Source organism: Hemiscyllium ocellatum, chromosome 7 (genome assembly GCF_020745735.1).
Source record: "Hemiscyllium ocellatum isolate sHemOce1 chromosome 7, sHemOce1.pat.X.cur, whole genome shotgun sequence".
Lineage (NCBI taxonomy): Eukaryota > Metazoa > Chordata > Chondrichthyes > Orectolobiformes > Hemiscylliidae > Hemiscyllium > Hemiscyllium ocellatum.
The window spans coordinates 87813353-87885441 of record NC_083407.1 but is presented as its reverse complement, the minus strand read 5'-3'; the positions used below and the strand labels follow the sequence as shown (position 1 = coordinate 87885441).

The following is a 72089-nucleotide window of genomic DNA, read 5'->3' as shown; positions in this document are numbered from 1 at the left end:
CAATATTCCAACAGTGGCCTAACCAATGTCCTGTATAGCTGCAACATGACCTCCCAACTCCTGTACTCAATACTCTGACCAATAAAGGAAAGCACACCAAACACCGCCTTCGCTATCCTATCTACCTACGACTCCACTTTCAAGGAGCTATGAATCTGCACTCAAAGGTCTCTTTGTTCAGCAACACTCTCTAGAACCTTACCATTAAGTGTATAAGTCCTGCTGAGATTTGCTTTCCCAAAATGCAGCACCTCGCATTTATCTGAATTAAACTCCATCTGCCACTTCTCAGCCCTTTGGCCCATCTGGTCTAGATCCTGTTGTAATCTGAGTAACCCTCTTCGCTGTCCACTACACCTCCAATTTTGGTGTCATCTGCAAACTTACTAAATGTACCTCTTATGCTCGAATCCAAATCATTTATGTAAATGACAAAAAGTAGAGGGCCCAGCACCGATCCTTGTGGCACTCCACTGGTCGCAGGCCTCCAGTCTGAAAAATAACCCTCCACCACCACCCTCTGTCTTCTACCTTTGAGTCAGTTCTGTATCCAAAGGCTAGTTCTCCCTGTATTCCATGAGATTAGATTAGATTAGATTTACAGTGTGGAAACAGGCCCTTCGGCCCAACAAGTCCACACCGACCCACCGAAGCGCAACCCACCCATACCCCTACATTTACCCCTTACCTAACACTACGGGTAATTTATCATGGCCAATTCACCTGACCCGCACATCTTTGGACTGTGGGAGAAAACCGGAGCACCTGGAGGAAACCCACGCAGACACGGGGAGAATGTGCAAACTCCACACAGTCAGTCGCCTGAGTCGGGAATTGAACACGGGTCTCAGGCGCTGTGAGACAGCAGTGCTAACCACTGTGCCACCGTGCCGCCCACAAGATCTAACCTTGCTAATCAGTCTCCCATGGGGAACCTTGTCGAATGCCTTACTGAAGTCCATATAGATCACATATAATGCTCTGCCCTCATCAATCCTCTTTAGATTAGATTACTTACAGTGTGGAAACAGGCCCTTCGGCCCAACAAGTCCACACCGACCCGCCGAAGCGCAACCCACCCATACCCCTACATTTACCCCTTACCTAACACTATGGGCAATTCAGCATAGCCAATTCACCTGACCCGCACATCTTTGGACTGTGGGAGGAAACCGGAGCACCCGGAGGAAACCCACGCAGACACGGGGAGAACGTGCAAACTCCACACAGTCAGTCGCCTGAGTCGGGAATTGAACCCGGGTCTCCAGGCGCTGTGAGGCAGCAGTGCTAACCACTGTGCCACCGTGCCGCCCTCTTGTTGAATAGTTTTGCATATTACTTTGCTTGTCCTGAAAAATCCATGATCACTAATTGCAAAGTGGGTCACCAAGATTTTCAGATAGCTATGTTAGATTCATATCTGCTCCTTTGGGCACAGTTTACCTTAACAGTGGCTCAGATGTTTGGGAGATGGCTCTACACAGTTCTCCCCTCCCACACACTCATTGTCCAACTGCACATGCACAACACACCGTCGGTAAGAATGGAGAAAATCAGGCAATTGCATGATCAATGAGTACATAGACAGTTTTCCCAAAGTGAACCATGACAAACCATATAAGTTTGAGACTTTCGTATGAATACACGGATTCATGGAAAGATAATACATAGTTGTGTCCAGCCAAGATCATTTGATGTTATAATGGTCAAATCCTGAAAAGAAATTGACAACCTATCACATAGGAAGATGCTTCAGGTACAGACAGTATCTTGCCAGCAACAGTCACATACTTACATATACATCTAGATACACATTCATCTAAGATAACAGATAGCACATCATAAAGTGAAGCTACACCAAGTAATAATAACTGGATAAGGGCTAGATCTGGACTAGCATTATCTGAATGTACAAAGACAATAAGTAGAATTTTCCCAAAATGTAGCTGTGTAAATTTTGAGGAGTTTAAAGGAGGGTTTGTCTCTTCTGATCTCCAGTGAGTTTTCTCACACAATGTTACAATGCTGATCCTATTGAAAATGCATCATACCCCACTCTCATGCTCAGCAGCAGGGGAAGTACTCATCACTGCCAGGACCTTTTGGCAGTCCTGGTGCCAATGCCAACTTTAAAGCCCAGTTGTATACCTGTATAAAGCTGCAAGTCAGGAATTGGACTTCACAGTTCCAGTGTGAATATTTGATAAGAAGATGGCAGATAGAGACATATTGGCACACCACCTAGCTGACAGGAACCTGGTGGTCCTGCTAGACAGGATGGCCATCTTCCTTCCTCAGAACCACCAGACGAAATTAAAGAATCAGTCCCTGCCAGCTTGGGCATCCCAGGCAGTGCTGTGTCCATATTCCAGAGGAGCATCCAGCAGTGCTGCCAGAAGGTTAATGACATTCTGTGCTTCACCACAGTAAGTGTCATCACCTTCTCTCTGCTACTTCACACTCTAACTAACGCTGTCACTGTACCTACCTCCCACCATGACTCATGGTCTACTACCCTTATTGCATGCAGAATCTTCCATCAGTTGCTCTCAACCATTCAAGCCTCAAAAATTACTGACCCTTCCTGCCCTCTTACTTGGGTTAACTCACCACCTATCATCTATCTGCGCCAGCACCAACAGCTTTGCCAACCACTTCCATCTTACTCAATCCCTTGTCTCAATCCAGGAGAAAACAGCCCACAATAGGACAGAGCCAAGATGGATGGTGGGGTGCCTAATATTCATCTGCCTTTCCCCTATGAGAAGACAACCTTTCCCATATAGGGAGAGAACTGTCACTTCCCATAGTGATGCCTAGTTTATGTCCCAGCAACCGAGAAAGATTCATTGTCAGGTGCAGCTACACTCTTCCAATAACATCACTGTATATATGTTTGTAACATGCCCAAGCTTCTATTTTGCAATTAATTCCTCCACTTGTCTCCTGTAGACACAAACAATACCCACAAAGCCTCCATCATGAAGAGACCGTTCCACCAGATATTACCTCCTCCTCCACCTCTGAGGAAGAAGCCATAGATCCTTTACTGGCTATACTGCCTGCTGCACCCTCCACAAACCCATAGACTGACACATCAATGGGTATGTTTAGCTAGATGACAGTCGAGAGCATATTCTGGTCATGGCCACATTTATAGTCAAGGAAGAAATGTCTCAGAGACACTGGAACTGAAGGGTTGTTGGAGACCAGGCATCTGCTCAGCGTCAGGCAGAAGAGAATGCAGTGGTGTCAACCATAAAAATTCTGTCAAAAGTGCACGAACGGGCACAGGAGCAACAGGTAGCTTTCACTGAGATAGTCGGAAGCTGGATCAAAGGTTAGAGGGGTCCGCCATGCTATCTATACCATGCTGGCTCCAGAATGCATGCACTTGTCTATCTTTGTAGACAGGATGGTGGTTGCTGTTGAGAGATAGGTACACCAGAACAGTCAAGAGCTAGCAGAAATGCACACCATTGCTGTAGGCATTGATTACAACAGGGGGATGAGAGACTTTGAACCCATTCCGTATGATACCCCTTCCCCACAAGGAGACAGGATGGTATGCATGACTCACTCAGAGGACACTCCAACAAAGATAAAAGACAATGGGAACTCATGCACTCTGTATTATGAAGGGACCATATTCTGCAAGCTCAGTACTTGAAGGCTTTTCCACATCCACTGTGAATTTTTTGTTAGTCCTAGCCTTCCAAACACATGTCCCTCAAACTTTTCTGTAACCAATCACAATGCATGTTAACAGAGATGACAACAAATTCTGTGCTTTGATTCATTGATGGCAGTTCCAACGACTCAATGTAAGGGTTATTGAAACAAAGCAGCTCCTTAGTAACATGGTCAGTCAGTGGTCTCAGCAAAAGCAAATCACACTTAACTACTGTCTTGCATAATACAATGAGTGGTAGAAGCCAATTAGCTAACAAGCCAGTTAAAAGGAAACTGGACAACAGAAGGATTCTCTCATTCTGAGTGCTGTTAACCAACTACCCTCAGAAGAAAACTGGACAGAAAGGATTTCAACTAATTTGCATGAGTCAAGCGTCCCAAAATCGACAGTTCAGTTAACAGCATTCATTCTTCACAGATGACTGAGAGAGACTGATCCAAATTTTATCATTTGTTAAATCATTTCTTATTCCTACTCTATCTGTATGTATGTTGCAATATTAATTCCTTTCGTGTTTAGTAATTAATAAACTCACAGTTTTGTTAAGTCAGGAAACCTAAGCAAAATTAACTTTTTTTAAAGACCAATTTATTTGGTCTGGGAGAAAAGCAATCACAAGGAAAGGTTTCCTGTTTTAACTGACCTTGTTGCAATCAAGCCAGGAGGTGAGTGAATAAAGAAGGGAGCCAGTTCACCCTCCCTCACCTGGGAGCTAAAGCTTTGATATATTGCATGTAGAACTGTAATAACTTGGGGAATCTCACCCGGGGTCTGGTCATAGCATCACTATGCAGCAATGCAAGCGTTTTTGATATTTCAATATTTCAGGAGCACTTATTTCACAGTTATTTATATATTCTAATACTAAAATTTATTTGCTTTCAATACTTTCAAATCCAAGACACTTTCACAAATTTGGTAAATGCCAATTTATTTTTGTATCACTTGTTAGCTTATATATGTACATGTTAATCTTACAGGAGAAAGACTGTCCCTCTCTGCTATAATAAAATTGTAAGCACTTTACATATATTTGTGGCTATGAATTCACTACAAATAGCAAATGGCAGAAATCCCATTCCATGGTATTATTGTTCACACGGTCAATGGCATGCAATAAACTCTAAGAAACAGCTGACAAAAATAGAACATAGGAAACGACACTGCTCTCTGTCAGAAACACTCTCCCATTTATCTCTGTAGGTCAATAGGCACTTTTCATTCTGCTTGTATGTTGCTGAACCCTTCATACGTTCTGACAAGGTTCTGTGCCTGTACTCCACATTTTTTAAAATGTATGTTTTGCCCAACTTCCGAACTCTCATCTGTCTATCCATCTTCCACAATAACAGAGAACCAAGTGCAAAGTTTGGTACAATGCTTCCTTCTATGTGGTGTCCTGGCAGAATGAGAAAGCCACAATTTGGTTTCTACTGTGCATTTCAGACATAGGTGTAATGTCCGTCTATCCTGCTAAGTGCACATAAAGCCCAGACATCATTGTACGAGTTCCTCAGGGCCAAGGTCCAACCATTTTCAGCTGTTTCCCTCCATCATATGGTCAGACATGGCGGTGTTCACTGATGATTACCATGTTCAGCAACATTTTCTGTGGAAATAGCATTTAAAGCGGTGGATGGGGCGCCAATCAAATGCTTTACTTTGTCCTTGATGTTACTGAATATCCTGAATGGTATTGGAGCTGCACTCATCCAGTCAAATGGAGAATATTCCATCAAACTCCTGAAATATCCCTTGTAGATGTGGAGACATTGTGAAGTCAGAGGTCGCTATACATTACAAGATATTCAGCCTCTGAACTATCTTGTGGCTACAGTATTTAAACAGCAGATCCAGCAATATTTTGGGGTTAATGGTAACACCCCTGCTGGTGATGTTGATGATTTTTTTGTTTTGCGATTCAAATAGTATTGCATGTCACATGGAATTGGTGAGATTAAACTGATATTTGTCACTTCTCAGGCCAGGCCTCAATGTTACCCAGGTCTTGCAGCATGTGGGTACAACTGCTTCAGTACATCTTCAGCATCCATTCCCCCCCCACTTCTGATTTTATGATGAAGAGAAGGTTGTCAGTAAGCAGTCGAAGGTGCTTGCACCTAAAGCACAACCCAGCTGAATCCCTGCAGCACAATATTTTATATAGAAAGAGAAACTGTGCAACTTTTCTGATGAATAAAAATAGAAAGTAGTTTAGGATAGCAACATATTCAGGAGAGTGGAAAAGGAAACAAAAGTGGAAGTGTGGAGGAATGTTCAGTGAGGTATATGGAAAAGTAATTTAGAGCGATGAATGAGTTCAGCGAGGGCTAGAAAACGTCTCTCTTGTTTATACTGAGTTTGAGAATGGCTGCTGAATAATAAATGCTGTTTTGCCCCATTTCAGTTGAAGTAGTTTGGACAATTCACAGCAATTTTACTCACCACAACCTGCAAACTTGATCTTCCTGTCTGGAAAAGTGCATATGTCTGTCTGGCTTGCATTATCGTTACTGCATAAATGCTATGGCTGGAGCACTGCCTTATAATTATCTTGAGTCTAATTATCTGGCTCGGATTTCTACATTAAAAAGTGGATGTTTCCCCAAGGTAGCTTTTTCTTTCATTGTCTTGTGTCTGTTTATATTATTTGGCAATCAAAACACCTTTCCTCTTCTGCCAATCTAGTTAGGAAATTATAAAGTAAACACATTGGACACTTCCTAAAGTGAGTTGGATTCTTACAGACTTGTAATGATTGATGGTCTGGAAAGTTCACCAGCAGTGGACTCAGAAGTACAGTAAACAGAAATCCAGCCATACCACAAAGGTGAACAAGTGCAAAGAAAGTCCCATTTCCCAACCTTCCATGCTCAAGTGATCCAAGGGCTTCACCATGTGGCCAGACTGAGAAGAGCAAGATGTAGTTGTTAATCCCAAAAGCAATCAATACTCACTGCAGCACATACTGCACTTCAAATCAATACATTTTCCAATCTGAAAATTTGGTCGAGTTTTTTTAAAATGATTTTTTTAGTTGTGTGTGAGAAAAGGGAATACTATGTTTTATTGGTAGGGGTAAATGAAATTGGCTGGATGGAGGCTTGTGTGGAGCACTAATATAGATCAGTTGTGTCAAGAGGCCTTTTGTATGATTTATACTCCTTGCAATTCTATGCAACGCATTGAAGGCAAAATTATCACAAGTTATCACAAAGGCTGATAACACAGTATGGTATAAGATTTGGGTTTGGGAGTCACAAGTAAAATGGCATTTGATCTCATTAATGATTTTCATGTAGCTTATTAAGAAACAACACTTTAAATAAGATGCAGAATCTAAATATAGTGAAATTACAATGAGTCAAATTTGGATAACCCAAAATTTCGGTTGTGGTGGAGTTGTTAGCCATTCCTACCGATATAATAGGGAATCCAATAGAAGGATGCCCATGATAAACCAGAGTTGTGGACTGGTAATTCTAGATTAGTCAAACACGTGCTTATGCTCATACAACAGTGCCAATCAATTGTGCCTGCAAATAGAAATACTCAGGGACTTCGTACTGCAGTACACAAACACATTTTACTGCGTTGTTGGCATGGCGGACTCAATTGAAGACAGCATGTTTAGTGAAGGAAGAGAACTGAGATTTTCCAGAGCTAACTCCAAAAATATTTCAATAACTTTTAACGTATAGGGTCACGACATTGTAAGCTACACATAAATTGAAAACGAAGACATTTTTCACATATTGCATCAATGCGTTTTCATTTTGTAAATGCAGAATGCAATCGTAGGTAAATCGGATTACGTAAGGGGCTTCCTCGGCTATCTCAAAGCTCCACTTAATCATTTGCAGGTGGGTCGTCGACTATTCGACCAACTTTGGTTTTACTGTAGTCAGAAAAAAAATGACTCATGACAGGTAGGAGTCAGTTCCACAGCACCAAGAAACGACTGACAGATTGAGTGCTTGTCTCATGAGAAGGTGACAACCCTTTGTAATTCTAAACTGATTTTTCAGAAAGGTTTTCTCCAGCTTTGTATTGTGTGTAAAAGGATGCCAACTAGCCTTACATCTCCCTTTTTAAATACTTTGTTTTGAGCAAATGGTGACTTACTCCATGTTAGGCATGGTTAATACCGTTTGACCAATGACAGGAGATCAGGTACCCAAGGTAAACATTTCTCATTCATGACTTTGCCTCAAGGTTATTCTTCAATTTATCTCACTCTGGGAGCCGTCTGCTAATTCGTATGAGACACTTGACTTGATAAGAGGGTACAAAGCACTATTCTATCACCTAAGGAATGTCTGGAAGCATTAAGGAGACTTCAGCATGAGACCCCTGAGAGCACGATTCTCCTTGGCTATTATCTTTGTTTGCCGCACTCTCTGGCTGCTAAGAAGTGTTGCTTACAAAGAGAGAAAGACAAAATGAGAAACAAGCTTCTGGCAGGGACTGCCTGTTCTATGACTGGTTCCATAAGATTCTTAAATTGGCAACCACTACATGTACTGTTTCTGTTCATCAGTGGTGAAGGGAATTGATGTAGTGACATTCAAGGGAGCTGCATTGTCCTGGATGACATTAAACTTCTTGAATGTTATCAGAGCTGTGTTCATCCGGATAGGTGTGGAGTATTCCATCTCACTTCTGATTTGTGACTTGTAGGTGGTGGAAAGCTTCAGAGAGTCAGGAGATGAGTTAATCGCCCCAGGATTTCTAGCCTCTGATGTGCTGTTGTGGCTAATTCATTTTCTAGTCAAAGGTAATCCCCCAGAATGTTGATAGTGTTTGTACCACTGTCTTATTCCTGTTTACCACTTACAAGAATCCATCCATTCTAGTACTCACTTCAGTGAGTGGGTCACCAATGGATGCTCTGGAGAGCTTGTAGTCGAATACTAAAACTCTCCCGGATGATGCTCCTACACTCATTCTTGTGTTCTTTCACTTCCTGTGATATGGTTCCAGAATTCTTTTTCATCATCCATTACTGGCTCCCCTCAGCCCTTCATTACCAAAACACTCCCTTTGAGAGTTTTGAGAAGATTTGAAACTCAGGTTGAGGTTTTGGATGTACGTTTGCTCGCTGAGCTGAAAGATTCCTTTCCAGACGTTTCGTTGCCCTACTAGGTAACATTTTCAGTGGGCCTCATGCGAAGCAATGCTGATAATTCCTGCTTCCTATTTATATGTTTGGGTTTCTTTGGGTTGGTGATGTTATTTCCTGTGGTGGAGTCACTTCCTGTTCCTTTTCTCAGGAGGCAGTAGATAGAGTCTAACTTGATGTGTTTGTTGATAGAGTTCTGGTTGGAATGCCATGCTTCTAGGAATTCCCGTGTGTGTCTTTGTTTGGCTTGTCCTGGGATGGATGTGTTGTCCCAGTTAAAGTGGTGTCCTTCCTCATCCGTATGTGTGATACTAGTGAGAGAGGGTTATGTTTTTTTTGTGGCTAGTTGGTGTTCATGTATCCTGGTGGCTAGTTTTCTGCCTGTTTTTCCAATGTAGTGTTTATTAGTGTCCTTGCACAGTATTTTGTAAATGATGTTAGTTTTGCTCATTGTCTGTATAGGGTCTTTCAAGTTCATTAGCTGCTGTTTTAGTGTGTTGGTGGTTTTGTGGGCTACCATGATGCCAAGGGGTCTGAGTAGTCTGGCAGTCATTTCCGAGATGTCTTTGATGTAGGGAAGAAAGGCTAGGGTTTCTGGACATGTTTTGTCTGCTTGTTTGGGTTTGTTGCTGAGAAATCAGTGGACTGTATTCATTGGTTATCCATTCTTTTTGAATACAAGGTATAGGTGATTTTCCTCGCTCTGTGTAGGTCCTTTCTGCCACAGTGTGTGTTGGCTCATTGAAATAATGTTCCGATGCAGCTTCGTTTGTGGGTGTTGGGATGATTGCTTCTGTAGTTCAATATTTGGTCTGTATGTGTTACCTTTCTATAGACACTGGTTTGAAGTTCCCCATTGGCTGTTTGCCCTACTGTGACATCTAGGAATGGTAGTTTGTTGTTGTTTTCCTCCTCTTTAGTGATTTTTATGCTAGTAAGGGTATTATTGATGGCCTTCAAGATTTCCTCTAACTTGTTTCATTTAGTGATGACAAAGGTGTCATCCACATAGCGGAGCTAGAGTTTGGGTTGGATAGTTGGCAGAGCTGTTTGCTCAAGTCTCTGCATTACTGCCTCTGTTAACAACCCTGATATCGGAGATCCCATGGGAGTTCCATTGGTTTGTCTGTAGGTTTTTTTTGCTTCACATGAGGCCCATTGAAGATGTTACCTAGTAAGGTAACGAAACATCTGGAAATGAACCTCTCAGCTCAACGAGCAAACCTACATCCAAAACCTCAACCTACAAATCTTCTCAAAACTCACTAAGACCTGTGGGCGCAATATGCTAAAACTGGCCCAAAAATGGGAAACGAATGCCATCCGACAGAGTGCCACCTGTGAACAGCTGTACTTCCTGCACAAATGCCATAGGAAACTGGTACTACCTAAACCCTTAACACCCCACCAGCCATAAGAATAGCAGAGCAAAACGGCTGCAGAACGCTTCGAGAAATTATTAATTATGCCCACAACAGACTTCGTAAATACAACCGGGAAATTTTGCATCAAAAATCTTTACTCAGTCATGCAACAGACCATGAATGGACAGACACAGTACAACAAGCCATAGATGTTAGACAGCGACAAACACAGAAAATGAAAAAACTAGACCTGCAGAAAAAAACTAGACAAACTTACACAAAGTAACAACAATGTCAACACAAAAGCATGGATAAAAAAACTTATCTGACCGACACTTAACAGACACTGAAAAAGCCATCTTAGTAAAAGGATTAAATTACAACTGCTAGGTTGCGGACAAGAAAGATTTCAAAGCAGCATTAGAAACAACACTAAAAGACAACCAACTCACAGAAGAAACCCAACAAACCATCAGGCAGATAGTCATACCAACATTAAGCAGATAATAGGAAGGAAACACACTCAATAAGCAAGAAAGGAAAGTACTGGAAAGATTTTTTAAAAAGATAAAAACATTGTTATCCTACCTGCAGACAAAGGATGCTTGATAGTCATTCTAAATCGAAGAGACTACATTGAAAAAGCAAACACACTATTTACAGATACCAACACTTACGAACATGTGGCAATAGACCTGATCCCACAACTAGAGAACCGAATCACAGTCCTACTCAAAAAACTTTGGAAATCTGGACAAATAAATAAGACTGACCAGACAGATCCAACACATCACACTTCTACAGATTACCCAAAATTCACAAACCAGGAGCCTCCCTCAGACCCATAGTCTCACTACCTTGAACACCAACTTACAGATTGGCCAAGGAGCCACACCAAAGACTAAAAGACTTAGTCGAAGACTCACACCACTCCATCCACTCCACCCAAGAATCCCTGAAGACCATCAAAGACACTAAGATAAAAGAGGACGAAATAATGGTCGCCTTTGATGTAACAGCTCTGTTTACTTCAATCAACATTAACCTGGCCAAGGAAACACTGACTACGCTATTAGAAGACCCAAAGACACATACACCAAACACCACTAACTTCATCGACAAGGAGAATATCATCAAGATAGTGGACTTATGCCTTACCACCCTCTTCACCTTCAACAACAACACCTACAGACAAACCAATGAAACACCCATGGGATCTCCGGTATCAGGCAGTAATGCAGAGACTTAAACAAGGGAAAATCACCTTTACTGTGTATTCAAAAAGAAAGGATACCCAATGAATACAGTCCACTGATTTCTCAGCAACAAACCCAAACAAGCAGACAAACACGCCCAGAAACCCTAGCCACTCTCCCCTATATCAAAGACATCTCGGAAATGACTTCCAGACTACTCAGACCCCTTGGCATCATGGTAGCCCACAAAACCACAACACACTAAAACAGCAGCTAATGCACTTGAAAGACCCATATAGGCAATGAGCAAAACTAACGCAATTTACAAAATACTGTGCAAGGACACTAGCAAACACTACATTGGAAAAACAGGCAGAAAACTAGCCACCAGGATAAATGAACACCAACTAGCCACAAAAAGACATAACTCTCTCTCACTAGTATAACACATACAGATGAGGAAGGACACCACTTCGACTGGGACAACACATCCATCCTAGGACAAGCCAAACAAAGACACACACGGGAATTTCTAGAAGCATGGCATTCCAACCAGAACTCTATCAACAAACACATCGAGTTAGACCCTATCTTCTGCCTCCTGAGAAAAGGAACAGGAAGTGACTTCACCACAGGAAATAACATCACCAACCCAAAGAAACCCAAACATATAAATAGGAAGCAGGAATTATCAGCATTGCTTCGCGTGAGGCCCACTGAAGATGTTACCAAGTAGGGTAACGAAACGTCTGGAAAAGAACATTTCAGCTCAGCGAGCAAGCCTACATCCAAAACCACTCCCTTTATTTTCATTTCACCATTTACTTATTGACATTAATTAATCTTTTTGTCTCTCCCTTCATTGTCTTTTTGCTCAAGTGCTTTTGTGAATGAAAATAATTCCAGCAGCTGAATACGCTACAAAGGAAAAATAGTTCTGTTGAGAAGTCCCACCCCCAACATTAACATTGTTTTTCTTCCATTTGCAACATATCTGATAAGAGTGGCACAAATATGTGAGAGGCCGAGTTTATGCTGACTTTTGTCAGCACCTCTTTCCACCACTTAATGTGATGTGAAGATATTCATTTAACAGCAATGACAGGAGGATCAGAGTGGGTTCCTTCAAACACCTATGTGAGAATTAACAACATGTAGGGCTACTTTCACAGGAAGATAAAGAATAATGAGGATAAGTGATGGAATGTTCAGAGAAAATGAGAGGACAATGTCTTGCAAATGACAAGAGATGGGTGTGAGATGGCACAACTGTTCAGATGGAAATAGGATGGTGTCTTGAGAGAAAGGAATGAGTGGAACTATCAGGCGTTCATCTGCGGAGGCATATGTGGGAGAGGGGGAAAGAATTCAATGTGGGGATTGGCACATGGAAAAGGATGCCAGTCACCACTGCTCTGATGAGGTATAGTATTTGAACCTCCACAGCAGCACAAAGTACCACATGGCTGCTACTGACCACCTGTCAATTCTTGCCATGCCTGTTCAATTTAAGGTCTATGTCTTCCCCACAACAGAGAGCAGCACATCTGTTCTGGCCACAAATTGTAATACAACCTCCAGAGAAGTGGAGATGTGGGAGGTTGAGGGGAGTGGAGTGGTGTTTGAGGTACCTGTAGAAGCCTTCACATATTGCACATTTGTCTCTTTGCTTGTTCTAACTTCACTGACCTGTAATTGAATCACTCCAAGGCCTTAGACAATAAACACATCACCTCATTCACAAGTGACACCCGCAAGTTCATATTCTCCCTTTAATTGAGATGAGTAGGTCATCATTACATCCACATGACACAATAGCTCAGCAAATCTGGAAACAGAGTGCTGCAACAATGCATGCCAACATGGTATCAGTGTGCCAACCTGTTGCTGGACTTTCTCACTGCAGACCACAGGTCAGTCCTATAAAATTGCTGTCTTTCTCTCAAGGAGAATACTTCACTTACTTTAGTTGAAGTGTCTTTTGTCTCTTGCCTTATTTACAAATGCCACAGGTAGCTTGGAGATGGCATGTGCTAGACCAGATGCCAAATTAGAGCAAGGTCAATGATGAGCCCTTTACTAATGACCACAAAATACAGACCAATATGATTCCAGTCCCTATGATCTCCCACTGATCTGATCACAGGAAAAAAGACCATAAAATTCGGCAAGTGTCCTTCTCACAGCTTAGATGCCCAGCTCCAACTTAGCAACCTTATTACTGAGGGCAGATGGGGCAGGTGAGGATTAAAGAGACCTGCCTACCCCTATTTTCTCCATTCATATGATGTAGGCCAGCATTTATTGCCATCCCTAATTTCCTAGAGGGCAGTTACAAGTCAACCATATTGCTGTAGGTCTAGAGTCACATGTAGGCCAGACCAGGTAAGGATGGCAATTTCCTTTCCTAAAGGATGTTAGTGAACCAGAAGGGTTTGTCCTGGCAATGGTTTTATGGTCATCATTAGACTATTAATTCCAGGCTTTTGTTGGATTCAAATTCCACCCTCTGCCATGACAGATTTGAATCCTGGTCTCCCAGATATTCCCTGGGTCTCTGGATTAACAGTTCAGTGGTAATACCACTAGGCCATCACCATCTCCCAGCCCAATAAGGAACCTAAGTTACAAAAAATGTTACCTTCTACCCGAATACAACCTCTAAACCAGTGGGAGCGGGACAGCAACAGCATGGGATATAAACACATTAGCCACGAGGCCAGGTTGCAAAGCAAGTGGGTTGCACCTCATTGATGGTCCCTTTTTCCAGAAAGGGAGATCCACAAAGGACTACCTTACCCTCCCACCATGTGTCCATTCCTGTCTTTGCTTTTTAAAGGTATCCCAACACCCTGTCACCCATGATCTCCTCTAGTGCCCCTGCGAAGAGATTCCCACACTTGTCTATTTCCTGGGCTCCTGGTACCTACTCTACTGGAGTAAGTATTTCCCCAGCAGAAGCCAATTGTTAGAGTGAAAGGGCTCTCTGAGGCAGGACTTCCTCACCAATGGAGTTCAGAGATCTACCTCCAGCCAATTAAAGTTAGCCACCAGGAGCAGGGGTACATTTCCCATTGACTTGTTCAGTGGTGGGATCTGAAAACGTCTGCCTGCAGCGTGCAAAAATTAAATGTGATTTTGGCTTTGCTCCTGTTACTTTGAGGTGCCTTAAAACTGCCTTTTGATCTTTCGAACACATTTTTATCTTTTAAGGTAATATTATGCTAGGCAATTCATTCAACAAACTTGAAGTTGGTTTGAGATAAACTGCTCATGCAGTGAGGGACTTTAAAGGTGTTAAGCTTTTTTAAATTCAATTTTTACTTTTTAAATTGGACAGGATGCTTTTAGAATATATTTTTGTGGATTTCACGTTAAGTGAACAAAATAGACATGCTGAACTATTTCAGAGATTTTATAAAGTGTTTTCATTTGAATAAAAGTGACTGTAGAATTGCATGTTTATGTAATACCTAAAATTCACAGTGAATTGTAATTGAACAATTTACTGCACTTTGGCAGAAAATGGAACAGAGAAATGAAAAGACAGAAAACATGATTTTGAACAAAACAACATTAGTATGCATTACACCTGATTCTTTAGGCATTGCATAGCCACATTGCAAAGCTTTTGCAATGACTCAGCTTGGAACCAAATCACCAATGAACACTACATGTAAGTACAGGCAAACATTATGTGTTAATTCTCAACTCAACTTAGATAAATAACTGTGGTTGGTTGAACAGCATCCTAAGTACAGGAGGGAAGAAGTCCATTTATGTAGCGTTTTCATGGCCTCAGAATTTACCATTACAGCTAACAAAATGCTTCTGAAATGTTAGCCCTGCTACACTAAATAGAGCAACCAATTTGCTTCCAGTCAGCCCTCACAAGAGGCAATGTGATAATAAACAGCTAATCTCTATGTCAAATACTGGTCAAGCCAGCAGGGTGTCTCTTTTGAAATGGTATTCCGGGATCTGATATATCCACCTGAGAATGTAGAGGAAGCTTCATTCTACCATTGCATCATAGAAGCAACAGCTCCAACAGTGCAGAACTCCTTCAGCACTGACAGATCAACCTAGATTTTTGTGTTTAATCTCTGGAATAGAACTTGAACACATAACCTCCTGATTCACAGGCAAAAATGCTTCTGCTGAGTCATAATTGAAACAGGATTGTACATTGTAAGTGATGACAAATGTTAGAGGTTATTAAACTATCTACATTGCTCATTTTCCTAGGGCACGTAGCTTCAGTCTTAGTCATGCAATAACCTTGGGAAATTTCAGCAATGCTTTCAGTCAAATATCACCAAAGACTCAAAAGAATGGAACCACCAATTATAGTCAAGGTGAACATCCTTCCTCAATGTTTACATATTTGTCAGCTGCCAGCAATTATTTGGAGAAACCACCAATAGGTTTCACAGACATGCATCAATCAACCAAGAAATACAAAGGGGCTATTCATGTGCGATTTATGATTTAACATTCTGGAGTGTGTGTCACATAATGGAAATGGTCATCAGGAATTTGGGTGCAGAGATTAGCACTTTCCATTCTATCTACCCATTATCACAACATATCCCCAGGCATTTTTACTGCTTTGTTCACTGTCAATACAGCATAACAAACACTAACTTATGAAGCACATCTGAAAGTGTGAATTAATGTGCCAGATTTCGTGGTGCTTGTGTTCAGTCCATTTTTTCTGGTGACTTGTTAAAAGTACTCATACTTCACCTGGAGTTAGCACAGCTTGATGTAACCTACTTTAATATTTATCAAACGTAGTGAACAGGCCTGTTAAACTGAAACTGTTAAATTTCCAGGAATCTCTGGTATAGCTGACAAGTGAGCATGATATAGTTAGGTATAAAATACCAGTGACAGGGTATGATTTAGATGTCACTGGCAGTAGCAATTAACAGGCCTGTTGCTTACAGTACTGCATTATAACTCTGATATCGTTCCTTTATAGCAATGAACCCAGCAGGAGTCCACACAATTAAATATTTCAAAGTCTATGGTGGCATTTCTTCAAGTAAAGCAAGCAAATTATGTCATACCTTCTTCAAAGAATTATTAGAATTAAAGAACCAGCATCATGGTTCTCACGCAGACCCAATTCTACAAATATCCAGAAATAACCCACGAGAAAAAAATCCTGTAACAGATGTAAGTAGAGTGTAATACAATTATTGTGGAGATATCATTCCAGATTGTTGTCATTATTTCTCCACAGTTGCTGATTCACTGTGATCATCAGGAACATGATGATATCATTGATATCCATGTACTGTAAAATCTCCGAGAAGCTTCAATTGCATCATGAAAATATTCCTTTACAATGCTCTGAAATTCCAGGAAATTCATTTCTCTATTTCTGTTTCATAGTTTTCATTATCAGAAACAGTGCTATTTCTTTAATTTGCCTTCTCTTTTCCAAATTTCTTATAACTGAGGTAATATGCTAAATTAGCCTATAGTCTCTGAATTTCTAAAGATGAGACACAACCTCAAAAATATACAAGATTCTGAGTGGGTTTCACAGAATAGGTACAAATGTTGTTTCAGCTTGTTGCAAAATCTAAAACCCAGGACATAATCTCACCATAAGAGGTCAGTCATTTACAACTGATTTAAGGAAAGATTTCTTCACTCAAAGCATGTGAATTTTTCGAATTTCCTACTTTTTTAGGGTTTAGGGTGTTTTTTTTATTTAATATATTTAAGACTAGAATAAGCAGATCTTTGGTCTTTCTGGAAATCAACAGGAACAGGGAAACAGACAAGAAAATGGAAATGAAGCCCAATATTAGCAATAACCTTCTTCAGTTACATACAGCAGGCTTTAAATGTCACAGAATCATAGACTCATGCAGCATCGAAACAGACCTTTCAGTCCAACTAGTCCATGCCTAACATAATCCTAAACGAAACTAGTCCCACCTGCCTGTGCTTGGCTCATATCCCTCCAAGCATTTCTTATTCATGTACATATCTAAATGTCTTTTAAATGTTATAATTGTACCCCGCATCCACTACTTCCTCTGGAAGTTCATTCCAGAGTAACCACACTAACCACACTCTGCATGAAAAAAATTGCCCCTCGTGTCTTTTTTAAATCTTTCCCTTCTTACCTTAAAAATATGCCCCCTAGTCTTGAGAAATCCCGCCCTAGGAAAAGACACTTGCCATTCACCTTGTCTATAATTTTATAAACCTCTATAAGGTCAATTCTCAACCTCTTGCACTCCAAAGAAAAAAGTCCCAACCTATCCAGCCTCTCCTTATAACTCAAACCCTCCAATCCCAGCAACATTCTGGTAAATCTCTTCTGAACCCGCTCCAGCTGAATATTATCCATCTTATAACAGGGAGACCAGATCAATACTCCAGAAGAGACCTCACCAACATCCTTTATAACCTCAACTTAGCTTCCCAACTCCTATACTCAAAGGTCTGAGCAATGAAAGCAAGTGCGCTAAATGCCTTCTGGAATACCCTATCTTTATGTGATGTAAACTTCAAAGAATTATGTACCTGAACTGTCAGGTCACCAGCTCAAACTACAATCTATTCCTGTTTGTACCTCTTCTGTTCTTATGGCCCATGCAGCTGAGGCAAAACAAAAATCGTCCTGCAAGATGAGGCTCATGCTTAAGTCACAAACATACTGCCATGGAGTAATTGAATGTTACGGCATTTTCTCTCCATCTTTATTCAGAGTTGCAGATTCCAGCCATTGACTTGGAGAAGTACTAACTTTCCTTAGAACTTCCCTTGAGTTATGAGTGAGAAAATATAGAGTCATCCCTGAGCAATTTGTGTTCATTTCATGGCTAATATAGGCCCAAGTTAGGACCAACACGGGAGTACTTGTTACTTAATTGCTTTGTTAATCACATAAATACACAGCCAAAAAAATTGAGAAAAAAAAGACCAAGAAAGAGCAATTCTATTCTATTCACAAAATTATAATTTTCGTTACCAAGTTGCAGTACAAATAAAACATTTTTTATCCAATAATAGAGCAAATTACACACATTCAGCTATATATGCATGAACATAAACATGAGTCATATATTTGAATGAAATTGCAACATCAGTATTCCTATGACCATACCTGTTACATTCTCATTTTTATTTAAAGCTGGAACAATAGAAGCACGCTGATTTCTGGGTTTTGTCTTTTTTAGTAGAGTCGGGAGCCTTTAGGGTCTCAAAAGAGTTGGAAGCTTCAGTGAATGATTCCTAGCTGCTATACTCTCTGAACCTTCTCTTGATGTTGTTTCCTCCCTGGATTGGAGAACTCCATGTAAGAACCTGCATTTTTGCCAAAGGGTCTGTTTATGAGATGTTACTATATTGGAACAGTTAATTAGTAAAAGGTAATGTATCTATCATTTGATTATGTTTTCTAACAGTTATATTATCCTAAATTCCTCCTCTTTTTGTGCTCTGCTTCATGTTGAGTAGTTTGACCAGTTGCATTGCATCTGGAACACGGCACTGCACATTGACCTTTAAAATAAAAAAAGTTATGGTCTAGACTACCTTCTTAAAATATTTTGAGGGGGTCTAATCTAATCCAATTATAATCTAGCTGCAAATGGCTCAACATCCAAAGCCATTTGGAGAAAATACTCCCTCCATATCATCATCCAACTCAAACCTTCCCTTGGCTCAATTGCTGCTGAAACCCTCATCCAACCATTTGTTGCTTTTAGATTTGATTATTTCAACACTCTCCTGATTGACCATGCCAACGTACCCATCTATAAACTTGACCTTATCCAAAGTTTGCCCCAGCGCCCTGTGTTTGGCGATCTATGTTGACTTCTGATTGAGCAACAATTGGTCCAGTTTTAAAATTCTCAGCATTTTTTATCATTCCCGGGTGTTACTTCTCCTTATCTTTGTAACTCTCTGGAATTTCTGTGTACTGCCAACTCTAGCTGTGTGTGCATCACTGAGTTCAGTAAGTCACTCCACGAATTTTAGCTATGTTTTCTTCTGGAATCCCCTCTTTAAACCTTGCCACTTCTCTTTCATCACTTAAGAGGCTCCTTAAAACCTGCCTCATTGAACAATCTTTAGGCCATCTGTCCTAGTATCTTGTGCTCTGTCATTGAGGAGACAGGTTCCCTGACCTTAGAATAGGAAGCACCAATTCTCAACACAGGATCAGTAATGGAGGTGCCTCTGTCTGTGGTCCAAGCAGAATAACCTACCTGGCACTGCCCAATCTTGAAACAGCCAACATCAACATTGAAGTCAGGGCAGGTAGCAGCCTTTAAGTGATCATTGAGCATATCCCTAAATAGGCATGGGTAGAACAGCCTAATCCTCATTCACTTCCATTATTGTGCAAGAATAGTGGGAAGACCTCCAGTGGAATTTTTTTGGCTACTCTTAACTTCAGATATGTCAGAAGGAGCCCAGAAAACTCTGCTCAAGACTTCCTTCAAGCAATAACCAATTGTAGGCCCACAACATTCTTGATCTTCAAATGCATACAGTTCGAACGCATACATTCCCTACAAAAATTAAACTGTACTCATAACATTTAATTTCTGTTGATTTTATCTGATGTAACTATTTATGTTTTCACATTCAGGGCAAGAATACAGTACTTTTAGCTAAAAGTCTAAACAACTTTTAGCTATTTTTATTGATGCACCATAGAAAGTAGTCTATCTGGATGCATCATGGATGTAGTGTGGCAACTGCGCTGTTCAAAAGAAACTATAGAGAATTGTGAACACAACCCAGTCCATCATGCAAGCCAGCCTTTCATTCATTGACTCCATCTACATTTCTTGCTGTCTCTGAAAGGCAGCCAACATCATCCACCCCAATTATACTCTCTTCCATCGGTTAGAAGGTACAAAAGCTTAAACACACGAACCAACAGATTCAAGCTTCGCTGTTATTAGACTTCTGAATGGACCTTTTAAATTTAATGCTAATCTTGCTCTTTCTGCACCTTCTCTGCAGCCATAACATTGTATTCCTCGCTCTGTTCTATTGCCTTAATGCACTTTACATGGTATGATATGCTTGTACTGCATGCAAAACAAAACTTTTCACTGTACCCTAGGTCCATGTGACAATAATAAATCAAATCAAAAAGTCAAAAACTACCATTTACATTGGGCAGGGATTCTGCAAAAGGGGTTCCCACTCTGATCTCCTAGCCCAAGTGTCAAACCTGCCTTCGATTTAAGGTCAAATATCATCCAGTCTAATCTTCCACATGAGGTAAATATATCTCTAAAACCTTTCAAAGGATGCACTCTGAAGTTTTTACTTGATTTTCTGATCAAACCTAAGTATTTGTAATATCAAGCCAATATTAAAAATCTGCATTGCTCGGATCTAACTGATTTCCACAGCTGAGTTCCCATAGATCCATTGGAACAGCTTTAATTTTCTTACAATAAGACATCGGATGACATACAGAATGCTATATGAAAACTATTTGCCAAAGCTATCCATAGGCTGAGCCCATAAAAGTCAACAATGTTTGAGGTTTGAATCGCAACCTTTTCTGAATTAACCGGGGTGGTAGCTGGATCATTATAGCTTACATAAATGGCTATGTATTAGGGAAAGCTAAGTCACTAATATTCATATTTCTGATTATTCTTGTTAGAAATGCAGCAGGACAAACAACAATCATGAACAAGAAAAGGCTTAGCTGTAATGTTAACTGGTGCCCCAACTTTCATTGCAGGGGGTCACACACAAATAATGAACCTAATGGATAATGTACCTAAGGTACTACTACAGAATTGCAATGTATCAAGAAATCAGCACCTAAGGGATAGGTGAGGAGAAAGGAGACAAAAACTGCAAAAGGTTAAGAAATATTTTGCCCTTTTGATGGTATATTGAGCAACATGACTGTCAACGGGTCATGTTATTGTTCGATCATTTGTAGAATTCTTCTGAAATCTTTTAAGCATTCATGCATTGCAAACATTTTTGAATGATATTGAGTTGCTTTTCAAATTTATTTTGTATTAAAACATAAGTAACATGTCATTACTGAAATATTCACAATCCGACGGCTCAGACATTTATCAGAGTTGGTGCTTACTTTCAATCTAAAATATACAATATAATCAAAAAAAAGCTAAGATAGATTTAAGGGGAAGAAAGTTTAAAGATGTTTTTCAACCAGAGGATGGTGGGGACGTGGAACTCACTGCCTGTAAGGGTGATAGGGGCTTGTAACACTTGAGTGTTTAGATATGCACTTGTGGTGTCAAGGCGAACAAGGCTGTGGGCTAAGTGCAGGAAAATGGGATTAGAATAGGTGATTATTTATGACTGGTGCAAACATAATGGGCTGAAGGATCTTTTTCTGTGTTGTAGATTTTCATCAATCTATGACTAGTCTGGAAAAAGCTGTCAGTCACAAATAGCTCACTACACAAGAATAAGTAGTGTTTCTTACATTATACAAGTGACTATGCTTCATTGGCTATAAAGTGCTTTGGGACATCCTGAAATTGTGAAAGGCTCTACATAAACAGAAGTCTATTTTGCTTTCGAGCCAATAGTTACACAAGTTTTGTAAATGAAATAATTTAAACTCAAGAGAAGGTCAAGATATATGTGTTACCATTGAAAAAAATTAATTGTAAGTACACAAAAGCCTGAATCGGAAATCCTTAAACTGTGCTATCCTTAAACATTCAAATTAAGCCTTCTTGGGAAACTTAAACATTTTAAAATTAAAAATGATGGATTCTGGATAATGTCAATTATTGACACTGCACAATTAAATGAGAAAATTGAAGACACATGTGCAGGGAAATCTTGACTGTAAAGCTAGGGATAGTGAATAGACCAATGGATTTTATACCTTGCAACTAATATTTCACTGTAAATAAAAATTATGCCACAAATATTCAATTTGATTTTGTTTCTATTTTTATGAAAAGATAATTGTTCAAGGCACCAGAACTCATGAGCTTGTTTTCTTCATGTAGATTTGTTCACCAGACAGCAATGTACAAACCAACACAGCAGCTTCTTCTGTTCAGGATTCAATTCATCTACGTGCTTCTCAATTATATGTCCAATGAATTGATACCTAAATAATTCAAAATGATACCTAAAATTTCATTAAAACAAGTTGAATTTTATTAGGTAATTTCTTTCTCATTTGTTCAAGGGATTTCAGTTTTGATGACATTTATTTCCCATCTCTAATGGACGGTGAACTGTCCTCTGGATCTGCTGCAGGGTGGTTGGTGTAAGTACAGGCAGTTCCAGATTTTTCACCCAGCGACAAAAGAAATTATGATATGTTTCCAAGGCAGGATGGTGTGTGACTTCAATGGGATTTGTCTGTGGTGGTTTTCCTCCAGGTGGTTAAATATGGAAGGTGCTGGCAAAGGTGCCAGGTGCCATCTGCTCTAGGTGGATCCTTTAAAAACATTCCCATTCGGAACACGGACATGTCATTTAGATGCAGGGATCAAGGTATCCATAGTAGACATAGTGTCAAAACTAAGTCGGAACTTCAATAATGCTTCATAAACCACTTTCATGAGCATGACTGAAAAACAATGCAGAGAGTAATGCTGTTCCCAAATAACAATGATCGCTTTGTTTGACTGCTGAAAGTCAGATTACACAGTGAAAAGAAAGAATGTGCTCCACATTGGAGCAAGAGATTTGTGGCAAAGAATTGTTGGCTATGTGTGAGGTTTTGGAAAGTTTTCTAACAACACTGCCAGTTTAATTGGAAATTAGTAAAGTGATGAGTGTATCAGAAGCAAGCCACTGGCAGCTCAAGATTTTAATTATTGTTTGACTTACTGCTTCAATTTTGTCCCTTTTATCTCAGGAATTGGACCTTTCCTAAATGGATGCTCTAATTTCCAACACATTGTCTCAGGATCACCAATCTTGCTGTGATTTACATCTCTTGGAGTGCAGAGGTCTGGGTTCAAGCCCCACCTCCTCCAAAGGTATGTAATAACATCTCTAAATGGGTTGATGAGATCACTCTACTTCTTACCTACACTATACCTCGACTTGCATTTTGCTTCACTTTTGTTCAATGTTTTCAAGTTCATAGAAGTTTAGACAATAATTAGTAATAACTGAATAAAGGAATATAATGAAACCATCTTTTTAAAATTCACTTGTAGGATGAAATCCCTAGTTGTCTTTGAGATTAGAATTTAGAAAGAAGCTGTGATATGTCTGTCCTCTCCCTCATATTCTGAACAGTTATCTTCAACTGACAACAGTGCAGCTCCTTGATTAGCAATTCCCCTCTCCATTGCAACATCAAATTATGCAATGCAGTCAAAGCTCTGACAATCCTGGACACCTTCTGGGGCACATCACATAATACTCAACCAGAAAAGTCAAGGCAATCAACGTATATTTTCAACAAGCCAATGGTCTGCTCTCTGACTGCCCTGGTTGATCCTTGTGCTACGTTAAGACCATAAGACATAGGAGTGGAAGTAAGGCCATTCGGCCCATCGAGTCCACTCCGCCATTCAATCATGGCTGATGGGCATTTCAACTCCACTTACCCGCATTCTTCCCGTAGCCCTTAATTCCTTGTGACATCAAGAATTTATCAATCTCTGCCTTGAAGACATTTAGCGTCCCGGCCTCCACTGCACTCTGCAGCAATGAATTCCACAGGCCTACCACTCTCTGGCTGAAGAAATGTCTCCGCATTTCTGTTCTGAATTTACCCCCTCTAATTCTAAGGCTGTGTCCACAGGTCCTAGTTTCCTCGCCTAACGGAAACAATTTCCTCACGTCCACCCTTTCCAAGCCATTGTAACACTCCTCTGTAAGGCTGTGGATATGACCCACTACTATCATCATCAATGTCCCAAGAGTGTAGTTCTGGCCATCTATGAGCCATGAACTTAGGCAACAACCTCAAATAACTCTGGGAGATAAAATTATGAGATGTATAGGAATCATGAGAGTTTCCTGGGAAATGAGCACTAACCTGCACAGTTAGCATACTGTGCCCATAGACTAATTGGATGTTAAGGGAGCAAAACTCCTTGGAATTCATAAATGCAGCTGGCTGTTCCTGGTTGCTGTAATGACCACATGAGCGAACTTAATTATTCAGTGTTCTTTGGGAGCCCCATGCAATAGGTATAAAACCCATTGATATTGCAGCCAGGGTATCAGCATCAGCTGTGAAGTGAATGAATTCATTGTCCCTCTTTAATAGGATGCAGGTCACCTCCTTTATGGATCTCCATGTTGCAGCCAGGAATATGTGACCTTTGGATTGATCCACTTTGTTTCAGTGTAGTGCTTTTAGATATGCACTTGGTGGGCAGCTGAGGGTACAAACACTCTCTGGCATGTTGGGTGTTGGTGAACATTAAATACTATTATTGAGCAAATATTTTAGATAATGTATATAGTACTGCGATGAGAGTGTTTGCTGCTGCAATCCTGAAGAAAGGTTACACCCAAAACATTGACTTCTCCACCTCCTGATGCTGCCTGGCTTGCTGTGTTCTTCCAGCCTCCTGCCTGTCTATGCTGCAATCTTTTCAGACAGTGAGTTCCAGGTAGGTCGGTAGATGGGCAGGTAGGTAGAGGTTTGTCCATGTGTCTACTCCCCTCTAATTCTTTGATTAATCACTTTCAATCTATGCCCCTGATTATTGATCTGTCGGCTGAACATGAAAGTTTTTCCTATCTATTCTACCTAGGACTCTTGTAATTTCAATTAAATCTCTGCTTTCTTAAGAAAAGAACTCCACTCTATCCAATCTGTCCTCAGCTAAAATTCTCCATTCCTGGCAATATTGTCTTAAATCTCTTATATATCCTCTTACTTGTGCAATCACAACTTTCCTCGAAAGAGTAACTAGAATTGTAAGCTTTATTATAACGGAGGTCCAACAAGTATTTTATGTCCTTCTACTGTCAGAAATCTGTGGACAAATGCTCTAAGATTCCCTTGTACCTTTACATTTCTCAGAATCCTATAATTAAGTATGTATTCTTAATTTTCCTCTCCAAATGCATTTTTTACTTTTCCAGATTGAATTGTTTGTCATTTTGTTGCCTCCCATACCATTCTCTTGAAAGCTGCCCACTATCTACATCTTCCCTTTTCACTATCATACAGCCAGTTTTCATATCATCTGCAAACCTTTTCATTATTTCAGTCCTGAGCCCTGCAGAACATTCTCATTATAAAAACACCTGTTGACCAATACCTATTACACAATTTTGGAACCACTTTCTCCTTTTTCTTAAATTCCATAAGCTTTTAATTTTCTGGATTGTCTGCCAAGTCAGAGAAACTGGTTGAAAATTCATGTCAACAGAATCAAATGTGTTGCTACTTGGCTTTCATCAACTTTTCTTTCACCACCTTAAAAAAAAATCAATTAACATTTAACAAATTCATGATTACTGCCCTTAATTAATCTTTCTAAATGTTTATGTGTTCTCTCAGACTTTTTTCTAACAATCTGCCCATCACCAAAACTTTTAGCTGACTGACAAAGAACAGTTCAGCACAAGAATAGTCCCAGTAAGCCTGCACAAACACACAATGTGTTTCTACACTAAAAAACTTTTGTCTCTACATGGTCCATGTCCCACTATTTGCTACCTATCATATGTCTGTTAAACCTGCACCAATCAACCCCACCATCCCATGGCCGAACACTTTCACTCCCCCTCCCACTCTGCCAAGAACATGCAGGGCCTGGGCTTCATCGCCACTCCTTCACCACCCGACGCCTGGAGGAAGAACATCTCATCTTCCACCTTGGGACCCTTCAACCCCATGGCATCAATGTGGATTTCACCAGTTTCTTCATTTTTCACTCCCCCCACCTTACCCCAGTTCCAACCTTCCAGCTCAGCACCGTCCTCATGACCTGTTCAGCTCCTTCCCATCTAACTGCTCCACCCTCCCCTTCAATCTATCACTTTTACCCCACTCCTTTGACCTTATGCATTCTCAGCTACCTTCCTCCCCAACATCTCCCCTCCCCCCCAATCCCAGTTATCTCTCCACTCCTGAGACTCCTATCCTCATTCCTGATGAAGGGCTTTTGCCCAAAACGTCAATTGTCCTGCTCCTCAGAAGCTGCCTGACCTGCTGTGCTTTTCCAGCATCACACTCTTGACTCTAATCTCCAGCACCTGCAGTACTCACTTTCACCTATTACATTGCAGTTGATCAGCTCAGAGACTTCCAAACGTAGTCCAACCCACTGTGCCAAATGCCAGTCTAACAACAGTCCTCCACTCCACTCCACTCCACTCCACACTAGTTCTCAGGTGCTCCGAGGTCAGTTTTCTCTGGGATTCGCCTCCCTGCCCTGGCCTCCACTTCCACTTGTATTGCCACTTTCAGGGATCTGTAGGTCTGTACACTTCAATCCTTCTGTATGTTAATGCTTCTAAGGGCATATCATCTATTTCCCTCCTGCATTAGACCTTCCATAATGCATCACCTCGTATTTGTCTAGATTAAATTCCATTTCTCATTTCTCCACCCGAGTTTTCAGCCTATCTATACCCTGCTGTTTCCTCTGGCAATCATCCTTACTATCCGCAGCCCCCTAACCTTTGTGTCATCTGCAAACTTACTAATTCAAGCCACCTACATTCTCCTCATATATATAATTACAAGCAACAGGGTCCCAGCACTGATCCTTTCAGAGCAGAACTAATAACAGTGGTGGTCTCCAGTCAGACAAATACACTTCCACCACTACTCTTTGTATTTTATGACCAATTGTATCCATCTTACCAGCTCACTACAGATCCCATGTGACTTCACTTTCCATATCAGCCTGCCACGAGGGACTTTGTCAAAGGCCTTTCTAAAGTCCATGTAAACAGCATCCACCACTCTGCTATCATCACCAACCTTGTCATTTCCTCAGAAAGCTGAATTAATTTGGTGAGAGACGACTTTTCCCTCACAAAGCTATGCTGCTTGTCACCAATAAGTCAGGGTTTTTTTCCAAATTTGAATAAACACTGTCCCTAAAAATCTTTTCCAACAATTTCCCTATCCCTGTTGCCCCTCTCAACCAAAGAAACAATATTGGATATTTTCAAGTCCTCTGGGACTTCTCCTGCAACTAAAGAGGATACAAGAATTTTGTAAAAGGCCACAGCAATTTCTTCCCTCAATATTCTGGGATAGGTCACTTCCTGGGATCTTATCTACTTTAATGTTTTTCAAGACATCCAATAACTTTTGTTTAATATGGACATGCCCTAGAATATTAATACTGTATACCCTTCCCCCCTCAAGACACACCATTCACTTTGTCCTTCTGCTTTGTGAATACTGATGTAAATGTAAAGACAAGGGATACATAGCTGTGTAGCACCGACCAGCCGGGCCTTGCGCATGCGTAGCTGCGTAGTGCCGGCCTGCCGGGCGTTGCGCATGCGTAGCTGCGTAGTACCGGCCTGCCGGGCGTTGCGCATGCGTGACTGCGTCGTACCGGCCAGCCGGGCCTTGCGCATGCGTAGCTGCGTAGAGACGGACTGACGGTTCTTGCGCATGCGTAGTGGACAGTCCATGTCGGTGGCCGGCAGGATGATGATGATGATGGAGGAGGAGGGGGACGGGGAGAATGCGGCTTCCAGCGCCAGAAATAAACGGTGTAGGAATAAGAAACAGGCTGGGAAGGATGTGGCTGTAAGTAAGAGTTCCTCTTGGTCAGGGATTGGGGTGAGGAAGGTCTTCATCTCAAACCAGAGCGGAATTGTAGTGAGGATGGCCCGAAGTCGGGCTTCCGCCATTATCCTGAACACATTGAACCTACTCGTAGCAACGACCTTATGCATTTATATAGCAACCGTTTACACTAGCACCCCCCCCAAGGCGGCGACTGCTCGAAATGAGCACCGTGAACCGTCGAATAATTTGCGTTTAAGGTTGGCGAGCTGATGTTGCTGCCAGGATCACTGTAGTGAAAGGCAATCCCGAAGCATGAGATGAAATTGAAGTAGAAAATGCTGGAGATGTTCGGCAGGGTCAGGCAGCATTTTTCAGGGAAGAGATACAAAGTTGATGTTTAAATTGTGATTTTTTTATATTAGAAATGTTACGTTCTTCTGTTTTTCTCTCTCTATAAAGTTGCCTGCCAGACCTGAGTATTTCCAACCTTTTCTGATTTGGAAGAGCCGGTGTTGGAATGGGGTGTACAAAGTTAAAAATCACACAACACCAGGTTATAGTCCAACAGGTTTATTTGGAAGCACTAGCATATATATAAATGTATAATTTCAGTTGCATCACACTAAACTTTTGCTACAAATTCTGTCCTATGATCTTATACTCTGCAACCACCTGATGAAGGAGCAGCGCTGTGAAAGCTTTCAAATAAATCTGTTGGACTATAATCTGGTTTTGTGTGATTTATTTTAACTTTGTACAACCTTTTCAGCTTCTAGTTCAGAATTCCAGCATCTACAATATTTTACTTTAGCATGAGATGTAAAACTGGTAGAGGTGAGATTAGGGAGTAATTGTAGATGATGAGCATTTTTACTTGTGTGGAAGCTCTGGTTATTTGTTTGCTGCAGTTCAGGGCACAGTTCAACCTTTCATTGATAACCAGTTTGTTAATCCTTACAACTCTTCCCTACTATTCCCTAAATATATTTTTTCTTTTAAATTCATTCATAGGATGTGAAGATACAAAACAAATTTGAATAACATCTTTCGTGACCTCAGAACAACTCCAAAACATTTGCTGTTGGAGTGCTATTGAAGTATGACAGTGGTCACGTAGAAATGTGCATTTCAAATAATTGCACATTGCTTGAATAAAACTAAAATTCTATCGTTGCTGGAAATGTGAAACATAGAAAACGTTAGAGAAACACAACAGGTTTATCAGCATTTGTGGAGAGAAAAAACAACTAATGTTTTTAGTTTGGTTACAGCTGTTCTTCAGAAAGATCTTCTTAGTTCTCCAGTGTTCTGTTTGTTCTAGTATGATTAGATTACTTATGGTGTGGAAAACAGGTCCTTAGACCCAACAAGTCCACACAAGAGCAACCCACCCAGACCCATTCCCCTACATTAACCCCTTCACCTAATACTACAGCCAAGTTAGCATGGTCAATTCACCTAACCTGCACATATTTGGAGTGTGGGAGGAAACCCATGTAGACACAGGGAGAATGTGCAAACTCCACACAGACAATTGCCTGAGGCAGGAGTTGAACCCGGATCTCTGGCGCTGTGAGGCAGCAGTGCTAACCACTGTGCCACCCATATACAGTGCTTACTGAAATTTACTTTTTTAAATATCTGGTGCGATGAAGCATCCATGTTGAAAACTTTACTGGATTGCACAAAATTATCAAAATCACTTAGATGGTTATTGTTGCAAGTATCTGATGTGTATTTCTTCAGTATCTTCATTTCATCCCAGTAGATCTAACAGAAACCTGAATCCAGTGTAGTTTGTGTTATTTCCCCTGATCCTCCTAGTTTGATTTTTTTTCAAATTAAATCCCTTTTGGATCTCTGAATGCCATGTGCCATTCTCCACTTGAGGGAGCAACTGAGTACATTACTAGCCTGTGCTAGTAATGGTCTGTATTTGCGAGAGGTGATTAGACTGTCCATATTGACTGTACCTCATATTTACTTTTTTATGTAGTGATCCAGTTGTGTTTAAAAACATCCATTTATGAAATGGTTCACAGCTGAAATTCTCTTCATTACATCCACTCTCCCATGATCATACTGCATTGAATAATGGATTTATATAAGAGAGAGGGAAATAGAAACATAGAAGTTTTGCAGCTAAAGAAAGTTGAACGGTTTCCAGATTCTTGTAAGAAAGTAGGCCTGTTTATTTGCTTTTTTTTTAAAAAAAATTGCAATGACTGAAAAAAACTACAGCAAGGTTAGATGCTGTAGTTTACATTTAATGAAAAGATTGACTGAAATACAGTGTATAACTTACTGCTATTATAGTGACTTAACCAAGATTCTGTTTAATTTTAAAATTCAGCATAAGTGAGGTCAAACTACCTAGAAATAATGTTCCCGTGCTAATCCATTATTTGAAAATGGCTTCGGTAAGTTTTACTGAACCATAAAACTCCCTTCAAAGCAAGTCTACTAATTCCGTTTTAAAAGACTGCTGGCATAGCCAGTGATGCTCACATCACATGAATGAATTAAAAAGAAACTCTTGGTCATAACTCCATTCTTTTCTGTATTCTTTCCTAATAGTTTATTTTGCATCTAATGTGGGTAAGTTAGCTAATTCTGCCTTGTCAAACTATCATTGATTCCCTCTGTAACTTTATTTAAATCTTGCTTCAGTTTCGCTGCCTCTGAAATGTACAAATTCTTTTGCTAAGCAGTGTTAATAACCTCTCATTCAAATTATTCAAGTATAATTTTTAAAAAATGAGCAAACATAAAAGGAATTTAAAGTTAAGTGAAGATATCCTTTTTTGTGTGTAGAAGTGTTGTTATCCAATACAGTACAAAAATGTTGCCTACTTGCATTAGCATTGATTTGTTGAACCTGTTTGCAGGTCCAAGGTACAAATGACAGCAGTATTGTTAGCAAGTGTTCCATGGCCAGTTTAGGCTACTTCAATGATTGCTTTCTGAAGGGATTTGTAAATAAAACCACCAGAAGAGCTCCACTTATCAATCGGTATGATATGCATCCAATTATTTTGTTGTGTTGTGAAAATTATTTGTGAAATTGTGACATCTTACATGTTAAAGAAAGATTACTTTGAATTATGTGTTTCAGTATTGTCACTTATGTCATGGGAAATGTTAATTTTTGTGCTCTTTGGAAAGCAATGACTTACATTGGATGTAGTTCCTTGAGAAACACAGCTCGTTCAAGTGGCCAGTGTTCAGTTATGAGCTCTGATGATAAGAACAGTAGTCTGTTATTCTAGAGATGGACAAAGACAAAGTGATCAGAGTTTTGCCCCATCTTTCTGTCCCTAATCCCGTAGGAGAGGAAACCATAGATGATCCCCTGCCCAGATTTCCATTGTCTGGAACTGCTGAAACCACTTGTGCATTTCATGTGCAAGATCTAATAACTCAAATATCAGGTTAGCTGTTCACAGTGATAGCATAATTACATTAGGCAGTACAATTCTCCTTGTACTAAATTTCCTCCACTAGTGGAATTATTTTATATCTACTCTATCAAATCCTAAAAAAAAATATTAAATTACCCCTAACTATGTTGTATTCTGGGGAATGCAAGCCTGGTTTAAGTAATCTGTCCTGATAATTCTGGTAGTTTACTGTTAAGTTTCACTGCACTCCTTCCAAGATCAATATATCCTTTACAAAGTGCCTGAACCTATACGCAATATTTCAGATGTGTTCTTATATCTTTATATAATTGTAGCAAAACTTTGTCATCTTAATATTTTAGCCTTTATAGTTTTAAAGGTTACTATTTGATTGATCTTTTAAATTACTTTTTAGATTTAACCACACGTTATAGTAATCTGTGTGCGTGGATCCCTACTTTTTTTTAATCCTCTCATATCCCTAACTTTTCACCATTTTAATTATTGTAATATTGTCACAATGGTATAAAATGTGGGCTATTGGTTTTCAAATTTCATTACACTATTTAATATTAATGGAACAGTCATGGACTGAATTTAGTTTAGAAAGGGACCTAAAAAGCTCCCTTAAAATTATCACAGGTACCACCTGACCCTGCAAGTTTCAAGAAACCAACATGGACAGGTGGCATAAAAACCATTTGAACTGTGGAAGCTGTAAATCAGAAACAAAAACAAAAATTGCTGGAGAAGCTCAGCAGGTCTGGCAGCATCTGTGAAGAGAAATCAGAGTTAACGTTTTGGGTCTGGTGAAATCACCAGGAAGGGTCACTAGACCCGAAACATTAACTCTGACTTCCTCTTCACAGATGCTGCTAGACCTGCTGAGCATTTCCAGAAATTTAACTTTTTTGTTTCTGGATTATATAACAGACCGCTGATCTGAATTAATATTTTATTCAAAGGCAATGCAACCACCCAGAAAACTCCCACTGAGGAGCTGTGAAAAGTCCCACATCTCCACTTTGTGTGTTCACATGTTCGAGATGGAACTTCACCTAACAGAGACAATTAAACAAACAAGCTGGTATTTCAAGAAGACGACTTTGGCAAAGAGAAAATGATACTAAGGACAAAGCTGTGAACACAGCCTGAGAACTGTGTCTCAGGAGGAGATGACAATTGAGCACATAAAACTTGAAGGATAATTGTAATATTCATAATTGATGGTTCAAAACACCAGCTAAACAATAGTCATCTGAGGTTTAAACATCTTGCCTCAAGAACACTCAAAAGACTTGAAACTGTTTCACCTGTGTGTGTGTGTGTCAGCCCATGTGATTTTTCAGGTGCCATATGTTTGATGTCACCTCATTATTTTCCTCAGGTTAGTTGGTAACAAAATTGCTTTTTGATCAAGAAAACTTCTTTGTTGTTTCTGGTGAAAATAGTTAATTGTGTTTAAATTGGGGATATGTATAGCCTGTTACTAAAAAGATTTCAATCCTTATTGGGATTCAAGTGATAAGTTTGAAAAAAGTAGATTCACGCCACTTCGTGTGGTCATAACATTACGGACTGAGGTAGTAAGAATGTAAAGGTCAGAGGGGGAAAGAATTTACATATTAACATTATATAAGGTATATAGCACAGAAATAGACTGTTTGACCCAACCAATCTGTATTGTTTATATTTGACTCGAGCCTTCTCCCATCATTCTTTATTTGAATTGACCTTAATAACCTTCATTCGCATTCTTTCCATCCATGCTTGTTTAACTTCACGTAAATACACTTACACTATTTATAATTAATTACCTGTGATAGCTATGTGTTTTTTTGGAATATTAACTGGGAAAAATGGAAAGTTTGACATTACACTTGCAGAATATGTAATGCATGTTTTGTTTACCCACAACTTGAAGGTCAAAAATGCATTGGTTGTATTCACTTAATGGTTATACAAAGGTGTACAACTCTGGGAGAAGTTAGATTTGGTAGTTTTAAGAAGCTAGTTGGCACTATATGCCTTTGGTTTGAAAAGCAGCCTAGCAACAGCCTGTTGGATTTTTAAGTTGCAGTTTGTCACACACCTGAGGAAATAGTTGCATTCAGACCTCCTGAAAGCTATTCAGCAAAGATAGATCTCTCACTTTCTCACCCTCTTGAGAATGGAAAGCACTGACACTCGTTCTGAAAATGACAACTTCTAATTGAAGCAAAGACCTAGGTACAATTGACCAGCTGCTGAATTGAGGATCTTCTGTAGTCAACAGCGATGTCATAACATCACCAATAATCCAAAAGAACTGTGAGAAAATCACCTCTGTAGTTTGGACTCTTAATCCATCATACTTGTTAATATTTGCTTGTTTATCACCCATGGTGTTTTTGCAGAGCTATCTCTCTTTTACCTACTTGTGTGAGTGCACATTTGGTTTAACGGGATACAGTTCACATCTGCATGCTAGAAATGATTGAATTTAATTGTTAATTAGTTTTGCTGTTTGCTAAAGGGTCAGTTTGTTTATAATACAGTAAGTAAGTTTTCTATTTATTGATGAAACCTGGTGTGAGTTTCTTTTGTGCTAGAAAGCAGTCAAAGTCAAACAAATGAATCATTCTAGCAATTCAATTGGGCACTTACATATTTGTGACAACCTGTGAAATAGTGCACCTTGATTACCAGCATACTCTTTCCATCGGGATCATGATTAGATTACATTCCCTACAGTGTGGAAACAGGCCCTTCGGCCCAACAAGTCCACACCGACCCGCCGAAGAGTAACCCACCCAGCCCCATTTCCCTCTGACTAATGTACCGAACACTGTGGGCAATTTAGCATGGCCAATACATCTGACCTATGCATCTTTGGATTGTGGAACGAAATCTGAGCACCCAGAGGAAACCCACACAGACACAGGGAGAATGTGCAAACTCCACACAGACAGTCGCCTGAGGCTGGATTTAAACCCAGGTTCTGGTGCTGAGAGGCAGCAGTGCTAACCACTGAGCCACCGTGCCGCCCTATGTTGTACTTGGCAGTGAGTTCAATATTTTTGAATTCCCGATTAGATTTTTTGGTGACTGTTCATATTCATGACCTCTGGTTATGCTGTTCCCCACAAAAGAAAAATATATCTATTTTTATTAAAACCCACTATAATTTTGACAATCTGTACTTCCCAGGATGTTGCCAGGACTGAAGAATTTGAATAGAGAGAAGCTGGATAAGCTGGAATGTTTTTCACTGGAGAGTAGGAGAATGAGGTTGACCTTTTAGATATTTATAAAATCATGAGCATAGATAAGGTGAAAAGCAGAGGTCTTTTCCCCAAGGTGGGGGAGTTCAAAACTAGGGAACATATTTTTAAGATGCGAGGAGAAAGATTTAAAAGAGACCTGAGGAACAGCTGTTTCACACAGGGTGTTTCTTATGTAGAATGAACTGCCATAGGAAGTGATAGATGCAAGCACATAACAACATTGAAAAGATGTTTGGATAGGTACATGAATAGGAAAGGCTTAGAGGGCTTTGGTCAAAACGTAGGCAAGTGGGGCAAGTTTAGTTTGGAAAACGAGGTTGGCATGAATGAGTTGGATTGAAGAGTCTGTTTCCATGCTGTATGATACTCTGGCGACTCCAGCTTTTGTTTTGAGGGAAAAGAAACAGAGTCTGACAATCCTTTAATGAGATATTTAACTATGCACTTCTGCTATTATCCATGTAAGTCTTTGCACCCTTTCCAGAGTCTCTATATTCTTTATAATATGCTGACCAGAACTGCAGACAGTTGAGTGTGGCCTCAAGGTTCGATACAGGTTAGCACAGTGGGGTAGTGGGGTGGGGTGGGGGGCCACGGTGGCACAGTGGTTAGCACTGCTGTCTCACAGCGCCTGAGACCCGGGTTCAATTCCCGACTCAGGCGACTGACTGTGTGGAGTTTGCACGTTCTCCCCGTGTCTGCGTGGGTTTCCTCCGGGTGCTCCGGTTTCCTCCCATAGTCCAAAGATGTGCGGGTCAGGTGAATTGGCCTTGCTAAATTGCCCGTATTGTTAGGTAAGAGGTAAATGTAGGGGTATGGGTGGGTTGCGGGTCGGTGTGGACTTGTTGGGCCGAAGGGCCTGTTTCCACACTCTAAGTAATCTAATCTAATTACATATCTACTTTACAGTTCAAGCCCAATGCTTGACTTTTTAAAATGGTCTTACTAATCTATGTTTGATTTATTTCATACTTTTGAGATTCTTTTGTTGCTTTATCTAATCTTGCACCTTCAAATGATATCAATTAGTATTATTACTAAGAAATATTAGAGATTTTGTTTTTTAAATTCCAGATGGCACTACAGTGAACTATTAGCAAGATAGTGGTAGATTTGAAGAAGAAATTAGCTTGTATAAAACACTGTATATCCAAGAATACTGCCAGAGGCCAGAGAAGAAATTGTGGGGGTCCTGGCTGATATTTTTGCATTATCGTTAGACGTGGATGAAGTCCTGGAAGTCTGGAGGGTAGTGAATGTTGTACCATTCTTCAAAGAACGGCTGCAAAGAAAAGCTGTGAATTGTAGACCAGTAAGCCTTACAGCTGTGGTAGGTAAGTTACTTGAGAAGATTCTGAGAAAAGATATACATGCATTTGGAAAGACAGGGTTTGAATAGGAATAGTCAGCATGGCTTTGTGCATGGGAGATCATGCCTCACAAGTTTGTTAGAGTTCTTTGAAGTGACCAGAAAGGTTGACTAGGGCAGGGAGGTAGATGTTGTCTACACGGATTTCACTCAGGCCTTTGATAAAGTTCCATGTGGTAGGCTGCTCTGGAAGGTTAGTTTGCGTGGAATCCAGGGGTAGCTGGCAAACTGGATGCACAATTGGCTTGATGGTAGGAAGTAGAGGGTAATAGTGAAAGGATACCCGTCAGACTGGAGGCCTGTGACTAATACAATGCCTCAGGTCGATGCTGGGCCAGTTGCTGTTTGTGATCTATATAACTGAGTTGAATGAGAACGTACAAGGCATGATTAGTAAGTTTGCAGATGATACTAAAATAGGCAGTATCATGGACAGTGAGGAAGGTTACCAGAAATTGCAGCAGGACTTTGATCAGCTGGTGAAGTGGGCTAAGAAATGGCAAATGGAGTTTAAATAGGGAAGTGTGAGATCTTGCGTTTTGGAAAGTCAAATCAGGGTAGGAATTTCATGGTGAATGATAGGCCTTAAGGAGTGTCGTGGAACAAAGGGACCTTGGGGTTCAGGTGCACAGTTCTCTGAAAGTGGAGTTATAGGTAGACAGGGCAGTGAAGAATGCTTTTGGCACATTAGTCAGGGCATTGAGTACAGAAGTTGGGAAGTTATGTTGCAGTTGTATAGGACGTTGGTGAGGCCGCACTTGGAGTATTGTGTTTAGTTTAGTCACCTTGCCATAGGAAGGATGTTTATTAATCTAGAAAGAATGCAGAAAAAAATTTACAATGATGTTGCCAAGACTCTATTGTCTGAGTTATAGGGAGAGGTTGGACAAGCTAGAACTTTTTTCTTGAGAGTGTAGGAGAATGAGGGGGGATCTTATTGACATGTATAAGATCATGAGAGGCATGGATAAGAGTGAACGCACTCATCTTTTTCCCAGGGTTGGGAAATCGAAGGGACTTGAAGGCATCAGTTTAAGGTTAGAGGGGAAAGAATAAAAGGGAACCTGACGGCAACTTTTTTCATACAGGGTGGTACGCACGTGGAATGAGCTGCCAGCGGAAGTGGTTGAGGCAGGTGCATTAACAACATTTCAAAGGCATTTGGATAAAATACATGGATGGGAAAGGTTTAGAAGAATATGGACCAAGTGTAGGGAAATGGGGTTAGCATGGATGGACATTTTGGCCAGCATGGACCAGTTTGGGCTAGAAGGCTTGTCTCTATGACAGTAGGACTAGTTCAGCTTCAGCTGGAGAATTACGTTAAAATCTGGAAATTACAGGATATTTAAGGAAGTGTGTGAAGCTTAAGAGATCATGCATTAAAATATCAGAAAAAGAGTACAGGGATGAGAAATTTAAATGATGACCTTTCCTCAGAGAAGATTAGTTTGGGAGGAAATTTGACAGTGTTCAAAAATCAAGAGAGTTCTTGACAGATTCAATTGTGGCTTTCAAAAGCCACAAGTAACAGGGGAAAAAAACAGAGGGCTGCAGGGAAAGCACTGGAAAGTGGGACTGGCTAAATTGCTCTTCCAGAGACAGGTATAACAAAATTGATCTATTAGTTTCTTTGTGCTATGAGTCTAAGAGGTAACTATAAAATAAGACTTTAAAGTTTATAACGGAGTAATGGAGCCAGTTGACAGATATTAAACGGAATCAAAATTACCTGAGTACCACAACAAAAATGGCTTTGACGCTGAACTTATTCAAAGGGCCTATTTTGTCTGTTGTAACAGTGGAACCCATTGCAAGTACTGCAACATCTTGCAAATTTTTGAAAGTTGTCACCTAACAGAGAAATGTTTCATGCCTTCCAGTCAATAAGTAATGATGACATATCGACTGATTTAGGGTATTTGATTTTCCATGTAGGCTAAGAATTCTATCCAGAGTTTTGAAATTGATGAACATGAGCAACTTAACCACTGAGTTGTATTTTAATAGAAATGTTGTATCTTGGAGTAGGCTGAGATTTGCACTAAAATCAGTAGAACTCTAATTTTATTTTGTTTCTCTCTAAAGTGGTTACTACGTGAGAGCAAAGGCAGTGGATTATAGTCTGCATTGTTTCTTGCAACATACAGCAAGTTACTCACAGAGACAGGTGAGAATGTTGGGGTTTTGTCTCGCTCTGCTCCAGTCATTTTGTACATGAAAATAATTATTAACTGTGTTTAGCTTCCCTGAGTGGGTGTGATTCTCCCCTCCTTTCCTATGAAGAATGCTCAGCCGGTCAATCAGATCAGCAAATCAAGATTGGGAATTTGAGTAGGCACCACAAACACAAATTCTGGATTAGTGGTGCTGGAAGAGCACAGCAGTTCAGGCAGCATCCGAGGAGCAATAAAATCGATGTTTTGGGCAAAAGCCATTCATTCCTGATGAAGGGCTTTTGCCCGAAACGTCGATTTTACTGCTCCTCGGATGCTGCCTGAACTGCTGTGCTCTTCCAGCACCACTAATCCAGAATCTGGTTTCCAGTACCTGCAATCATTGTTTTTACCACAAACACAAATTTGTATCTTGTCACAGTACCTAGTGCTTCATCAGCTTTGAATGCAAAGTCTGCCTGCACACTCCTGTACTATCTGTCAAGTTTTGCATTCAGCCTAAATTGAATTTCTTTTAAATGTTTTGAAATTTGTTGTCTGGGCTGTGAGTATCTGTATGCATATAGTGAAGATCATACTTGAATATTCATGTTCTGCCAGGAAAATAAAAGCACATTAAAAGCTTAATACTTTCTATTAGTATATATTTCTGTTTCTACAGATCCTTTCGCTTGGAGCTGGGTTTGATTCCTTGTACTTTCGGCTAAAGGCAAGTGGGGAGCTGAAAAATGTCATTATGTATGAGGTGGATTTTCCAGATGTTGTTCATCGCAAAGCAACTCTTATTAAAAACAAGCAGGAATTCATGGAACTCATCGGCTGCATGAATGAAATTAAACCAGCCCGGATGGGTATGTTTTTTTTTGAAATGCATGATTCATTGAAAATGCTGCCTGACTTTGGCAAGGCTTTTGACAGTGATATAATAGGCAAATGATATCAAGCCATCTGCAAATTAAGATTTTAATTTGCATTGAAGGACTGTCTCAATTGCTGTTGGCAAACTTAAGATTGCTGAAGACCATTAAACATTTTAGAAATAATATTAAACATAGATATCTGTGCAGACCATGAATGTTCATTTTTATTTCCTTTTATAGTCTCATAATAATGGTTGTAACTTGTATATGCTACAAACAAAACTGTCAGCCATATATAGAGATTATAAAAGCATTATACTCAAATTGCAGTACACTGCGAATCTTATTCTGATTGCCAATGTCTTTTTAATGATGGTTATATTTCCTTTTTGAAATTGCAGATAATTTATATCTTTGTGGTTTGGATTACAAATTACTTGGCATTGACCTGACTGAAATAGCGGAGCTAGATAACCTACTGATGGAGACTGGCCTAAATCCTGCCTATCCGACCCTGTTGCTATCAGAAGTTGTACTGACGTATATGAAAAATGCAAGGTAACAAGACCCAGTTTGTGGGATTGATTAATTGAGCTTGTTAATCTACTGGGTGTGGATAATGTCTGGGTAATGAGACAAGCTGTGTTGCTATTCCAACTTTCACAGTGATAATCAAGTAAATCTAGATTGAGAGCACTCCTTATAAATTTCAGATGAAAGGGAATAATTATTGTTTGCTTCATAGTTGAAATATTTGAGCATTACAGTTGGATTTTTAGCCTGGGGATTGTCAGTGTTTATAAGTTTAAAGCCATAGCTGACATTTCAGCAGAGTGTTAGTTTGTTAAGGCGTTTTGCATAATTTGGGGCACATAGAGAAAACCTGCCATGAGAATAGATAGAATTTATTTTAATTTGCAGTTACTAATTGATAACCAAGTCTCTGCTTTAACACTGCACATGATATACTCTCAAACTGCCACTTCTGCTCTGTTAACTGAAGGTAACGATCTGATTGCCATGGAGAAGGAATTGTTCTAAAACACTTAAAAATAAAGACCTGTTCATAAGATGCAAAAGTCTAAAATTTTCAACTATTTAAAAACACTGCAAAAGTTTAATGTTTAAGTGACTGCTGAAAGAAGCTTCAAACTGGTGTACATTTGTCAGTTATTCTGAAAGATCATTAAATGGTGTAGATGAAGGATAATAAAGATCCTCTGTTATCCTGAGGGGACAAAAAAAATTGCCGTTCCCATTATCAATAATGCCTCTAAGTATCTATCAGTACTGTATTGTATTATTAACAATTCAGAATCCTGGCTGTCGGAGAAGTTAGCTAATTGTGAAGTAAAACCTTATATTTTTTTCCTTTTGAAATTAAGCTATATTTGGAGTAACCAAGGGATTAATATTTTAAGTAATGAGTCCCATACTTTCTGATTAGTTTATGACAAAGTGAAACTTCTGTCTAGTTCTTCAGCTGTAATCCATTGGGCAGCGAACAGATTTTCGTCTGCAGTGTTTGTTGTCTACGAACAGATACGGCCAGATGACCCCTTTGGTCAGGTTATGCAGCAACATTTTACACAGTTGAACTCCACTCTGCATGCACTTACTCAGTTTCCTGGAAAGGAAGCTCAACGGAAACGTTTTTTAAATGAGGTCAGTTGAATATCACAGATATTTTATGTGTTACAACCATGCTGTAATTTCAGAGACCAGCCCAGCTACAGTGAACTCCTGTGCTGTTTCATTCTATGATTGTAAAATATTACTTAGTTGCCATGGTCTGTGATTAAACTGAAAGCTTTTAGATCATTTTTTTAAGTGATCGCCCAGTTGAATTATCCTTGTTTCTTTCATATATGAAATGAATATATCTTGCATTCCACAAGCTCCCAATCTTAGATGTCTCTTCAAAATGGAGGCCACATACTTGGGAAGAGAAGATGTTTCAATCACCATGGGTAAATTTTAAAACATACAGATAACAAATGTATCTAACTATAATCCTTACTCTTCTAGGGCTGGGAGGAATGTCATTGTATTGACATGAATGAGTTTTATACTGGATTTATTCCAGAACAGGAAAAACAAAGAATTGAAATGTTAGAACCCTTTGACGAGTATGAGGTAAATTTAACATATTTCAATTTATCTAACTAAGTAGTGGGACAGTCTTTCAAACTTGGAAAATATATCCAGTCTATTCTGTAACTTATGGGAAAGTTATTCTTAAGTTAAATTTGAGAAAGACATAAAAACAAAATAGTGCAGATGCTAGAAATCTGAAACAAATTAAAATAATACTGGAGAGACTCTGGAGATCTAGTGGCATCTGTAGGAAGAGAAAGAGTTAATGTTCAAGTCCAGTATGACCTCTTCCCAACTGTTGTGAAGAAGAATCATATTGAGCTTGAAATATTAACTCTGTTTCTGTCTCCACTGACGCTACCATATAGAGTCATAGAGATGTACAACACGGAAACTAACCCTTTGGTTCAACTCGTTCATGCCGATCAGGTATCCTAACCTAATCCAGTCCCATTTGCCAGCACTTGGCCCATATCCCTCGAAAGTCTTCTTAATCATATACCCGTCCAGATGCCTTTTAACTATTGTAATCATACTAGCCTCCAGCACTTCCTCTGGCAGCCCGTTCCATACGTGCACCACCCTCTGCAAGAAAAAGTTGCCCATTAGGTCCCTTTTTAAAATTTTCCCCTGTTACCATAAACCTATGCCCTGTAGTTCTGGACTCTCCCAACCTAAAGAAAAAACCGTGTCAATTTATCCTCATGATTTTATAAACCTCTAAAATCACCCCTCAGCTTCCGACACTCCAGGGAAACAGCCCCAGCCTATTGAGCCTCTCCTGATAGCTGAAATCCTGCAACCCTGGCAACAGCCTTGTAAATCTTTTCTGAACCCTTTCAAGTTTTACAACATCCTTCCAGTAGGATGGAGACCAGAATTGTATGCAATATTCTGCTGAGTTTCTCCAGCATTCTTTGTTTGTTTGAGAAAGGCATTGAACAGTTTCAAAAGTGACTTTTTTTTTACCCACTTTTATTTCAAAATGTCAGACAAAGTTCTTTTTTACCCAGAATGGAAAATTAGGCAGATGACGGGAGATCTGTGCTATTAATTATCTTAACTTTAAATCATTTACTGTACTTATTAACTAGAGTAAGTAGATACATTTATTAAAGATGCAAATTTCCATGCTGAATACCAACAATTAATAATTAAAGCAAATATTTCCTTATTTCATAAAATTGTCTCACTTCATACTATTTCAAATAGATGGATACTTAATATTTGAATTCATTTGAGAAATGTTACTTATCTCTTTTTCCCTCCCAACCTCAACTTATTTATTTTTCACAAAGGAATGGCATTTGAAGTGTTCTCACTATTTAATTCTGAGTGCATCAAAAGGAGACCTGAAAACCTGTCTGTTTTTCCATTCTCTTCCAGGTAAGTCAAACAAAAAGTAAACTGAACTAGGTAATTGGGCTTTGGGAAGCCACTGAAGTTTAATAGTGTTACCAAAGTGATCTGAAGCCAGGGAGTTCCTGACATTTTGCTTGGTGGCATCTAATTAAATTGATTAATCTAAAGCCTTTGGTTCCCAAACATTTTTGGTTGTGTACCTCTATTCAGATTTACCAACTTTTTGAATGTCCTATAATGCATTTGTTTTTTTTAAACTACTCCTCAAATTACCATCATTTTATAAATTATAATGGCACAATATGTCTATGATAATTCCTTAGATGCTATTAGTGATGGATGAACTAGGCATAAGCATTTGAGTAAGAAAGACTGTATGTAAAGAAGTAGCTTTTGAATAAGAGGACTCCCTTTTAAGATCAATGAGAATTTTGTTTTCTCTCAAAGGGTCTTTTGAATGTGGCGTTCTGCATTTTAAAGTAGAAGGCTTGTTTACAAATTAATTTAATGATGATTGAGCTAGAGTTTTGATAGGCAAGGGAGTCAGCAATTATGTGGTGCCGATAGAAAAACCTCAACCAGATCAATCACGATCTTGTGGAGTGGTAAGCAGGTTTAGAGCTCTTTGGGCTATTTCTGCTCGTATGTTCCTTTGAGGGAGAAATATATTAATAATCAGACAAAACAAAGAATCGCAATCAGCAGACCCTAATATCAATCCCATTTTTACCTTGCTCACAAAACAATCTCTCTTCCCAACCCCACCAACTCATTGAAAGAGTTCTTAAGAAGTGTCACTATACCTAAAATGTTAAGTGTGCTTTCCCTCCACAGATTCTGCCAGATCTGCTGAGTTTTCCCAACAGTTTCTGTTTTTGTTTCTCACTAACTTGCTCACTGGCTCACAAACACATCTTAAACGCACCCTTTATGGAATCACTAAGTCAGCAGCCCTTCTTCTTCCAAACTTCCTTATCCCAACACACCTATTTGTACCTTTTATAAATCAAATCCACCAGGACTGATGATGTTGACTAAGCAGATTATGTCCATTCAGCAGTCTGCTGGCCTGCAGAGCAAGGAGCTTGTTCTCCTACTACAGCAATGTTTAGTTAATAGCTGCTTCCTTACCCCACTCCCATTACTGTGCTCAGGCGAATCTGTCACCACTGACCTGCTCTTCTAATCAGAAGTGGTTAACGTTGAAGAGAAAAAAAATTATTATTCTGGGAGCAGTACAAAGGTGTTAGGATGCACACCCAAGGCTTAGGTTGGAGAGCTTCTAACATCCAGAGGGGAAGGCAGAGTTAGAAAAACAATCATATCTCTGTAAATCTGCTGTTGCGCAATTAAGAGAAAAATGTCTCTCAAGACATCTGTACCCCCAGGAGTACACATGCCCCACTTTGAAAATCATTGCCTGAAGCAATTTTGTACCACCACAAGAGAGGAAAGCTAGGATATTTGCAACTAAGTTGAGTTGGTTGCAAACTAGAAAAAAGTTGTGCTTGTAAAAATGTTGCTGAACTATTTTAACCACGTAACTGGCAAACATACATAAACTGCTGGGTCAGAAGTAGCAGTCAGAAACTTACTACTTTTGGCTCTGGATATAATTGATGAACCTCCTTTCTCAACACTTTTAACTAAAAGCATTTTGTCAAATGCAGCAGCATCTGTACCAACTATAATAATGTCCAACAGAACCTGTGCTAACAGTTTATGTAAAGTTATAGCCTTTGAAATTGTTGTAAAGTCATGCAAAAGCTATATTTCTGTGTTATTGTATTGGGGAGGTGATTTATTATTAATTCTGATTCTATTTTGACTCACTTGATTACCAGTCACACATTTTCAACTCTTTTGTGCCTGTGGTTTATTTGTTTGTGGACTGGTTGATTAGCTGTCTTTGTGTTCTAAAAAGTGTAATCGAACACTTGTATCTTTCCATAAATGATAGTTCTGTATTCAGCATTGTCTCTGGTTCCTCTTGAACGCTTTATCCACTTTCTTTTATAACCAAGTGGAATCAGACATCCACTTATGTTGGCTTTTTTCTCCCTATTGTCTGAACCCTGGAAACGTAACCTTTTTTTTAATTTAAGTTCTTGGTATATTTAATTTGAACTGGACCTAATTGCCCTTTGTCTTTTCTAAAATATAGTTTCTCCTTGCATTACTTACTAGCTCTATTTTTAAAAGTTGACTTGCTGCAGGGAGGAAATAAGATTGTCTTTTGATCTGTTTCATTCAACACACAGACACACCCCAACATACATGACATTACTTTGTAACAAGAACCATACCTTAATCACAGCCAGTCCATTAGAAATCTGCCAACATTGACAATGGCAACTAAATAATTGGGTGGATTTTTATATTACAAGAAATAAACACCACAGATTTAACAATATCAGTGAAATCATTTGCCTATCTTTGCTTCAGGTTCTACAGGGAAAACACTCATGTCTGGATGATCCTGCATTTATTTTAGAACATCCAGTTGCAGTGTACCTCATTCTTTTACTTTCTGGCTTTTTTTAAATCTCCCTCAAGCCAAGTCTCAGTCTGATTTTTTTTCTTCTTTCTTTTCTGTTTCTTGTTCTCAATTCCTCTTCTAGTTGTTTAGGATGAGACCTGTGTTTCCAATATCCATCTACAACTGCCTTTCTCTGTCTTTAACAATGCCAAGCAAAATTGTTTTCCTTCAGTCTTTACGTTAAATTGTTGTATTTGGTTTGCTGTATATATGTGCAGAAGAACCCTAGTTATTATGTTCAAGAATAGGAAATCAATTTCAAACTGTTGAAAAATGTGAGTAGTAAAGCTTGGAGATCAGCTTATCCGAGACCACTATGTGCAGTGGAAATGCTGTCTTTTGTAAATACGATTAAACTTTATGTTCTTTTGAAAAGTAATTTTATTGTGGTTCTGTTCGTCGAGCTGGGAATTTGTGTTGCAGATGTTTCGTCCCCTGTCTAGGTGACATCCTCAGTGCTTGGGAGCCTCATGTGAAGCGCTTCTGTGATATTTCCTCCGGCATTTATAGTGGTTTGAATCTGCCGCTTCCAGTTGTCAGTTCCAGCTGTCTGCTGCAGTGGTCGGTATATTGGGTCCAGGTCGATGTGCTTATTGATTGAATTTGTGGATGAGTGCCATGCATCTAGGAATTCCCTGGCTGTTCTTTGTTTGGCTTGTCCTATAATAGTAGTGTTGAACCAGTCAAACTCATGTTACTTGTCATCTGCGTGATGTATGGATCATCATATATCAAGAGCATTTCCGAACTGACAGCCAGACTACTGCGACCACTAAGACTCAAAACAGCACACAAACCAAAAGCCACTCTCAGACAACAACTCACCAGAACGCAGGACCCGATACCCAGCATGAGCAAAACCAATGTAGTGTACAAAATCCCATGCAAGGACTGCACAAAACACTACATAGGACAAACAGGAAGACAGCTAACGATCCACATCCATGAACACCAACTAGCCACGAAATGACATGACCGGCTATCCTTAGTAGCCACACATGCAGATGACAAGCAACATGAATTCAACTGGGACAACACTACAGCCAGGGAATTCCTAGAGGCATGGCACTCGTCCACAGATTCAATCAATCAGCACATCGACCTGGACCCAATATACCGGCCACTGCAACGGACAGCTGGAACTGACAACCGGAAGCAGCAGATTCAAACCACTATAAATGCCAGAGGAAACATCACAGAAGCGCTTCACATGAGGCTCCCAAGCACTGAGGATGTCACCTAGACAGGGGATGAAACGTCTGCAACACAAATTCCCAGCTTGGCGAACAGAACCACAACAACGAGCACCCGAGCTACAAATCTTCTCTCAAACTTTGAAGTAATTTTATATTTTCTCTCTACAGATTGCCACCCTAATAAACTAGATACTTATGACCCACTGCGGATCTCTGTGTCTCCATGTGAGATTGAAACAGAGAATCCTCTTTTTAAGAGGTTTGCACATTGTTCATCACTTATTGCCCCAAATGTAGTCCTTATCAGTGGAGGATTTGGCAGCAGAGTTGGCCAACATGGACGCCTCAGGGATGCAATGCTAATGATTAAAAGTGGACCAGTTTGGAAATGTAGCTCTGTTAACAATGAGGGATCAATCCATCTTTTGAGTAAGTTTACAAATAGGTGTAGTAATATTCAATACTTTGAAATTAAATTCTGAATTTCTGCTTTGAATACTGTGAAACATTTGGCATAGCTACAATAAACGTTTTAGCTGCTGAAAGCAATAATAATTCTCCTTTCACCCTGCTTACAATCTGCTAAGTGTTGCAGAAGCGTTGCTGTTCTATATTTTGTCCACTTGTTCCCTTTTTCTTCTGTAAATAGCAGATAATGTTGGGGTACAGCTTCACAGATGCTGACAAACTATTGTGCTTTGTCCTTGTGCTTATTTTTCTTGTGTGAATTTAGACAATGAGTGTCAACAGCTATTAAATTAAGTGATGCATTACAACATTGCTTTCAATCACTTTCTAGTTGGATACCTACATGCATGTCCAACCAGCTGGGAAGATTGGAAGTAATCAGGAGAAAACATTATTATCTTATATGTATTAAATTTTTAGGATCCCATGAACCAATTCAGTATTGCCGTGAACATTAATTTAAAACAATAAATATATTTCTTTAATTACGATATTAATTAGGGAGACATCAGTCTCAAACCATCAGCATGAGACAAAGAGTGAAAGCAGCTTGTCTGTCCCTCCTTTCGGTCATAGATCTGGTTTATGCTAGACAGGGTCATTGTGAAAAAGATATTTCCTCTTGGAATATAAGCATGACATCTAAAACCAGAGACTCAAATTTAGCATAAGAGGCAAGCTATTTAGCAACTGAAAGGCGAAGGTATTGCTTAACCGAGAGGATTGTGAATCTTTGCAATTCTGTACTTCAGAAGGCTATCACTGTCATTTGAGTATGTTCAAGGCAAGATGGATAGATTTCTAAATAGAAATGACATCAAGAGATATGGAAATAATTTTACAATGCTATGTTGAAGTAGATGATTGGCCATGATTTAGAATAGCAGAACAGGCTTTTGTAGGTCTGAAAGGCCTACACTTGTTCCTGTGTTTGACAGGAGCAAATATTATAAGATAATATTTGGGGAGGCTGTGGAGCCAGATGAAATGTACCTTTTCTTGGGGCATATGTTGATTTTTTAAAAAATCATTGCTACTTTTACACTAAAGGTTCTAATGCCCCTGTATGTGTGTAAATATTTACTTTTAAATATATTGTTTCACTATGCTATGGTTTGATAAGTTTAAAATAGAGTAGTTTCAGTGTCCACCCTCTGTCCCTTTGCTTGATTTCAGTGAACAGTTGGCATCAGATGTCAAACCTCATTGCTATCCATTGCACCTTGCTGCAATTGAGTATGTGCATATTACTTGAGATCTTGATTGGGATTAGCTATGACACTCCTTGATATTGGAGAGGTTGGCGGCAATGTCAAAACTAAACCATTTAAGCAATAAACATTAGAATGGAATAGAAGAAGAAAAAGAAAGAACCCTTATTCTTGTGCATCAGATCTGTTTTATCACAAATATCTATTGCAAACAGCAAATCAGAGGCAGAGTCTCTGTGTATGTTTAAGGCTAAGGTAGGTATATCTTTGCACAGTAGGGGAACCACGGGGAAAAGGGCAGGAAAATGGGATGTGAAGAGGTTCGAAACCATGATCCTATAGAATGGTGGAACAGGCTCAAGGAGCCAAGTGGCCTTCTCCTGCTCCTATTTCTTATGGTCTCAATCAGAGGACAACAGCTTTTAGTAATATTTCATTAAGAGCAAAGGACTTTGGATGCTGGCGATTGGCATCTCTCCATGGAGACTTAGAGAATTTCTCAAGATCTTTGTTTTTATCTCTGTAATATCATGACTTCCTGCAATTCACAAACAGTTGACGAAAATGTAAGATGGGAATCATTTAACAGAAAAATATTTAGTATCAGTCTGCGAATTGATTTGCTTGCGCTGAAATCTATTTGAGACTTTAAGTTCTCAAAAAACCTCTTTTGAAATGTTAACTCCGATCTGTAATCTATTGTACTCTGTTAACTAAACTTGAAACTTTTTGTTCATGCTTCAGCTGAACGAATGTTTCACAGCATGACGTCATTTTGTGACAGTCGTTGTGTAATCTTTGGTGGCCGCACGTCTCCACTGAAGCCAGTCACCAGTATCCTTTTGTTGAAATGTGAGGTTGGCGACAGTACCATCTCCAGCATCAACTTGTCAGTAAAAGAGGTAGAGTGCATCGGCACTGCACCCACACCACGCTGGAGACACACAGGAACAGAAGTAATTTACAAAGGTAAAAAACAATAGACCGGAACAAAGTTTTACGCAAAAGTTTCCATTAATTGAAAAACAAAATTTATGTAAAAGGATTAATCAAAATAATTTTCTTTTTAATTACAAGTTCTGGCATTATAAATGCAAACTAGCAAATGGAGAAACAAAACTTGAAAGAAACTGCCAGTTTTGACATTTTGACAAATGTTAATTACAACTTCATTCTGATTATTTGATATCTATCTACCTGGGCAGAATCATAAAGTTTACCCATGCATCAGATTGTGTGGAGGAGATGTAAGTTTGATGGGCATTACAGAGCAACAAAACTGACATGAATCGATTTTGAAAAATATTTCCATTTGATGGAGCAAGGTTGGAGTAGCACATGTCTCAGTGGTTAGTACTGCTGCCTCACAGAGCCAGGAACCTGGGTTTGATTCCAACTTCAGGCGATAGTCTCTGTGGAGTTTGTACATTCTCCCCATGTCTGGCTGGGTTTTCTCAGGGTACCTTGGTTTTCTCTCTCAATCTGAAAGTGTGCAGGTTAGATGGATTGACCATGGTAAATTACCCATAGTATCCAGGGATGTGCAGGCTAGGTGGGAAATGCAGGGGTCACAGGAATTGGGTAGGGTAATGCCTTTCGGTGGGATGCTGTTTGGAGGATCAGTGTGAACTCAATGGGTAGATCGACCTGCTTCCATGCTGTAGGGATTCTATAATTTCAGCACCTGAGTTAAAATCAGACTTGTTTGTTGTTTTGAGGAAATGCCGTGAACTGAGGTGTGATTTGTATTTCATCATAATTTTATTTTTGTTAAACCATATCTGCCAAAGGACTAACAATGCCATTGCATTGCTGTGCTTCTTTTCCAGAAGTTATGTTAATCCTCTTCAATCTATGCAAAATATAGACCAAAATGTTATTTTTTTCAGAACGTGCTATAAATTCACCACCGTGGTGATTATTTTGTCATGTGTACCTTGTCAATGGGTGTTGGGCTCACCCTCTCCTGAAAGTTCACTAGTTTACTGCTGGTGTTACCAAATGGGCTGTAGGCTCTGCGTTTACTTTTAATTTGTAACAGCATTTTGAAAACAATGCAACAGTAAAGCAGGTGTGAATGTAAGCATTTGCTGAAATGCTGTCTTCTCTTCCCTTGGCCTACTGGACTTTCCAGAGAGGCTCAACATAAGATTCAAGAACAGCATCTCCCAACTCTATAGTGAGTTCAACAATTTCATATGGTATACCTTTCCCTATTTGTTTCACTCTTTTTTTTAGTTAGCAGCACAGCAGCACTTGGCACGTCATTTGTTTCATCCTTGCACCATCTCCATTCTATTTGCCCCTGGACAGCTACTTTTCAGTCATTCTATCTCTTCTGTCTTGCACTCTATCACATACCTTCCCCATGCCCTTTTTGCACACTCTGTTGGTTAGACCCTGTTATTACCGCTAACTTTTCTCAGTTCTTTTGCAAGGTCACAAACCAGAAACATTAACTTTGTTTCTCTATCCACACAGATGCTGCCCAACCTGCTGAGTTTTTAAAATTTTGTGTTTTTATTTCCGATTTCCAGCATTCACTGTTCAACTTTTAGATATGTACATTATTTAGGACTGTCATGGTTTGTAAGTAACTGGGGAATGTTCTTTTTGAAAGGTCAGAGATATCTGTTCATCTATGGTGGTCGTTCTCCCAAAGACTTGGTACTAAATGATTGGCATTTCCTGAACCTGGAAGACTACAGCTGGGCAGATGTAAGTGAAATTATATTTGTTGAAAAATTTCTTAGCGTGCTGCACCTTATTTACCTATTTTGTTATTTGTGCTTTCAGGAGAGAGTTTCCGTCTTTCAAATATTTTCTCTTGTTCCCTTAAATGATAGTGTTTTGTGTATCAATCACTACCTATAATTAAGCTTTCCATAGTTCAAATCACCCTCTATGTAAAGACATTCTCCTAACTTAGCACTCTGATTTTGAGAATTTTTAAGTTGGTGATACTCCTTACTGACTCAGTAATAAGAGAAATCCTATTTTTCCTGTTGTTTGTATCAATGTTTTTCATAATGTTGAGAGCATTTAGTGAGGCTCACCTCTGCTTCCTGTGCTCCAATGGAAGTAATCCCAGTATCTCAAATCTCTCCTCAATATAGTAATTCTTAATATTTGTTCTCTGTAAAATCAATACCTGTAAGAATATAACTAGGCAAAGAAATGACAATATTAAGGATGTGGAGAGAATTAGAATAAGGTTTATTATTGTGTGAGGAGTACAGGAGTATGATGAAAAGTTTAAAATGTCGCCCCACACAGCGTCATGTTAGGTACCGAGTACCTAGGTACAAATTTTAAACACCAAATAGAGAAATAAAGAAAAAACATTATATTACCTTATAGTTATTCATAGTTTAATTTAGAAAAATAAGAAATACTTCAAATAAGTGAATTTTTCCAAATTCTGTATGAAAATGTTAGAAGTCTTAAGATTAATTTGGGAAGCTTTCAAGATCTTTGCTGGATAGGCAAACCAAATTGATGAGAATCAAGGGTTCAATATTCAACAGAAATGAGTATTGTTTTGCAGGTAGAGAAAAAATGCAGTGGAATATGAAACCCAATGCACGAAGGGAATTTGATTATAATAGAGTTTGGTCTATCTATTCCAAGGACAGCGAAGGTGAAAACCATGTGTATATGGTTGAGGGACAAGAAATTAGCCACGATACAAGACAGAATAATGGATTCCTGATGAAGAGCTTATGCCTGAAACGTCGATTCCCCTGCTCCTCAGCTGCTACCTAACCTGCTGGGCTTTTCCAGCACCACGTTCTTGACTCTGATCTCCAGCATCTGCAGTCCTCAGTTTCTCCTAGAATAATGGATTGTTACATGAACCATTAGCATAGTAGAATTTGTGAAGGAAGCTGTTATTGGATCTAATATTAACTAAAGTTGAGAAGACATTCAAGCAGGTCAGATTAGAAAATATTTAGGCATGAGTGACATAATATAGTGAAATATCATTAAATGGATGGATGAGGACAACCCAGGCTACAACAGTCCAGTCAGGTAGATAGCTTTTGTGAGTAATGTATAAGACATTCTGAAAGAGGAGATAACAAAACTTTTATAGCATGCTAAATGTAGAAATATCCTTTTAAGATTAACTGAGAAAAGTTGCTGTTTAAAATCCTAGAATTACATCTTGCTGCCCCAATCTCAATTAAATGATGCGCATGCTGTTCTTCCCCTTGCAGATTCCAGTTATTGGACCTACTCCAGAAAGCCGCCATTCCCACAGTGCCTGTTCATGGAGAGGTGGTGTACTAATTGCTGGAGGATTAGGGGCAACACAGATCCCTTTAGCATCCGTCTTCTATCTTAGACCAATGCAGTCTGGATTTTTCTGGGATAGGATACAAGTAACAGATTCTCTCATTTCACGGTACACATCAAAATTGATATGTAATTTTCTCTTTTTTGTGTGTATCCAGTACACTCCTCCATTGATACAACCAAACATGATCAATATAATTTGTTGGGTCATCTGTAAAGTGACACATTTAAGTAATCCAAGTGACTTGCCTGCTCATTGCCAATCACCTGAATTGCCCCAAAGTGTTTAAATTTTGACAAACAATATAGTAAAGAATGCCATAAAATTTCAATGCTGATTATATTCTATTTAGCTGCGTAGTTCCTGGGGAAATTTCAGATTTGTTTGGTTATGTGTATTAAAATGATTAATATTTTACTTTTAATCTTTTATTCACTTTTTAATTTTAGTTAAGTATACTTTGTTATCCCTCTAAAACTGTAGAATAGGTACAGGCTCATTAAGTAACACTATGGTTAAATACAGAGTGAACTGTCTCTACTGTGGAATTGTATGTTTTTTAAATACTTTAAAGGGCATTAACCACAGCTACATTCTGTACGAAAAAATAGTTATGCAGTAATCCTTCCCTTTAAAATGTGCACTGTAGCCTGGGAAAACTTTAAGAAAATTGTGTGGGTGCACAAGGGCCTGATTTTAATTCAACAGTTTGGGTGGATAGGTGGGTGAGAGGTAGACTGGGGTATTTTAATTTTTAGGCTTCATTAAAATGCTATTAATCCACTCCCTGCTCAGAACTTAAGAAATTAGTCAAGAGAAGCAGTTGAATTCTGGATATAAAGAAAGACCGTTCCAGTTTTGGGAGGTTGCATAAAGAGCTTGTCCATATTTGATCATTTGCGATTACTTTACAGATACTCTCACACAGCCCATATTCTTGGTGATAAACTTTTTTTATTGGGAGGAGTGACAATCTACACAGATTCAATCCCTGAAGTAACTGTTATTGACCTAAAGACAGGAGAAAGTCTTGACTACCACATTGACACAGTGAGTAATAACTGTTTAACGAATATATCAAAAACCCTCTGAAATTTGGTTTACAAGTTTACTTTTTCAGCACTTTTGCATATTTTATGCTTTTTGGTACCAATGATTGACATGGGTTTGTGGCAAATTTCATTTGACAGCTGACTAGTTGTTTTTTACTTTCAAAGATGTTTGTTCCATAAGTCTGAAGACAGATCATTAGTCACACATAAATGGATAGACAGAGTCATAATTGCACAGAAGGAGACCATTTGGCCTAAAGTCCATACTGGCAATCTGGAAGGCACCCTAGTTTCTCACCTATGTCTGCTTTTTTCAATCACAAATGCTTGGCAGTGACTCATCTCCAATTTGAGACAATCTAACCACCACCCTCTGACATTCACTGTCACTGAATCCCCATTATCAACATCCTGGGAGTTACCATTGATCTTCAGAAACTCAACTGGACCTGCCATATAAATACAGTGGCTACAAGCCCAGGTCAGAGGCTCGGAATATGCAGAGAGTAACTCACCACCTGACTCCCCAGAGCCTGTCCACTGTCTACAAGCCACAAGTCAGGATGTGAACACTCCCCACGTGCCTGGATAGGTCCATCTCTAAGAACACTCAATAAACCTGACACCATTCAGCTCAAAGCAGCCCACTTGATTGGCACCACATCCACAAACATCCACTCCCTCCCAACTGACGCTCACTAGCAGCAGTATGTACTATCTGCAACATGCACCACAGAAATTCACCAAAGATCCTTAGACAGCACTTTGCAAATACATGACTACCTCCATCATAGATAGCAGATACGTGGGAACACCACCATCTGGAATTTGGTTCTAAGCCATTCACCATCTTGACTTGGAAATGTATTGCAGTTTATTCCCTGTCAGTGGTTCAAAATACTGGATTCTCACTCACACGGCATTGTGAGTGTCCTTACAGCAGTTCAAAAAGGCAACACATCACCACCTTGTCAAGGGCAATAAAGGTTGGTAAAGATGGGTAATAAAGGTTGGCCCAGCCAATGTCATGCAGATTCCACAAGTGACTGAAAAAAAAATCCCTATGCTCCTACAAGATTATCTCCCTCTACTATCTATCCAGGTTTCTTTTGAAATTATTAATTGCCTTTGTTTCTGCCAATTCTGTGTGCAGCAGGTCCTGGGTCATTAGCACTCCCTGATCAATTCTTTCTTACATTCCCCTGTATTGCCTGTTTTTAAAAACAAGAGTTGCATCTCAATAAAAAAGACATTGCTATTGCTCAAACAAGGGTTTAAGAGTTTTTGGAAAGTGACTTCAAAATGATTTCCATTTTTAAGCATGACTTCATCCATTGAAGTTGGGTAGGACAGGATGACTGTGACTGAAACTTCTTGGATTTCTTCACCTAACTGTTTATATGCAGATGCCCAGAATCTCTATCAGTTTCATAGAATAGTGACAATGAATGTCGACTATTTTGCCATCATTTCAACATCTAAATCCAAGCTCTAAATAGGCTTTTAACTTGGTGCTTCGTTTAGAAATTCCTATTATTTCAAGCTCAGAAATGGAGTAAGTGAAACTTAAAGCAAACTTGGTTTCTAATCCTGAGATTTAAGAGTATTGACAAAATAAAACGGGAGGTGAATTTTACAAAGAGAACTGTGAGTATATTCTCTAGGATATGTCATTTTTGAATGTATAGGCATCTCCACATTGTGAATCGGTTCCATTCTGGAGTCCCTTCACTAATCAATTTGTATGCAAGTTGCAACACAATGCAGGACAATATAAAGGAGCTGACAGGTTGTCGATTTGCTCGCTGAGCTGGTAGGTTTGTTTTCAGATGTTTTGTCACCATGGTAGGTAACATTATCAGTGAGCCTCCATTTAAGCATTGGTGTCCTGTTCCGCTTGCTATTTGTGTCTTGGTTTGTTGTGGTACATGATATAATTTCTCGTTCTGTTTCTGAGATGTTGGTAAATGGGGTCCAAATCTAGGTACATGGAGTTTCAGTTTGAATGCCAGGCCTCTAGGAATTCCCACGCATCTTTGTTTAGCCTGTCCCAGGATGGATGCTTTATACCAATCAAACCGGTATCTCTCTTCGACTATGTGTATGGATATAAGTGATAGTTGGACATGTCTTTTGTTGGCTAGTTAATGTTCATGTATCCTGGAGGCGAGTTTCCTGCCAGTTTGTCCAATGTAAAGTTTGTTGCAGTCCTTGCAGGGTATTTTGTATATTATGTTTGTTCTGCTGGCTATGGGTACGGGGTCATTTTAAATTCCTCGAGGCCTAGCATTCAAACCAGAACTCCATTAACATTCAGATTTGGACCCCTTTTACCAACCTCTCAGAAACAAATGGAAATGATACCACCCACCACAGCAAACCAAAGCATATAAATAGAAAGCAGGACAGAACACCAACGCTTTACCGGAGGCTCACTGATGGTGTTACCTAGCATTGGTGGCGAAACGTTTGGTAACACACCCATTTAACTCAGCAAGCAAACCGACAACTAGATCCACAACCTGAGCTACAAATCTTCTCCAAGGTCTCATAAAGGAGCCATATGTAAGTACAGGAAATGTTCTTACATTGTGTCATTAAAATTATGTCCCATTTAAAAAAAAGTTTGTAATTATAAGCATTCCAACATGGACACTTGTAAATCAGGGTCCCACTCTGAAACCCCAGAGTTAATCATCGTTGGATAAATAGAAAAACTGTATGTATTCAGATTTATCTGAAAGTTTTTTTTATTTGTTTAACAACCCAAATTCTCCTTTCAACCTGTTCAGCGATTTTATTAAACACATCTGGAGCAGATGGACCTTGCACCTCAGCCTCCCGGTCCAGGTTAGGGATACTACACTGTGCACAGCAGGGCCATTTTGGTATAGTTTTCATTAAACACAATATGTGAATCAGCTGATTCATTTTTTTAATTAAGATGCAATTGTGATGAAGTTGATTTTTAGCAATATGAATAACCTGTGTAAAATGTTAGTTTTTTGACTTGACAGTTAAATGCTAGCAAATCTCCCATGTTATTTCTCATGGTGTGTTAAATAGTACACTGTTTTGATATTCCCATAACATTATAAATGGTCTTTCCTTAAAAAGTGTCACTATGCACTTAAATGAAGGCCAGTACAGTAAGCTCTCACTTATAGTTCCCATAGCAACCAATGTTAAAGTTGTTAGGATCTGTCAGGTGTTCCTTATGAAAAAAATTATAACATTACATCCTTGAATTTGAAATGAACTACATCATTACATTCTGACATTGATAAACAAAATTGAATGAACAGTGTAACTTGCTATGGTGCCACCTCTTTACTGATGATCTTGCTTCCTAAGCCGTCTATGCTGTGACCATGTGCTTGTTACTACAGAGCCTTCCTGCTCATCAACCCTCTGAATTGTGGTCTCGCCTCACTACCCGCTCCACAAGTTCCAAAAGGAGCTCCAGTGCTCTAGAGGTGTAAGACCCGATGGTTCAGAAGCACTGGGGCTTTTACAGTCCTTTCATTTTCTAACAATTCTGCTGATTGCTCCTTTATCCTGAACCTTTGCTGTGAGCAAAGACTTAAGAGAAAAACAGCAAAGCAGAGCAACTTTGAAAGTCCTTTAGCCCCAGCACTTCCTAGCCATCAGAACATGTGCTTTCACAACATCAGACTCCAGATCTGGATCTTGAACAGGAGCACACCTCCAGGAGAGGGAAGCAGCAAGAAGTGACTGGGGAAGTGGAGGAGAGTTCACAGTTTGCACACTGGGGAGCAAAGGAGATGCAGGTTAGGTTGACAGGATGCAACATTAAAAATAAATTGTGACACTTAATGGGAACACAGGCCCCATTAAAATACAGACCTTAAACTGAAACTTCATTAAACAGGACAATTCTAAATGAGACTCACTGTGAGTCTTTTGTTTTTAAATCTTCATTATTGACATTAAAAAGGACCAGTCACTTATTAAAGAATGTTAATTAGATAATGTTTTGGAGATGCCGGTGTGAGACAGGAATGGACATAGTTAAAAATGACATAACACCAGGTTATAGTCGAACAGGTTTATTTGGAAGTATTAACTTTTGGAGCACTGCTCCTTCATCAGGCAGCTGTGGAGCAGGATAATAAGACACAATTTATAGGAAAAGATTACAGTGTCATGCAACTGAAACAATATATTGAACAAACCTAATTGCAGTTAAGTCTTCCACCTTTTAGATTGGGTGCCTTGGGTTTATGTCACACTGCAGGTGACCCCACTACACTATGCGCTCACTCTCTCACATACATGCACTCTTACATACTCTCACACTCATGCAGAACCTCTCTCATACACACGTTCTCTCTCATACATATACACCTCTACATTCCCACTCACATACACACCTTCTCATAGGCTTATACTGTCACACTCATGCAGACATGTAAATGCACACTCACTCTCACACACACATGTACACACTCTGTCTCTCTCTCTCATGCGCACGCGCGCACACATACATTTATGATTTGCGTTTGCAGAATTGTATTTACAGATACATTCTATTTTGCACAAAAAGTACACAATCTGAAGGCAGTCAATCCGTATAACATTTTATGAATTCCTACTTTGGAAGTAGAACCAGTCTGACTGGGATACAGACAGACTCTAACCTCACACCTTTAATGCATTGTCTGAGCTGAGATGACACTTCTTTTTAATAAAATCTTAAGTTATCTTGAGAATATTACCTTAAAGAACTGGGATTTACATATTAACGGACCAAAACCTGCAACCCATTCTAAAAGATGAAAGACTTAACAGCAATCTGGATTGTTAAGTATCATTTCAGTTGCATGACCCTTTAATCTTTTGCTATAAACTTTGTGTTTTATGATGCAGCTCTACATATACCTGATGAAGGAGCAATATCCTGAAAGCTAGTGCTTCCAAATAAACCTGTTGGACGATAACCTGGTGTTATGATTTTTAACTTAATTAGATAATGTTTAGTATAATCAAAGGGTTTCTAAAATCTGTTGGTTTGTACAGTATGAAAACCGAAGGCTCCAAACAGAAATGAAAGTAAGGTATCTATATAGATGTAGGGAATGGGTAGGTCCAAATCCAACAGTGGTGAGACCTGGTTCAGTTTACAAGTCACAGGCTTGCAGCCTCACTCTGACAGCCAGTAGTTTCCATTAAACTTTGCTTAAAATTTTGAGTACAGATTTGGTCAAAGACTGTATTCAAGTCAATAAGCATGAAATCAGGTGAAACTACATCTGTTGCAAAGTTTTTGTAATGATATAGATGCTGAGATGGATTGTTAATTATTTCCTCCTTCCTTGCAGAACCTTGTGAAGTGGCCTCTAATGTTGCATAATCACAGTAGTGTGCTGTTGATGAAGGAACGCCAAGTGTTGATTATAGGAGGAGGGGGCAATTGTTTCTCATTTGGAACTCACCTGAATCACCAACCAGTTCTATTGCAGCTACCTGAGCTCTGATGAACCTATGCATTTAGAGGCACAAAACATAATCAGATTGCAATCAGAGAAGCTTCATTTGTGACATATGATCTCTGTGAGATTTTTGATCAGCTGCCCTGTTGAATTTGCTGAAAGCTTCATGTAAGCTATTACGAGCTTAAATGCCAGTGATATTTACAAATAACATTGGTTGTTATCAGCAAAATGTATATTCTTCCAATTTTAGCATTTTTTTATATACTTTTTCCATTTTAAAGGATCAATGTAAATTTTAAATATAAAAGTTAGTTTTCGGTTAGCACAAAAATATTCGTTAATTATGGATTATGATTGGCAAGTGAATTTCTCCATAATTTCGGAATTACTCCAGGAGAGCTAATAGTGATCTGAACACCTGCTCTGCCTCTGTAAGGATGGTGACAGAACAGATGAATGCCTCAGTTTGCAGGTAATTAAAAAGTAACTTTGCCTAGTAACCTTAGCAGGTAAAAAGGCAGGAGAATCCAGGATTTTGGCGATTTGAAAATTATGCAAAAGATAATTTGTTTTGTAGTCATTTCCCTATTCTAAGAAATGCTCTTTAACAAAATTGAACCTTTATGGTTTCATCTAAGTGTAACAGATGAATGTTGGGTTCAATTTCACCCAACAGGGACATATTGCAAATTGCAAGCCAAGGTACTTAATAGATTGAACACCTTTTGAATCTCATTGCACAATTAGACACGGTAAATTAACTCTTCCTTTTATACATGAAATAAATCAGTATTATCTAAGAAAGCATTGGTCATGGAGACTATACAGCTTGATCAGGGTAACTGTTACTTTGCTATTCATCACAGTGTAAGGTTAAAAATGATCTCACTGTATGAACTTTGTATTTCTAACCTCTACCTCAAAGTCAGCTGGTAATCCGGTTAGTTTGTCTACACATACACTAACATCATAAAATGTTGTGTTAAAATATTTTCAAATATTTCGTAAGCTGAAGTGAACGTTTTGCATCCTTCCTTGATGGTCTCCAGGGTTAGTCGCTGGCTCAGGTTACAGTGCTTCTCAAGCCAAATAAAATTGTTATGTCTACTATGTCTATTTCTAGAAAGTGTATCTTTTAAAATCCAAATATTGTGATAGGAATGATATTATTTTGTACTCTACAATAATGTATGTATTTATCCATGATAATTGATTCCTAATTTATTTAAAATGTTGCCCAATTTGTAAATATTATGGGCACTCCATCAAAGCAAGATATTAAATTCATTATCTTACCTATTTTTGTGGATGTCTCATCAATAATTGCATGTTTTCTGATATTTGAAATAAATCAACATTTTAAATGACAGGTTTTGACACTAACAGTTAGTGATAAGATTCACAGAACATTCTTTTGTGTACTAATGGAACAAGTTGACTTGAAAAAATCTGCATAACTAGGGATATATTGAAGAAGCCTTGTGGCAACACACTCATTTGAAGGAGCATTGTGTCTACTTCTGGTCTCCCTATTATAGGAAGGATATCATTAAGCTGGAGAGGGTTCAGTAAAGATTTACCAGAATGTTGCTGAAAATGAAGGGTTTCGGTTATAACAAGAGGCTGGACAGCCTGGATTTTTTTTCATAAGACCACAGGAGGTCAAGAAGTGACCTTTATGGAGGGATGTAAAGTAATGAGGGGTATAGATAAGGTGAATGGCAGGTGTCATTTCCTGAGGTGGAGGGCTTACAAGATTAGGGGACGTATTTTTAAGGTGAGAGGAGAAAGATTTAAAAATGAAATGAAGGGCATTTTTTTTTTACTTAGTGGTTCCAGAGGAAGTGGTGGAATCAGGTACAGTTACAATGTTTAAAAGGCATTTAGATAAGCACATGAATAAGAAATGTTTGGAGGGATGTGGGCCAAACACAGGCAGTTTAGATTGGGATTATGGTCAGCATGGACTGGTTGGACCAAAAGGTCTGTTTCTATGCTGTATGACTCTGTGATTTTCTCAACCAAGGTTCGGTCTTTAATATTAGTGCCATCAAATGTACTCCACAGTGAGCTACCTGTCACTATCTCAGTATAGCCCAACATGATTTGATGTTATAAAGGCAATCTGGCAGGTAAGAACCAACAAGGCCACCAGTGCAGAAGGAATTCCTGCTGAAATGCAGCTCATGTACATGATATCATCTCCCTAATCTATGAATTAAGAGTATGTCAGCAGATATCAAGATTCACAATTGTGACGATCTTTAAGAAAGGAGATGAGACTGATTGCATTATCTAGAGAGGGGTATTGCTGTTGTCCATTTTAAGCAACGTAATTGCATAAATCCCTCTCAATTGCCTTCTCCCAGTGTCTGAAGACGTCCGATCAGAGTATCAGTGCAGATTCCATTTCAACACTTCAAGAGGCATAGTGGACATGATCTTCATTGCAAGTGTCCGGAGCTGCAGCAATGTCTGTACAGCCTCCCTTGACCTTTCAAAAGCTTTTGATTCAGCTGTAAGGGACTAAGGAATATCCTGTTCAGATTTGGTTGCCTGCAGAAATTCATTGCAATCCTTTGCTACACCTCTAGACTTTAAAGAAAGTATCCTCTCTCTCCTTGTAGAAAAACAGCAGAGGTAGAAGACAGCTAACTGTTCCCTCTCATTGTTTGCGTATGAGCTGCTGCTTCCAGTAAGTAACTGAGAGACTGAGCAATTAGTGTGCTAACTGCTCTGCGTTTGCAGCACAGAACTGAAAGGACTTGAAAGGATGATGATTAGAGATCAGAAGCACTCTGAAAAGGCATAGGGCACCTTATTGAATTCTGCGAGCTCGTGCTCTTGAAGTACGTTCCCTTTTTTAAAAAATGCTTTCCACTGTAACACTTTTTGTTTGTCTGCATGTCTGTGTTAGGATTCAAGAAGGGGTTGTTTAAGTTGACTTATAATTGATACTTTGCTTTTTGTTTCCATGTGGTTAGAAATGATTTATTTGTAATATTTTAAGTATTATATTAAGTACAGGCACCTGGTCAGTGTTTTCATTAACCTGAGGCAATCTGGCAGGAGAGTTTAAAACTTATTTGATTAAATTTTTGTGAAATCCTTGGAGCAGTAGGGCTTGACTATCAGTAAGTTTTTCAGAATGAATTGAGAGCAACTGGTTACAGGTGGCTTAGTTCCATGTAATAAACTCCATTGATAGAAAAATGTGCTATGAAGCTTTGTTCAGATTGCTAGAATGAGTTAAATCTGATTACCTGGTGAGCATATATTTTATTCTTAACAATAATAAAGGCACAGAACCTAATTCAGGGAAAACACTTTTTAATTTGTCAATGTATTAGTTCCAAACTTTGCTTTTTGATTTCAGTAAATTCCAGCATTACTATTGCAGGTTGTTGATCCTAAGTGTTGCTTAAATAGGCACTTATCTAGCAGATAGAATGGCATGCACTTTTAAGAGTCAAAAAATTAGGATATTGGTTTAGTTGTGTTCCAAAAAATGAACACTATGGTATTTCCATTCATTTTTACAAGCTCTGCATAATTATGAAATGGTTAACATTTGTTGTATCGCAAAGCACTAAGCCCCTGGTTGCTACATCTTTTCATGCTGTCTCAAGGTTCAATTTGCCTGCATCAGGACGTTCCCTCAATCCAGCCTGCTTAAAAGTGAGAGATTCTACCAAATGCATTGGGTCAGGAAGACTCTTCACGTAGCACTTATTTTCTCAGGCATTGATTTATTGCTTAGCATGTTTAAAAAGAAAATTCATATCAATCCAATCCAACATCTTCTGAGGTGTACGAGTAAAAAATGAATTTGATCTGGCATTTAAATGCCATTTTGTCATTTTTAACTATGTTTTCTCACAGGTGGAGAATTTCTTAATATATTTATTCTTGGGATGTGAGCACCACTGGCAACACAAGCACTGAGCAGGTGGCAGTGAGCTTGTTTTGCGGGTTCAGTCATTTTGCAAAAGATACACTGGGTTCAATCTATGTAGGAATGCTAGCAAATGGAAAAGAAACCCTTGTGCTGCTTCATGGAAGATTTTGCATTTGTGATCATGCAAATAAATTTTAACATAAATTTGAAGTGTAACCGAACCAGTGCAATTGCGAGCACATTTTGGGTGGAATTTCCCAGTTATACCCAAAATGAAAACTTGACCCATTTTATGTTCAGCAAGGATTCCTCTAAGATAAAGACATCTAATGTACTATTTTACTGTTACTTAAAAGTTCTTTAGAGTTAAGTCGATAAATTGAAACCTGCAAAAAAAAGCACTGATTCTTTAATTACACAATGATTCGATGGAAAGACTGCACTGTTGAGGTGCTTGCTCCCCAGTCTGCAGCTTTCTGATATGCACCCTTCTCAAGGAGGTATTGCCTTCCACGATAATTTGGAAGTTCGTAGAAAACCCATGCACCCTCCAAGACACTGCAGGAATCAATATCTTGAATGTGGAATTGTTCAAAGACAGATGGACAGTCGTCTGTATATTCTATAGTTTGTGTTTCATAATCACCCTTATTGCAGATTCTGATCTTGTAATTGCCTGTGCCTGTCTGTAAAACACAAAGCAAGTATCATGAATACAATACCTCAGTTTGTCCCTTTCTCTCTTTAAGGCTTGGTTTAACACTCTTTCCCCCCTGCTTAGGTTCATTTTTTTCTGTAAGCGTGGTTATCTAAACATGAAGGACATTATAGCACAACTGAATATTTATTCTTATCTAACATCCACATATTTCCAGCAGAGATTCTGTAGGAATCAACAGCAAAAATCTGTTGATTTTATCCTTCTTTATCCAGAACACTGAGGTGAGTATAGTACCTCTACTGTTGCTCTGGCTCACTCAGAAGTCAATACAAACTGGAATTGTACCAGAACCTCTCTGTCTGTACTGTGTTAGTACATCACCTGGACTAGCAATGACGTTGGAGTAATAAAACTGCATTTCCAAAATTATTGGTTCATATTTCCCAGCCTCCATTGTCAGAGATCAGGTACAAATCTCCCAAGGTGTATGTTGGAAGTTTGAACTTCAGTTACACAGTTCCCCGCTTCACAAGCGCTTCAAAAAAAGTCTCCAATTCAGCTGGAGTCAGAGAGTTTGTACTGTTCCAACATACCTATCTGGTTAGTTACCCACCAAATGTAGAAAATCCTATTCCATCTCCTGGATTACAATATTGTTAAGTCTCTCAAACTCCCAGCATCCCCTCACCTCATCCCTTGGCCAGCTTACTACCCCAATCCACATTACTTACCTACCACTCTACACACCAGTACACTCACCCATTCTCTTTACTCATATAATCAACACTCAAAAGCTTTAGGACCTTTAAAACCCTGCCAGAAAATAGCAGCTAGTGCCATAAAAAGTGGTTGTGTTTTCTATGCAAATTACTTTGGGTACTCTGAGGGTTCCCATGCTGAGGGAGCGCTCGATCAAAAAACTTTGCCCAGAAGAATCGTATGCAGGTTAAGTGTTTTCTGTCTGGGGTTCCATCACTGTACCAGCCTCCACCAATTCCTCTGGCAACTCATTCCATACACGCACCACCTTCTGCATGAAAAAGTTACCCCTTAGGTCTCTCTTATATCTTTCCCTTCTCACCCTAAGCCTACGCCCTCTAGTTCTGGACTCCCCCACCTCAGGGAAAAGAATGCCAGCCCAATTGATTGTTTCAAGTAATATCTGTTTGTATTTAAGATTTTCAACAATCACAGGATTTTACTCACATACTGGTTGTAATTTTATGCAAAATTAGGCACACCACAAACAGGATGAATGTAAATCAATTTTCCTCATACTTTGATCAGCTCTCAATGTAAAAGTTAGTTAAATCTGAAAACATTTTCTGTTGAATTATATAATAAACACATCACTCATTATATATATTAAAATACTTGAGTTAAAGCCGTTCTTTCTAATAGACAAAATGGCATGATCGTCTATTTGCAGTTAAACCTGTTATTTGTGTTTTCAAAGATTAAATGTTATGCCCAATAATTTTTAATTCTCAACTTGTACATTGAGAGAAGGCAAATATAACCTGTATCACAGTATTCTAAAACTAGCTTAGTTGCATAATTGTTTAGTTATATGCAGTGAATAGAGTATTTGAGTTTAAGACATATTTCAACTAGCCCACTGTTGTAAATGTAGGCCAAATGTTTAGTAGCTGCACATTAATGAACAAACTTACTAGTTGGATCTTGTGGCATGAAGCAATACGATCATTAAAACCCATCCAGCTCTTATAGTCGGGATACTCCGTTTTGGTAAGAACATACAAGTATCCTGTGAAGTTTGGTTTCTCGTACACTGCCCAGGCCCCATCCTCAATTTTGATTGAGTTACAATGGGCTATGGAGGTGTGAAAATCTGAACAATCACTGTAACATTCATAGTGACGGCCCTGGAAGTTCTTCTCTTCAAAGAAAGTGATCTACATTTGCGGATTAAAAAGAATAATTGAACTTGTTTTAATTAAGATGATTTATTTTCCAGTTCCATGTTTAGTAACAGTTATTCAAAACCATTGAAGAGCCTTGTATAATTTCTATGAATATAACATGCCTAAATAAAAGATATGCAAGTATTTGAAACTCACAATATTTATCTTTATTGAATACAATTGTTTTTATATTCTAATATATTACAGGCTTTGATTTAAAAAGTTATTATTTTTATATTTACTCTAGTATATATTAGAAATGAACCTGAGGCAACACTCCAGAAATAGTTTTTTTTTCATCAACCTGCTCAGACTTGTTATAATGCCTCTGGAGCAGAAGGGACTTGAACCTGGGTCTCCTGGCTCACAGGTAGTTACTACCGCTCATTGCAGATGTAGCTCTCTAAGATCAACATGGTTTGTGATAGAATCATACAACAGAGAAGTCTCTTCAGCCTCCTACTATCATTCCAAATATCACAAGAGGCAACCTTCAGCCAACCTGACTCACACCATGTGATACCCAGAAATGGATGAAGATACTGGATAGGGCAAAAGCATGGGCCGTGACAGCATTCCAGAAATAGTGCTGAAAGCTTGTGCAAACTAGTCACACCATTAGATATGATGGTCCAGTACAGCTACAAAATAAACATCAACCCAGTAATGTGGAAAATTGCCCAGATATGTCCAATACATTAATGAGCTAATTACTGCCCCATTGGTCTACTCTAGATCATCAGCAAAGTAATGAAAGAGGTCACTAACTGCTCTATCAAGGTAAACTTACTCAAGGATCAGTGCTCATTGATGGCCAGATTGAGTTCTATCAGTGCCACTCAGCATCTGACACCATTACACCTCTGGTCCAAACACAGACAAAAACTGAATTAAGGGGAAGTGAGGGTGACTGCTGTTCACATAAAGACAGCAATTGAGTGTGGCAACAAGGAGTCCTCATGAAATTGGAGTAAATGAGAGTCAAGGAGTCAACTATCCACTGATTTGGATTCATACATAATGCAAACAAAGGTGATTATGGTTATTAGAGGTCAATCATCTCAGCCAGCGGACACTTCAGCAGGATTTCCTCAGGGTGGTGTCCTGGGCTCAACTATCACCAATTGTTTCATCCTTGACCTGCTTTATCCCAAACATTTTATCCATTGTATTTACTCAGTACTCAACATCTTGCATGTCTCCTCAATTATGGAAATGGTCAATGGTCAATTGCAGCAGGATCCAGACAACACCTAAGTTTAGACTAAAAGTGGTACATAAGTGTCAAATTACGTCCATCTCCAACAAGGGAGAATCCAAACATCAATCCTCGACAATTAATTGCATTACAATATCTGAATTTTTACCTATCAACTTCCTTAGGGTTTACCATTGACTAGAAACTGAACTAGACTAACAATATAAACACTCTGGCTATAGGAGCAGGTCAGAGTTGGAAGTTTTGCAGTGTTTAATTTACTTCCTGCCTCCTTAAAGCCTGTCCATCATCTAAAAGACACAATTAGGAGTGTGATAGATTACTTTCCACTTTTCACCCTCTTCTCAGGGGCAATTAGGAAATGGCAATAAATATTAGTTTTGCCAACAATACTGACATCCTACAACTGAATTAAAGGACACAATTTGGGTTTATCCTGCCTGAAATTATTTTTCAATTAGTCCCACAGTCCTCCTCTATCCCTGTAGCCTTAAAGAAAATTCTCTTTTAAAAATGTTGATTCAATACAATTTTGAAGTTTATTGTTGAATCAACTTCTCTCAGCTTTTCAGGTACAGAGTTCGATTTCATAGATTCAGAATGATATCTGTGATCAGTGCTGTCTCTCAGCTCTTTCCCTTGTTCAGTATATTCATTTGAAATTTATATTGAACCTGCCTTCTAGATCATATCGTGAAGTATAGAAATATTTTTCCTTATGTTGCCTCTCATTTTTTTGCTGATTTTATTATATCTGTGACCACTAGACACTGGCTTTACTGCCACTGGAAACAATTTCTCCTGAGTTACAGTTTATCAAACCTTCAAGACTTTGGAAACAGATCTTCTTTTAACCTTTTCTGTTTTTAAGAAAACAACATTATTGAAGTCTCTGATAGTCCCTAGTACCATTTTAGTAAATCACCTCTAAGCATCTCCGAGGACCTGACATTCTTCCTCAAGTGCATTGTCCAGAATTGGTCACATTTCTGGAGGTAAGGCAAATTCAATATTTTATAACATGTTTAATATAACATCCTTGCAATTCTGGACCTTTATTTATAAAGCCATGGATCTTATATATTCTTTTCTAACATGCTGGGCCGAAGGGCCTGTTTCCACACTGTAAGTAATCTAATCTAATCTAATCGAACGTTTCAATTTATCTTGTCACCTTCAAAGACCTGTGTATACACATCCCAGGATCACTCCTTTCTGAATCTACTTTAAAACATCATTGTTTAGATTAAACTACCCCACTCATTCTTACTGCCCAAGTGAATCACTCCTTTATGTTAAATTCTGTTAGACAGGTGAAATGGGTAGGTTCATGGCAATGACTTTCTGAATTCTATTTCCAGATCACTGCTTGCTGTAGTTTCAAGTTGCATGCCATCTGAGAACTTTTAGTAGATGCCTGGACATCCAACTATAGCCCCTGGACTATATGACTGCACATGCTTCCTTCCAGTTTGGAAAACATCCCTTCACTGCTTCTCTCTGAGATAGATTTGTGTCCATGCAGCACTATACGAACATCAGATTCAATACTGCTAATAAACCTAACAAGTGATAGCTTATCAAAGACCTTTTGAAATTCCACATGCGCAACATGAACCACACAATCCTCACAAACTTTACATTATAACTTTAAAAATGACTAAATAGAATAGTTTCAGATAGTCTATAACCTTCATTGAATCAAATTCCTGATTCCTGGCACATTTCTGATAAATCTCTGCATCGAAGGCTTTAAAATCATTTCTGAAGTGAGGTAATCTGAATTAGATGCAAGATAAGGTCTATCTGGTGACTTATGCTATCACTGTCTGGCTTTTGCATTCTATAACTCTGTCTTGGGCTATTTTAAAATATTTATCAAATCATCCAGTCACCTTAATAATTTTGTGTGCATGTAGGTCTCTTTGTATTAAAAGAAAATGAAGACTTGAATTCATCCTCAGGGAATCCAAAGGTGCTTTCCAGCCAAATTAAATACTTTTGATGTATACTATTGTTAGTGTCAATATAGGAAACGCACAGACAGTTTACATACAAGCTCCCTTAAAGCAGCAATGTAATCATGAATAGATCAGTTCCAAAGTAGTGTATTATTGGATTCAAAACAACAATTTTGTTCTCCCTTCCACAGAGATTGACAGACATGTTGAGTTCCTTGTCAAAAGATGTGGTGCTGGAAAAGTACAGCTGGTCAAGCAGCATCCGAGGAGCAGGAGAGTCAACGTTTCGAGCATAATCTCTTCATCAGGATGAGCTTATGCTCAAAACATCGACTCTCCTGCTCCTCAGATGCTGCCTGACCAGCTGTGTTTTTCCAGCGACACACTTTTAGACTCTGATCTCCAGCATCTACAGTCCTCACTTTCTCTCTGGGCGTCCACTATACGCCTGTTTTATTGATCATGATTGAGTGGTAAACTTTAGCCAGGAAACTGAAAATGTGGCATGGGACCTTTTATAGACAACCAATGAAAGCAGAGTTGTCACTTGAAAGTTAAAACTCTATCTTTAAATACTGCAAAATCCAGATAATGATTCCCAAAGGAAAGTATGGATATGGGGATGAAGAGCTGCTTTGATGTTTTCCTTTTTCTCCTCTTCAATTTTCTACTTTATTTCTCCACCTCCTTTGCTAGCATTCACTCTTGCTTGACTGCACAGAAGTGAACTGCAGCAAGTTGAAGCTTTCAACCTTTGACAGCCTGATTCAAACTGCAGAGTACAAGAAAGAAATTAAAGAAAAACATATTTTTTGGAACAACAGGTTTACATCCTTCGGAGGTAGTCTCGGCTCAATATTGTACTGCAATCCTGTCTGGCAGTTTAGAAATCACTAAAAGTAAAACCGCACAAGACAAAGGCTCTTAAATTAGAAAGTAATCAGAACGATCAATCCCAATCCTTAACTTTTTGGATCCTGAGATCAAAGCAAAGGATGCTAATCCTACCCATTATTTCTCATGTGAATAGCAGCAGGCTGGCCTCCTCTGATGGGCATTCCACTGAACACAATCCTTTTCTCCCCAGCATACATTCTTTCTGATAAGTTTTAGACTTAATACTGTCATTACTGCCCCACTTGTCTGTGCATTTGTGGATAAAACATGAACGGTTGTCTTTTTTACAGCCATTCACATGCTAGACAATAAGAGCACCAATGGTTTCATTCTAACCTGAATCCCATCAAAACATCTAAATGTAGGGGAATGGGTGGGTTGCTCTTTGGAGGGTCAGTGTGGACTTGTTGGGCCAAAGAGCCTGTTTCCACATTGTAATGTGGGTGGCACGGTGGCACAATGGTTAGCACTGCTGCCTCACAGCGCCTGAAGACCCGGGTTCAATTCCCGACTCAGGCGACTGACTGTGTGGAGTTTGCACGTTCTCCCCGTGTCTGCGTGGGTTTCCTCCGGGTGCTCCGGTTTCCTCCCACAGTCCAAAGATGTGCGGGTCAGGTGAATTGGCCATGCTAAATTGCCCGTAGTGTTAGGTAAGGGGTAATGTAGGGGTATGGGTGGGTTTCGCTTCGGCGGGTCGGTGTGGACTTGTTGGGCCGAAGGGCCTGTTTCCACACTGTAAGTCTAATCTAATCTAATCTAATCTTAGTTAGCTATTGTAGGTTCTAATCCTTACAAAAAGGAACATTCAAACAAACATGTCAGCATGTTTTCAAACACTGCTTTAACCGTCAGCAAGCTCAATTTGTCATGGGACAAGGAAAAGGAAAATGTTTGCTCTGTTAATCTAATCTCATTTTCCACATGGGGACCCTACAGTTTCCTGAACTCAATATGGAGTTCAACCTTTTTACAATCTGAACACCTTCCTCTATGTCCTTTTATCCACCCCAACACGGCTGGTTCTGTTATGACATGGGCTGTATTCAGCAAAACCAAACGATTTCCATCTACATATTGCCCCCATTATCAGCCTTTTTTCTCCCTCACTTACCCTTATTCATTCCTTTGTCTGTCTTTCCCGCTGACTGTATTTTGTCCCCATCTATTGGCTTACTCCTTTTCCCATTCCATCTTTAGCATACATACCACCTTTTCCTAACTGCTGATAGGTCTGAAGAAGGGTCATTCGACCAAAACATTTAATTGTTTTCTCTTCACCAAAACTGCCAGACCTTTTTTTTCCAGCAACGTTTGTTTTTTGTTTCAGTTTTCCAGCATCTACAGTTCTTTGTCTTCTTCAGCTTTGTTACGTGATTACACCTCAGCTAAGGGGTGACCACACTGAAAACAGTTTGTCAGAATCACAGTATTATTACATTTCAGGAGGCCATTCAGCCCACCATCACAGTGTTGGCTCATTGAGTAAGCAGATTGCCATTATCTTACAGATTGTTCCTTTTCAAATAACCAACAAATTCCTCTTTATATCCATCAATCAAAACTGCCTACTCCACAATCTAAGACATGCATTCCACATGCTAACCATTCCTTGTATGGAAAAAGATTTTCTTTAATATTTGTTTTATCCTTTTACTAATCTGTGCCTTTAGTGTTCACTAGTGGGAACATTTTCTCCGCATTTACTCCGACCAGACCCCTCACAATTTGAATAATTCAAATCAGATGTTTCTATCAGTTTCAGAGACTACTCATATATCAAAAAGATAGACTATTTAATCACTACGTAATTTATGATTAATAACCTAAGCAAAATAAAACAGACAAAATTGTAGTTCAGTGTTACTTACTTTCCCCATTTTGGATGTCCCTGTTTAATCGTTGCATCTATGAAAATCATGGAAACTGCTTTTATACACTGCCGGATTTACAGGATATCACCCTTTTGTCATGGAAATCAAATCAAAATATCGAGTCAGTCATTTCGAATCCAGCAAACTTTCTAGAAAATCTGATGGGATAATAAAATAACTAGAGCGTGAATTCCCCTTAACCGTTTGTTCAGTCCATTGGACTATTGTTATGGATAAATTTACCAGCTTTGCTGAATCAGTCAAATAAAAGCATGCCGACAATCCAGGATAAGAATAATTGGAGCAATTTGTTTCAATCAAGCTGCTGATCAAAAACAAAACTCTGAACAGATGTCTTGGTAAACTCTTCAGTAAAAATTCCATCAATAAAACTCATGATTTCAATCTCTAGTTGGTCTGTAGGGAGCTGCTTGTTTTCCGCAAAGAAAAAAATTGGTCTTGGAGACCTGGACGGGTTGGGGGGGGGGGGGGGGGGGGGGGGAGTTTAGCTTATTATCATGAACTGCAAAAATCTGAAAAAATTTATTGCAAATTGTTTGTTGTATTTATCATAGGGACGTTGTAAAGACAATCTATTAAACGTTGCATCATCCTGATAAATAACAAGTACTGTGTTCATTCCTGAATGGGACAGGGTCAAGCTTAGTAGCAGTAGAACAAGAACCTTGATAAATACTGAAAGACAGTGTAATTATATTTCATAAGAAAGTCAACAGCTTCAAGAAAGGGGGAAAACAAAACACAGATGCGGAATAAATAGTGGCTTTTGTCAGGTTAGTTCTTATATTATGTTAAAGCTAGTGATCAAAATAG

At 39.2% G+C, this 72089-nt stretch overlaps 2 protein-coding genes across 3 annotated transcripts; one reads left to right on the top strand and one right to left on the bottom strand.

Moving 5' to 3' along the window:
• Positions 1–27988: 27988 nt before the first annotated feature.
• Positions 27989–60056, top strand: lcmt2 (leucine carboxyl methyltransferase 2). Of its 2 annotated transcripts, XM_060828031.1 has the most exons (14): positions 27996–28087; positions 30958–31082; positions 38194–38275; positions 38944–39133; positions 39544–39700; positions 40618–40807; positions 41171–41278; positions 42538–42625; positions 46505–46765; positions 48760–48984; positions 50636–50733; positions 52236–52423; positions 53230–53365; positions 58710–60056. In XM_060828031.1, exons 1-14 carry the CDS (start codon positions 27998–28000, stop codon positions 58863–58865), a joined length of 2094 nt encoding a protein of 697 aa, XP_060684014.1. In that variant the 5' UTR covers positions 27996–27997; the 3' UTR covers positions 58866–60056. The 2 variants fall into 2 exon arrangements, with proteins under 2 accessions (XP_060684013.1, XP_060684014.1); XM_060828030.1 differs by lacking the exon at positions 30958–31082 and having other exon boundaries at positions 27989–28087.
• Positions 60057–63134: 3078 nt separating this feature from the next.
• On the bottom strand, positions 63135–71268 carry LOC132817628 (gamma-crystallin S-like). Its single transcript, XM_060828129.1, has 3 exons — positions 71253–71268; positions 65052–65298; positions 63135–63403 (listed from the first exon to the last, which is right to left on the bottom strand). Exons 1-3 carry the CDS (start codon positions 71259–71261, stop codon positions 63135–63137), a joined length of 525 nt encoding a protein of 174 aa, XP_060684112.1. The 5' UTR covers positions 71262–71268.
• Between the last annotated feature and the right edge of the window lie 821 nt (positions 71269–72089).

Coding starts and splice junctions, on each gene's coding strand:
- lcmt2 (XM_060828031.1), top strand. CDS start 27,998: ATGGAGGAGGAGGGGGACGGGGAGAATGCGGCTTCCAGCGCCAGAAAT. Junction 38,276..38,943: donor CAAGTTACTCACAGAGACAG/GTGAGAATGTTG, acceptor CTGTTTCTACAG/ATCCTTTCGCTTGGAGCTGG. Junction 39,134..39,543: donor AATTAAACCAGCCCGGATGG/GTATGTTTTTTT, acceptor TTGAAATTGCAG/ATAATTTATATCTTTGTGGT.
- LOC132817628 (XM_060828129.1), bottom strand. Junction 63,404..65,051: donor CCACAAGATCCAACTAGTAA/GTTTGTTCATTA, acceptor TTTTACAGACAG/GCACAGGCAATTACAAGATC.